This window comes from Meleagris gallopavo, chromosome 4, assembly GCF_905368555.1.
Source record: "Meleagris gallopavo chromosome 4, MGAL_WU_HG_1.1, whole genome shotgun sequence".
NCBI classification, from domain to species: domain Eukaryota; kingdom Metazoa; phylum Chordata; class Aves; order Galliformes; family Phasianidae; genus Meleagris; species Meleagris gallopavo.
Genome location: NC_139407.1, coordinates 47,696,677 through 47,768,765, shown reverse-complemented (window position 1 = coordinate 47,768,765; position 72,089 = coordinate 47,696,677).

Here is a 72,089-nt window from a genome sequence, read left to right as displayed (position 1 = left end):
AAAGATTTGTAATGTAGTGTTAGCCATTTATTCACTGCAAAAGCTAGAGTACAAAGCTGGCTAAGCAACAAATGATATTACTCCTCAAATGTATGGCACAACTTCTTCACTCTTCTCTACTGGAAAGTACACTTTCCCCCAGACAACTGCAATTAGAGTTTGTAAAGACATACGGCTCACTTAGCAGTCCATTGTACTTTGCTTGGAGCCACAGCTGTGGTTCTAAGAAACAAATCCCACAGCATCAGGCAAGTACAGAGTACACGCACATCGTCCATCAGAGGCAGGTCTCTTGTTACATATTCAGTCCCAGACAGTTCATATTCTGTTGTGAATATCAGGATTAATAATTTCAGTTAGAGGAAGGGAGATGCAGTGACAGCCTTTCCCTTATCATATTTTTTTGCTTTGCCAGTACCAGTGTCTCAGCCTCTAAGGGAGGCACTACTAGCTATTTTTCTTTTTTCAGTTCATAGAGTTAAGCAGCTCATTTAAGGATTCCAACATTTTCCTGTCCATGAATTGCTATGAGAATGATTGAAGCTCTGCAAATGTGTCCTTTGTTCTGATGTGCAATGATTCACGATCCATGAGGTAGATGAAAATACCTAAATCTTAGAGACTGTGTAGTTAATACTAGCTATTATATTTATATTCTTATTCCTTATCTTCTAGGCATCAGAGCAGGCAGAGCAGGAAAACATCAGAGAGAGAGAGGATCTCACATAATTCTTTCTCTAAAAAGAGTCTTTTAGGTTGTTGCACTAATCTCTCATCTGCCTTTTAGTATTCAGGCACCACAGAGGTAAAAAACAAACAAACAAACAAACAAACAAACAAAAAACTTTTCAAAGGAAAAATCAAATATTATATTAACTTCATTCAAAGAAAGTTGCAAATTTTAGAAGAATCTGTGAGAGTTGTAAAATCTATTGAATAAGTGTACCGACATTCTGAAGAAATATAAAGCATAAATAATAAAGTGTTTTATTAATGATACTGCCCTGTAATGTCTTCTTTGTAAAATAATAGTATGTATGAGATGCATTCCATCCCCAAGTGGACATTTGCAACTGTTCTACAGCACAATTATTTCCACGTATCATAATCTCAGATTATTTATAGAGATATATGCACTTACTGTTGCTTTATAGCAGTTCAAGAACATTTCTTGTATTGATTAATTCAATCTTTGCTTTGTTGAAGTAAAGGTTTATACTTATTATATTATTATAATAATATATTATAATTATAATTATAATATAATATAATATAATATTATTATTATTATTAACCTTAGCACTTTGTGTGTGTATGCCTCTAAAGTAGAGGCAATATCCCTCTGGCCATAGGTAATGATTAGTGGCTGAACTTCAGAATGGCATTCATCACTACTAGGCAATAAATACAGACTGTAATAAATCCTTCATTTTCCTCTATATATCCCTACAGAATTGCAACTCCAGAGAGGAAAGAAAGAAGAAACAAGAAAACCAACCTACGCTCGTTCTCTTTTCTTGAGAGAATTAAGGTAATTAGACTAAATACTCCCAAAGAGACAGATTATGTGCTTTGTTCCCTGAAGGTCTTTCTGATGCCAACAAAACAATTTAAGCAACATGCTCCTTAACCTGAATAAAAGTAATAGTGCTTGACTTAGAAGGAGCACCTTTCAAAATATCTCATTAATTATGAAAGTACACAGCATAAAGTATGTAAACAGCAACTTGTAGATGAGGTGTGTGGAGAGGGATGCAACACAGCTGGTGAGTCTGAAAACCACTATAATTATAGTTGTGAGCTACTTTGCAGTGATCTTTCCTACCAACCTTAATAGATGTTGTCTTTTTTACATTTTAGACATAAAAGACAGCACAAGAGGAAAGCAGTGAGTAACTTCCACATACAGCAATTAGAAATGATCCAAAGGGTGCAGCCATGTAGGACAGGGCATGTGAAAAATCAAACAACCTAATGCAGCTGCAAACGTGTTTGGAAGGAAGACTACATCAAATTGCTGCCTTGGGAAAGGTGAGAAATATGTCCTGATTCATTGCATTAATGTTGTTATTGGGAGAGGGTTTTATAGCTTTTAGAGGTTGTGTTGAGCACAAAATTTGTAAAACCAGACCAAGCACAGGTTAGGCCACTTGTATTATTTACAACCTTGGCATAATGAGAAAAAGGAAACATTCACAGCAAGGATTAGTTATCACTGGTAGTATTGAAGAAATACAGTCCTAAAAATGTTTAAAGTTGTCATGGAAACTTAGTTCTACTGCAGTTCTTATTAGTTCTTGCTTTCTTTGACAAGTCTCCCTGCCAGCTGCTAGAGGTAGTAGGACATTTTCAGTGCAGGTTGTGTAGGATGACCTGTTCCAGGTTTAGCCAGTACCAAGGCCAAGCACCAAATGGCCATGAGCTCCACAGAGATAGAAAGTGGTACCCCTACTGTTATCCACACAGACACAAATAGCACTCATGGATGTGATAAAGCACAGTAACTCTGTCCTTTCCCTCCCAGTCGCTGGGGAATGCCAGCTGCTGGGACATGGCACAATCATGCAGTAAGTGTATCTCCAGAGGCTCTTGCTGGACATCTGAAGGACATAGAATCTGCTCCAGTCAGGATCTGGTCAGTCTTTGCATTTATCCCTTTTTCCTTCTCTTTTCCTATATTTGTTCCTCACTTATTCACCTTGATATCTGCTTTTGATCCTTTCCCTAAACATATCACAGTAAGTTTTGCACTTTTCAACAATGCTATTAAAACATCCTCAAATAAATTTTATGAAATCCCAAAATTCTCTTCCATCTGCACCCCATACTAAGTCCTATAATTCTTCAGGCATTTACCCTGTCAGTTTGCCCAGCCACCTGGAGAGACTTTCTTTGGTTGGCTCATCTTCCCTGAGACAGAGAGGATGTTGAAGAGAGAATAGATGATGTATAAAACTCTTTCTCAAAACTCCTACTGAATTTCTTCCACTTTCCTTATAGAAGTGTTTAGCACTCAAAAGTCAATCTCTACTCTCTGTCACGTATGTTCAAACTATGATGCTATTTGTTCACACATAGCTGTAAGTTTGATATCGACTTTTGTCAGAGCTGGAACCAGAAATTCTCTTTTATCTATCTGATGTGGTAGTGGGCAATTTTATTGTCAACACCTGCTTGCACTTACTGGACATTATTTTACACTGAGAGTTCTAGCAATGAAAGCAATGAAGAAGACATGGGTTTTTATTTTCAGTTGTTGAAAATTCTGGAAAATTCAGATATTACCATGAAAAATTGAGATGTTAGAAACAAACTGAAATAGGATTTTTTTTAATGCTGTGTGAACTAAAAAAAAAAAGAAAACAAAAAGAAAAAAAGTTGATATTTATTTAAATATATACAAAAAATGAAATTCTATCTTTTTTTTCCCTCCTCCTATTTCTCCTTTTGAAATACCAAATGTGAGACAACCAGTTCACTTTTTAATACATTTAAATTTTTATCAAATCAGTCATTGGTCTTCCAAAAGATTAGCCTGGATCAGAACTCTACTAAAGCAACACTGTGTGCTGGGTCAAGCTGTGAGTGTAGGGACACAGCCTAAACTAGCACTAGTACCCCTGACTTTGTACCCACGCAGCTGTACCATTCTGCTGGCAAGCAGTGACCAAGAACTGAGAGCCAGATGGCTGTCAGAGTCATCTCTCAGCCAAAATCAGGAGCTGCCTGCATGAGTCCCATGCAAAGCCAAAGGAGCTGGGTGCCTCCAACATAGGGATGGAAGTGCAATCTTGCAGGCATAGCCCAGAAGCTGCCTGTGAAGCTTTCAAACCTTTCTGCTCAGGTTTTCATGCAGCTTCCTCTCACGTCTTCAGCTGAGGCCTGGAGGATGTACAGACTTTCCCAGAATTCTGATTCATCTCTTAGAGACCCAGTTTACAAGCTGTGCAATACAACATACGTTTAGTTGGATGAATCAGAGAAAATAATATTGCTATGGAAAAAATATATAACACACACTCATCTACAGCAGGAACTGAAGGCTGTTTCTCTGCTATCGTGTACAATATTCCTTCTAGTATTTTCACACTTCCTGGAAAAAGCATGCTCCTCTAATACATAAGAAGAATGTGAATTTGCAGAGAAGCAATTTTTTGAGTTTGGCAAAACTAAAATAAGTTCATTCATGTGTGAATTTAGTTTTGAATTAAAACTTTTGTGAAACCTTTAAATTGCCTGAAGTTGCATTTTTGTCAGAGTCAAGAGTGTTATCGCCGAACTCATAAGCATGAGAAACTTAACCAGAAATTATATACACAATTGTATACAGAATACCATTTGCAGAATATTGTGAAAGATGGTGCAACATTATCTTTACAGCAAAACAGCGATAATTTAAGCCTCAAATTTTAAGAATGTAGCTAAGAAATCGAAAACATAATACTGTAAAAATGTTTTGGTTTGCTTACAGGTCATTACTAAAAAGTGAAAATTAATGCTTTGCAAAGGTGAGTGAGAAGTTGTAATTAACTTCTGTCAAGGAGAACATTTATCCAGTTAAAATTTTCATGGATGGTCAGTTAATTGGAGAGGGAAAAATTTGAAACGTAGATGGTAAAGATGAGAAGTATCCTGAACCTCCCTTGAAGAACCTCAGTGCTTTGCAAGACTGGATTTCCATTTTTGAAAAACATTTCTCAGTACATATAAAAAGGGAAAGGAAATTTGGCAACGAAAGTAAACACCTTACAAAATATATAGGTAAGTTATCTATTATGATGAAAGGCTGTGTTTAGCAACAGAAATAATTTCTCTTTATGCTCTCAGATTGTGATATGCATACTTTATGAAACACAGAAATAACAACATCTGATCTATGATAGAACATCAATTGAATATAGAGTTGATTCACAGTGGTTACCTGTAGCTTTATATTACCACACAACATAATTCTGAAAGAAAACATGACCCTGATCAACAAAAAGTATAAATACGAGCCTATATGGGAAGTATTTTCACTCTAAATCCTCAGGGATCTTTAATCCCTTCATCTGCTCTTCCATCTGTAAATTAAGAAAAACAGAAAAAGGCTTTTCTCCCTTCTGGTATGCTTTAAGGAACCGATATCTTCTGCTTACAGAGCACTTGAATATGTAAGATGCTAAAATATTAAAGTGATGTGAAAAGCGTAGAAATTTATGTTGACTGAAATAAAAATGAACTTTCTAGATAAATCCACTGTATTTCTTTGAAATATTTCTGCAATACATTGTTGGTTACCCACCAATTCACTCATTCTCATATTTGTGTGTATATCAATAACGTATCGTATAAAAGGAACATTCTTTCCTTTAAGTAAACAAACACTTTTCTTTATTCAGGATTGTTTTCAGAATTAGAAAAATTTATACTTTTCTTTCCTAATCTTACTCATGATTTTCTCATATTAGCGTGTATGCCACAATATCTGAGTCTTATTTTGCCTGTTAAAATTAAATTTTTATTGGTAAGCTTACAGTTTTGCTACCACTTCGGCTTCATGCTTCTGTCTGGGGAGAAACATATCTTTCTTCAACATCTCTCCAATTATTTTTTCCATTGGCTATAAGAGAATATTCGTGGTTCAACAGACATATCTCTTTTGTGGAGAGTCTATAATCCAAATTGGTCAGGGTCATATAAAACTGTAGCTTCATATGCTAGTAAACAGCAAGCAATCTTGTTTTTTCAATCCTGCGCAGTTTTAATTATTTAAGGCAAGTAAGTAATTCATAAGTGACAAGTTCAGCAAAGTTTGTCATCATGGAAAAAGACTAATACTCATGCTATATCATGTATAAACCAAATACTAATAAGGAGAGGAAACAACTTTCATGGTAAAATCAAGCTTAATGTAAAAGTGTGGAAATGAACTTACTGATAGGCCTTTAATATTTTAATGTGAACTAATGCAAGAATGGGAAATATCTCAGAATGCATCTGAAGAGGTCTCTGAAGCAGAACAGAATGTCTCCTATTGCCCCCTTTTTTCTAGTAGGGTCTGAGATAACAGGTGGAAAATTATGCCAATGGTTAAAAAAAAAAAAATGTAAAAAGAGGCTTTGGAAGATTATTTATATATGTTTAATGGACATTTCTATTTTGCTTGTGTGAGTTCTGGACCATAATGAGGAAACAGACTAAGAGTCGTCCATTGGTAAGATGCTTTGATGGAGATTATTTTAGAGTCCCTGATTTCAGAGAATCATAAAATCATTACTGTTGGAAAAGACCTCTAATATCATCTTGTCCAACCATCCACCTATGTGAAAGCATTTATTATCAGAAGTATAAACTCACCTTCTCAAGACATTTCCATTTATTTCTGTGTAAAATCAATTTTAAATGTAACACAGTTGGCACACTCTAATAAATTACATTTTCTCTGTATAACATGGTAGGATTAGTTCTCCCATAATTAGCTGCATGTTGAGATTCAGCTTTAAATATTTACTTATAATCAGAAAGTTTCTAATTAAACCAAAGCTTTTGGTGTTCTGTGAAAGGGCTGAGAATCTCCCCACACCCTTTTTTTCTTTCAAGAAAACAAAGGTAAAATAGGCTCTGGGCATTCTTCAAAAATTTCTTTGATATATTCTTGACAAACTTATGATTTGCTCTCAACATTGAAAAGTACCATTAAAATAGCCTAGACTTGATTAACTATATTATGTCACTACACCTAAAATCTTGAAGTGTGTGCACATTGTGAGCCTTCCCTTTCAAAAACATGAAATCTATGAGAGGAAGAAAAATATCCTTGAAGCTAAGGTACTGAACTGGAAGAGAGAATCCACTGAAACAAGAACATGCCCAGGCTTACCCATGTGCTTATACAAGAACTGTGTACCTACCTCTTCCAGATGCCTTTGAAATGCCATGAAACTAACCAGGATAAGTCTAAGAATGTAGTCTCATTCTAAGGCGTGCATCTATGGCATGGTGCTGCAGGGTTCAGTCTGTAGAGAAATTTCCATTATTCATCACATTCCCTCTGCCTCTTAAATCTGCTAAGCAGAGTTGCTAAAGCCCCTGTCTGTTATAATTTGGTTCAGCAGGAAGACTTGCTTCCTAAGGTGATAGATGAGTGATTCATCATCCATGTTACTACAAGCTTGAAGTTAAGTATAACAAAATTAGTGGTGCACCACGGCAGCCTTACTTTTTCTCTGTAAATGGTCCATGCCATTGTACTGATGATATGATACTATACTTTGTTTATTTTTCTATAAAGATAAAAAGTATCTCATAATTAAATACTTCAAAACATTCTAAAGATTATTTGTATATTTTTTTATTCTTGTTTTAATATTCTGGGTAGATTCCAGAGCTGCTTTTCATCCAGTGAATCCTCATTTGTTCTTGTGTTTCACTTTTACACAAACAATTTGCAACAACAAGCAGTTGTCCCTTCAAAGTTGTGCTTTCGTCATTAAACATTGCTCTTTCTCTTCTTCTTTTATACAAGAGCTGCTTTGAAAGTAATATCTCCTATTTTATTATTTTGGACCGTAACATAAAGCGTATGTTGGTAACGTAAAGCAGAGCAGATGTTGGTTGTATAGTAGTAGAAGTTGAGCCTTCCCACCAATATTCTGTTACATTTTGTTGCTGTGTGACAGATAGCAGCAGGGGGGCAATCTGACAAAGTGGTGACAGACATGGAAATGAGTATGTGTGTCACTGAATTCCTCCATGTGGAAAAAATGGCACCCACTGATATTCATTGACACTTGCTGAATGTTTATGGAGACCAAACAGTGGATGTGAGCGCAGTGAGGTGGTGGGTGGTGCATTTCAGCAGTGGCAATAGCAGCAGTGGATCACCTCTGATGGTGCAGATTTTTTACAAGTTAGGCATGCAGGCTCTTGTTCACTGCTGATGAAAATCCATAGCTAATGGTGGTGACTATTTTGAAAAACAAGCTTTTGTATTTGAGAATTTAGTCTGTCAAACAATGCTACTAAGCTCTTTATATCTGTTGTAGTTTCCATGGAAATAAATAGGTGGCATTACTTTTGAAGCAGCTTACGTAAAATCTGAAGATCTCCTCCTCTGTCCTTCACCAAGATAATGTCATACAATTTAATGAAGTTGAGAGCTGTATATATTAGCAACATTATTATAAATTTTATGACTGTATAGAGTACACAGTGACTGTTCTCAATGATACTTTGCAAGGTGGAAATGATAGTCTGGACAGGTAAAGACATTAATTCTTCCTACAAATATTTCATTCTCATTCCTTCTCTGCTTGAACCTCTTTTCATTGCAATTAGAAGAATACAATGTAATTTCCTTGTAGTAGATTCTGTGTTAGTTTCATCATTAATTCCATTAATTCATTTTTTTTTTCTTCAAATGAGTTATGATTATAGTAGATATTCGCTGATAGTAATTAGAGTCTTCTGCTATCCCTGATCATCCTTCACACTTCATTTCAAAGATAAAATCATTAGGTACATCAAAATGTTCACGTCTGATAAAGTCAGCAAAAACTGCAAGGCCCTTCGCCCATTTTTTGACCTCCCATTTGGTATTTTGATATCAACACAGCCTCTTAGCCAGAGTTAAAGAAAGATGAGTGTGAAGTAATTTAATATATCCCTTTCATGCCTTTAGGAGAATGTTATTCTTTTCCTGTAATACAGCCTTTGTAACAGAGTACCCATTATCATACCTTGAATTCACAGTAGATCTTTTATGTTGACACATCCACACATGGATGTTCTCTATCCAAGAGACTATGAGTCTTTCCTAATGGCACCACTCAGTCCGATCTTAAGAGCTAGATTAGAAATTTATCAAAATAGTAGAATAATGTATGAAAGGTAGGGCAGAAATGTATCAGATGTGAGACGTAGTAGCATAGATTTTTGACTTTCTGGTCAGAATAATCCTAATCACTGTCTTTTTTTTGTTCAAACACCAACGCTGTTGCAATAATGAAAACTAACTTGTAATCTCAGCTCCAGCTTTTCTGTAGGAACACTCACATCTGGCCCTTGCTTTGTTCTCTGTCCCTCTCTGACTTAAAGTCATGTGTGTTGTACAAAGGCAACTCTCTGTGATAACTTTTTTTTTTTTTTAATTTCACTATCAAAAAACTATTTGTGTTATTTATAAAGACTAAATATTAGCTTTATTTATTTATTTATTTTTATGTGCAACATCTGCAGCATAGATCAGTAAGTTTTTGGCAGGTGAGGAACCTGATATTTTATGGTTCATTAGTGAGAAAAAGAAAGAGCTATATTTTGAAGTCAATTTTAAATCCTGAAATAAACAAGTCCACATACAGTGTTCTCCTAAAACCAACACTGGATTTGTATGAGAAATAAAATCATGTATACAGCTGTGTTTACGACTTTTTAAAAACAAAATACTACTCAAAGTTTGGTATTTCTAATCAGGTTAGGATTAGGCAAATATCATAAAAAGAGAAAAAGAAATATACAAAGGCTCATTAGAGTCTATAAGTAAATATGCATATGTATTTACTATTGTAAAAGCTCAGTGAATACTTAGAGTTTAAAATTTATTTTCAGTGTAACTCCATATTGCATGAAAGAAACACAGTGAGAATTCCCAGAGGCACTCAAGCTCTTGGGTTTCAAAGATTTTTTGTCATATACTTCTCTGGCTTTAGAGATAGATATTTCTGTTACATGAAGTGCCACTGAATGATACAGAAAGTGACCAAGTCTTAATGATAGACATAATATTACCTAATTATTTCCACATCCAAACACGGCTTATGATGCTGACAATGATAGGGATGAGGACACTCATCAGTAAGTCAAGACGCTTCCAAATTAGAACAAGTTTTGCACTTTCCAGAATTAAGTTAAATGCTCTATAAGCATCCATGAAAAATTAGAATTGATACAAGGCTTGTGGCAGTTTTTTCCTAAGTTTTATTATTGGTCATGGAGGACAGATATAACACAAAAACTCTTCTTAAAGATATTTTTAGAATAGCTTTAATGAGTAAAACTCTTGAACTTTGTTTTTGGTAGTCAGTATGAATATGACTGATTAATAAGTTTCTAAAGAAAGAGCAAAAATATACCATAACATTATTTTCATTTGTTAGGTAACTCACTGAATAGTGGCTTCATATCATTATAAATCTGTTCCAAATTAATTCATACCCTACACTATTATTTTCAAGACTGTGTTAGAACACTACTAAGAATATTCGGAACCATGAACTATTTGAGATTTGAAAGTGTGTTCTCATTTGTGACTGTTGATGTATACTAAGGGAGATATCAGATCTGTAAGGTTTAATGGTCTGCAGAAAGCAGGAGTTTCTGAATGAATATTTGCCCAGTTCACATACTACATAATTTAGCAGGACAAAATATGGCTAAACTGCCATTTTCTCTTAAAGATTGCAAAGAATGGATTGGTTTTCATTATTTGTGAAAGAATTTCAGGCTATATTTCTTTTGACAGTCTTGAATATAAAACAAGACTGAAACATTTCTCAACAAAATAATTGTGTCTATATTCTGTTGTTTATAGGATTTGAAGTTGTTTTCCATGTTCTCAACAGTTACTTTTGTATATTACAAGGTCTACTTATATGCTATATTTTTTTGAGTTCTTTATTTTTTAAAAAATTTTAGATCCTAAAATATGACTACCTAAAATTATAGGTACAGTAGCTTCTCACAAATGAGTTCCCAGGAGGATAAAGTATAACAGATAATTGATAACAAATAGCAAATTCTCAGATCACGTATCACTTTAAAACATATCCAAAAACTTCATAGAAAAATATAATTAGACATACTTATATCCTTTAAAATATTGTTTCTTATAAAAATATTTACATACTGATTTCAGAAAACTAAATTACTTTAATCCAATTCATTCACTTTTTCCTAAAATGTATGCTTCTGTAAGTCTCTAAATGTTGTTGGTAGCCTGACAAAATACTAAGAGCTCAGCGTAGCCCAATTTCAGGATAAATACTGGACACTGAGATATTTCACAGTGTGCCTATTATTTGTATATTTTGTATCAGAAAATTAATCATTTTCCTTTCTCATTCTATGTTTTACTTTTGCTTTGTTTCAAAATACTGAATTTATTTTGCTATTTTTATTGGAGTGCAGCAATAGAAAAGTTTTCTTGAGTAGACAAACTTGCACGAATTTCAGAAAACTGGTGAATATAAATTTTATTAAGTTCCAAATAAATGGCAACTGTAAAGAGTTTTACTAATTGATTTTGGATAAAAAAATGTCCAATTTATTGAAATCAGTATCACTACACTGTTTTGAAGTTTATGCTAACTTAATGGAGCAGAAATTTTTATCTTAGAGAAATACCAAAGCAAATGCAAGAAACAGCTTTTAAGTTCTTTTCTCTCCAAATGGGGTACAAGAAGAACAGGAATATGCTACCCCCTATAAAAGTACATGTATTCCTTTATCATTCTTTGTAATTCCTTTATCAGCCTCTGGAGAAATCTGTAGTAAATGAGTGCTTTGAAGGGCAGTTTTTATTCTAAATCCCTATGATGTACAGGCTAGACAGAGCTTTTAGGCTAATTATATTGATTTTATTCCATTGACTGCTCTTGCCTAAGCAGTGTATTCTCCACCTTGTTACAATCTCATAATTTTGAAGGATAAATCATAGTTAAACTTTAATGGAGAGTTGCCCCAGACAGAAAGAAACGAGGTTAAAACTGAAATTTTTTCTTACATTTTGAGCAGCCTAGAGCTTGTGTCTCTTCTAATTCTTTTTTTACCCAAGAGGCATAAATAGCTTTTTATCTCCTAATCATAAAGATACTAGACTATTTTCTCATTTGGATATTCTTGCTTCTGTATATAGATAAAATTTTATTGCAAAAATTTATTCTGACATAACCATGAATGAATTCAGGTTCTGTGAGGGTCAGCAGAAATTAAAAAAAAAACACAATTGTTTCGGTAAATAGGTTTTCAGAAGGACGCTGCAGCTGGTAGAGTGATTTTGAAGTTTGTGAACTCAGGAAGCTGGACAAACAGCACACACAAGGGCATTACAGTTTGTCTAAATATTTCCCACATTTCAGATGTGTTATCTGAGAAATGGGATTGAGGAAGAGCATGGGTTAATCTTCCAAGAGTCTTTTAACATATATATATATATATATATATATGTATATAAAAATATATATTAGGACATAAAAGTCAACATTCTGGAACAGAGCATTTAATAGTTTAAATACACTGTATTTGAAAGTATTGCATCATTTTTAGAAGTGGAGTTTCCTGATTTCTCTGGGTTTGCTGGCAGTTGTGTTGTAAAAAAAGAGACTTACCATATGCCCATTCTCCATCCCTCCTATTTGTCCCTTCCCAGGCTGTGGGGGCCTAGACTATTTAACCCCAACCTACAGAGGAGATGAGAAAATGATGCATTGTATTTATCATCCTTCAGTAGATTGATTCTGCTGTAGTTAGAGTTATAATAAGCTACAAGATTGACTAACTAGAGCTAGAATGACTTCAGTATAAAAACAAACCAAACACAGCTATATGAAACCTATCTTGCAAAAACAAAACAAACAAACAAACAAAAAAAACCAAACCAACAACAAAACAAAAGGAAACAAAAGCTCCTGCACCCAAAACAGGGCAATCCCAAGCACAAATACAGTCTGGGCAGAAAATGGCTTAAAAACATCTCCAGGAAAAGGATTTAGGGATGTCAGTTGTTGAAAGACTCAGCATTTGGGGACCCGAAGAAGGACATCAGGCTGTTGGAGTGGGTCCAGAGGAAGGCCACAAAGATGATCAGAGGGCTGGAGCACCTGCCCTACAGGGGCAGGCTGAGACAATTGAGGCTCTTCAGCCTGGAGAAGAGAAGGCTCTGGGAGAACTTCATAGCAGCCTCCCAGTACCTGAAGAGAGCCTACAGGAAAGCTGGGGAGGGACCTTTTTATAAGGGAATGCAGGGGATGAGGGGGAATGGCCTTAAACTGGAAAAGGGTAGATTTAGACTAGATATTAGCAAGAAATTCCATACTTTGAGGATGGTGAGACACTGGAGCAGGTAGCCCAGTGAGGCTGTGAATACCTCCACCCTGTGGGCATTCAAGACCAGGCTGGATGGGGTTTTAAGCAACCTGTGCTAATGGGAAGTCTCCCTGCCTACGGCAAAGGGGTTGGAGCTAGATGATCTTAAAGGTCCCTTCCCACGCAAATCATTCTATGATTTTATCATTCTATGATCTTATGCAGAACCTCACTATGCAAAGACAGGAAAGGAGAAGACTTTCTGAGAAATTTACACCTGGTTAATAAACTGTCATTGCTAAGAAGATACTTTATTTCCAATTGATTATGCCTAGCTTCAAATTCCAGCCACATGCCATTTTCAGTAAGATTAAATGCCTATCAGCAACGACTGTGTTGCAAAAAAAAAAAAAAAAAAAAAAAAAAAAAGTTAAACCTTTTTTTCATTCATTTACTTTTTTATTTTTTTTATGCTGACCAAACAAACAGTGTTTTGCTGTATAATATATCTATGCAGATTTCTGATTATTTCTGTAGCTTTTTGTGAAACTACCCTAACATCATTTTATTTTTTTAAAAACTGTGAAAACTCAAACTAATGTGGAAACCCAAAGTAAAGCATTATAGCATATCTTCAAAATGCTATATGTGAAAGTTAATATCCTATTTATATTCAATTCTCCTCTTACATCCCAGAATCTCCTCAGATGCACTGCTGCTCTAGAACTAATTCACAGCTGTCTGGTTCAGTATGATTCCAACACTCTTTTCACAATGTTTAGGCTTTCCATTACTCAGGACTCTGCAGATTTAGCCAGCATCACCATTACCCCCAAGGAACTTCACTGCCTATGTGCCAGGGTGCTCATTTTGCACTCTGTACACATAGTTTGATGTGTAACTTTATAGTTACACATTTGGTGAACTGAACTAATGCAATATTTAATCTGTCTTTGAATGATTGCTGTGAGTTGTTAATCTGGTAATCCTACTAGGCGTAGTATTGACCCACAGAAATATTCAATTTGATGAATGTTTCTTACTGACATTCATTTTGCAGTTTTCAGTTAGTCACGTCTTAAGCGTTTATTGGTATCAGCCTAATGATAAGTTTTATCAGACTGTCCTATAACACAAAATTGTGGATCTCGTAAAACTCTAGAAGTATTATCTGCAGAAAGCTATCCACATGAGTTGAATTTAGCTTTCTTGAGGTACATCATCATAGTTTTTGCAGGTGTGTACATCACAGTCTTGGCTTTAGCCCTTTTCCTGTCTGTTCTAAGTAAATTTTGGGAATATCAACTTTTCAAGACTATAACCATCCAGTACATTTCAGTTCCTCCAGTCTCGGTTTCCTAGACTTCACCTTTTGAGCAACTGAAGGATTTGTATGCCTTTTCCAGCAGGCCTGTTTTTCTTCCTCTCTGTGAACTTATTTTAAAATGAATCACTAATAGGTAATCTAAATGTCTTTCCAGTCCTTTTAATTGTAAGTGAAAATATACTTCCTCAGAATTGACTTCGGATCTCATGTATACACCCAAAATCAACAAATACTTTTTGTTTATTCATGAAAGTTTTCTGAAAGTAGATGAAATGCAAGATGTTTTTGGCTGAAACTTGGCTGCAAATCCTTGTGAGGTAAATATACTCTTTCCATTCACTAACAGTCTCTGCTTGTCAGGATCTAAGATAAACATCTAGCCTACAAATGCTATTATTTAAATAGGAAAATCACTCCTAATCTTTAATACTCCCAGTGTTTAGATTTGAGAAATGTTCTACCCATTAACTTGACAGGATAATATACATCTTAAAATGTGCCTGGAAATATGTTTGTTTGTTCCCAGGCACTAAGGATTCGGTGTTTCTAAGTGTACTGAACACATTTGAGTAGCTTTGCATGAGTGGTCTCCCACCAGATTATTAACAAAAATGAGGCCACCCTCAGAGAAACGTATTGAATAAATAAATATGTTCCAGGGCAAAAAAATTCATATTCCTTCTCATCTGCAGTTTATTCTGCCCAGGATGGTGAGACAGATAGCAGCTTTTGTCATTTAATAACACATTTATAAAGCACTCTCAATTTTCAGAATTATAATTTTGAGGATTTTAAACTTACTGCAGGTATTGCAGTAGCAGCTTTTCTTTCTTTCTTTCTTCTTCTTCTTCTTCTTTTCGTTTTTTAAGAGAAAATTAATATGACAGACTTTGTTCAATATCAGCCTTCTGAAAAACTGATTGCTGGGATTTATTTAGTGCCCTGTCCTGGTTCCAAGGAAGTTAAGTTTTGTCATCTCCCATTAACAGCAGAAATAGCTGTACTCTTACATTTCATAAAAAAGGTCATAAACTGCTGAGAGGGAAGGCAGAGGGAAATACTTTCTATTCTTTTATAAAGAATATTTAAACCAGCTCCAAAAAATCAAGACACAGGAAAACATGCCTGGAGACATTTTCTACAAAAAGTAAATGATTTTCCATTTTCTGTACACCTCCATTTCTATTATCTAATTAAAGCACTTAAGTAATGTAAGAACTTAAACTTCTCTCTCATTTTCTGGGAATTCGTTAGGTCTTTAAGTAGATTTGAAAAAGAAAAGCATTAAGCAAAGAACCCTGTAATGTGTGGAAAGAAAAATTAACCCCAAACCGATGTTGAAGTGAACCAAACAATCACAAGATGTTTCTATTGTTGTAAATAAGAGATTAGCTAAAATACTAAAATACTGTCTTAAAAACCCTCAGAACCTTACTTATAACAATATAAGATTGATTGTGTATGCTAATATTAACAAAACAAACAAAGTCGGCCCAGTGTTGAATTTGGATTTTAAGAAGAAACTAATATTTTAGAGAAATCATAACCAAAAACTACTATTCAAATCTCCAGAAAAAAATCTCCAGTGTTCAGACTGCAGGGAACGTCAGAACTGTATTATGCAGCTGGTAATGGCCAGATCACCCCAATTAAGATATCAAGGAAAAGACTTAGGGAAGTTTGTTCCTTCCAATATGTAAGGAGATGACGATGAGGGGCTTCTTAATGATGCCATATAAAGCTTTTTAAATGGAACTCAATTAAAAGAAATACTTATTATTTGGAGAAACAAAGGAATTTAGCAAAGAACACAAGAGATAAATATGTCTGGAAAAATTTATTTACTTAGTACAAGCTGTGAATAATACAAAAAGAGAAATCAATTTTCTCAAATAATAAATTTTATTATTTTTTCTACAGGAAAATTTGCTGGACAACCTCTGTTGCATTAAATAAAAGAATAGCAGGAACCATAATTTTCAGCTGTTTTAAAGGAAGTAAAAAAATACACGATCTGTATCCCAAACAGAAGAGTTTTAAATTATGATCTGGATAAGATATTGTGAGGAGATCAACCAAAACAGAGTATTATCTCTGAGGTAAATGGACTGAAACAGATGGAAGAGAGGAAAGTGAACTTTCGTAAAGGTAGAACGTCTATGTCACCAGCTGTTACTGGGAGATAATGTGCAGTGACAAACAGTGTATAGGAGGAAATACAAATGCCTTTTTCCTAGTCTACAAGAGAAGCAGATTCTCTTACACCTTTGTCTGGTTTAAAGGAAGGTCTCAAATTTACAATGGCCACTTACATAGCAATTCTTTCACAACTGAATGAGACTGGAAATAAATGTCAAGATCAGCTTAAAAAATAATTACCTGAGAGGTAATTAAAACATTATAGAAACATGAGCAAGACACACTCCTTTGCTCTAAAGGTTTCCTTTTTTCTTTCAAAATTTGAGTATTATTTAGTACAAAAGTATGGTAATTATAGAAATTTTCAGTGATTTTATACTTGTATTAGAATGGGATATTCTTTGACGTCTGAATAATGCTATAGTAACAAACATTAAAATAGACTACAATAAGATCTTGGTACATCTGCTTTGAGTGGCTAATACAATTCAGAGTACATATTAATATACTGTGCTGTTAAATTCTGAAGTTTACATTCTTCAAACAGTAAGAAGACAATTGTCTCTGCTTCTTAAAATATGATAATGTTCCCTCTGTCAGTGCTAGGTTTTTAAAAGGTGATTAGACAGTTAATAGAAAAAAAAAACAGATCTATATTTTTTAGGAGTATCTAAGAGTATTGACTATCTTTGTCTGAAAATCCTGATACCCAACTATTTCTTCAAGAATCTAAATAGGTTAGTTCTAACCCTAATGGTTAGAAATCCAGCCCATGGTGCTGAAAGTTTTCATAGATCTGGAAATTCCCTCTATGAGCAAATAAATTTCTGAACTTTTTCTTAGGCTTTAGTGAGCAATATCCTGATAATAGTATTTACCAAATTTATTTAATAATTATTTCTTTTTTTTTTTAAAGAAACAGCAGTGAATTTTTAACAAGAGGTATAAAAATACAAGGAAATGAAGACGGACGTAAGAAATGCTCTAGCAACCATTTGTGCTTTTGTAAGAGATCATTCTTTTATGCCATTGCCTCAAAGCTTGCTGAGGACACAGATGAACAAGTCCAAGCAAGTTCTTGACCAGGGTTGAGAAATCCTTTATCTGGAGAACAAAGGTGGACAAGGCCATGAGATAGGAGAGAGATAAACGGCAGATTAATGGCCCGGAAGCAGTTTTTTGTGTGTACTTATCTTGAGGGAGATAGCCCTCTCAGCAGGTACTGCATATGACTCTTACCCAGAAGTGCCACGGTGGCAGAAGAAGGAGGATAAAAAAGGGACCTACAACCATGAGATTAGGTTTCTGGCAACAGATTCCTCATGAAAAAGAAGGGGTTTTTCTGATGTGAAAAGCCTCACAACCTGCCTCCCTCCTGGACTTGCTCTGCACTCTACCTTCTTGCTGCCTAAGGCTGGCCATGCTTCTGCTGTTCTCCCCTGAAGAGTGAGAGCAGCAGATTCCTCACGACCTGAGACCTGCATGCTGAAGAAAGGTGTCTGCCATCAGATTCCTCACTATGGAATGCCTGCATGCTGACAGACTCTCCTGGGCCTGCTACCTGAGCCCTGCTGCTTCTTCCCAGACTTACCCTGCGGCTTCTTCCTGCACCTTCTTGCTGCCTAAGACAGGTCACTGTCTTAGAATACTGCTGCTCTCCCCTTGCACTTTTGCCTCGGACTACTGGAACGGCATGCAACGTGACTGCTGCTGGATCCTGGTGGTGACTATCCCTGCTTTACGCAATTCTTGCTTCTTTCCTGTCTTTTCTATTGCCCGCCTTCCCTTCCCCATCACCCTAATTCATAGTAGTCGCCAGCCTCCCCTTCACCATCTCTCTGATTAAAATTCGTAATAAACTGGTTGGATCAACATTTGAATCGTTGTTTCTTAATCTCACAACAGGTAAACATATATCAAAGAACCTCTTATCCCTTCTATAAATTGGAGCGAGACAGCTTCATCTGGATTTCCCAGAAAACCAAGGGGTTCCGTCTTTTTGTGAATTATATCTGTTTACTTTTTGTTATATTAATATAGACCAGTAGAGAGTAATTCAAAATGTGCAGAAAGGCTTGAGCAAGATTAAATCATCAGCACAGTCTAGTAGACTGCTAAATTGCTGGCTTTACTAAGGCCAGCAAGAGTGCAGTCCATGCAGCTGCGTCCAGGGTAAGAAGACTCTCAGGAAACTACTTTTTATCTCTCATAGACTCATGGAATGACTTGGGTTGGAAGGAATCTCAAGAATCATCAATTTCCAGCATCCCAGCTACAGGCAGGGTTTTCAATCACTTGATCAAGTGCTAGACCAGGCTGCCCAGGGCCCCATCCAACCTGGCCTTGAACACCACTAGGAATGGGGCATCCACAACCTCTTTGGGCAGCCTGTTCCAGCACCTCACTACTCTCTCAGTGTAAAACTTTCCTCTGACATTTAAATATTCCCTTCTTTCATTTAAGACTACTATTCCCTTTTGTCCTATCACCATTTACCTGTTTAAAAAGTTGAATTACCTCCCTTTCATAATCCCCCTTTTATTATTTGAAGGCTGCAATGAGGTCTCCCTGCAGACTTCTCTTTTCCAGGCTGAACAATCCCAGTTCCTTCAGCCTTTTATCATAGGAGAGATACTCCAGCCCACTGATCATCTTTTCAGCCCTTCCTCTGGGCCCTCTCCAACAGCTCCGTATCTTACATGTGCTGGGGCCCCAGACCTGATCACAGTACCCCAGATGGGCCCTCACAAGGGCAGAGCAGAGAGGAACAATCACCTCCCTTGCCCTGCTGTCCACCCCTCTTCTGATCGAGCACAGGATACCATTGGCCTTCCAGGCTGCAAGTGCACTCTACTGGCTGAAGTTAAGTTTTTCATCTACCATGACCCCTAAGTCCTCCTTGTCAGGGCTACTTTCAAGGAATTTTTCTCTCAGTATGTATATGGGATTACCACAACCCAAGTGCAAAACCTTGCACATTGCTTTGTTGAATATCGTAAATGAACTCGTAAATGCAAGATGCAATTCTGAAATACCCAGTGAAAAATTGATGTACCTGCTTATTTTTGAGAGGAAGAGTATCATGGTACTTCATCTCAGAAAAGCTTCAGGTTCAAATGTAAACATCTGAGTGAGGATGCGAGAGACGGCACTGGTATTGTTTCATCATTTCTTTGTGCTTTCATGTTTCACTGAAAATGGGAATCACATGACTCTGCTAATAGCACCTAAACAGTATATTAACTATGAAACAGCTGCTCATTATGCTAATAAGGAAAGTAGTCGTGACTTTTTTTTTTTAAACTTCCTGTAATTTTCTTCTGTTTATAGAAATTTGTATGCAGCAGTAAAAAAAACTAGCAAACTGACCATGGGTTCAAGTGTAAGAAAGCATCTTATACCAGTACTAAAGCTATGGCTCTTTCCATTTTGCATAATTTTCTCTAATTTGTAGAATAGTATTAATTTTTTTATACTATACATTAGTCATTAGAAAAGTTCTTAGCCATCCCTTTCGTCTAACTCTTTGTTTGAAGTTTCAAAGAGACATCCTTTCTTTGTATAACAAATATTTACTGAATACCAAAAATTTTATGTACAGCACTAGAGATACTGTGAAAATCTTTTAAGCAAGATTAGTCTGGTGAATTTCTAGTAGCATTTTTTTTCCCCATGTACCTGCGAGAATATTATTTTCTCTTTATTATTTCATTCTTTAAAAAAAAATCCTCTTGTCAGTCAGCATCATTTAGAAATTTAAACTACCACAACTAAATGGGAGCATACGTATTTTGCACAACAGAAAAGCTACAAACTATGCATCACACACAGCTAATGAAAACATTCTGAATGTACATGACAACTGTCTTATATCTCACCTGTTCCACCTTTTAAAATCCTCAGTGAACAGAAAATTTATCTTTTATCCCAGCACACAACTTGCTAGAACATAATGGTTGAAGTCATATTTATTAAAAATATAATGTTATGCCAAATACTCAAGCATATCTGTAAATCGTATAACATATAGAGAAAGCAGCTTATCTTCATTCATTTTCTCTGCTTCTTTATGCTGTGTTTAGAAGGCTAATAGATGATTTGACCAACCGCATTGCATACAGGACAAATAAAAGCTGTGAGTACTTTTATTTTGTTGGTGGTTTTTTGTTTTTTTTTTTGAGGTTTTCTCTCAGAGATCACAGTGTTTTCTAAGAAAGGAAACTCAAAAAATTGCTAGAGGCATCGTTAATATGCTCTTTGGGTTCATAGATTCAGGAAATGGACACAGGTAAAGTGACACTAAGATCTCAGAAATCCTATAAATTAAAAAATATCCAGTTTCCTTTAAGTCTACAGTTACTCTATATGCGGAATGCTATCCTTATAGCTAATATCACATGTATTTTCCTTTTAGAATTAGATATTCAGTCCACAATCTGGCATTTCTAAATGATCAGTATCACAAATGGTGAGTTTATGTAAGTATTTTTTCAGATGAATCAAACCCTTGACTAAGATATTTTAATTGCTATAATTTGAATAACAAATTCCAAGTTTTGAAAATGAGTTGAAGGTAGTATGTGATTAACTACTGCTAATGAAGCTGTTACCTGATTAAGTAACATTTCATGCTTGGAACTAACTGATTATATCTAAATGCAAATTAAATTGATTTGAATTGTCAATTTTTTTCCTGGATTAATAATTTTATTTATTTATTTATTTATTAATGTTCAGTACTTAGTGTTACGCAATGTACCTTGCTGGTTTAATGTATTGGTCATTCTCTAAGTTTAAATGTCCAACATGAGCTCAGAAAACTCCTATTCCAATTAAGTGTAGTCTCTATTCACATAATCAACATTTAAAATTTTATTTTCTGGAAAAAATTGCCAAAAAATTTAAACTTAATGTTAGTAAAATGACAGTTAGCATTTTGCTAGCAGTTATTCACAATGCTTCACAAAATCTTTAAGAAGTGTAGCAGAGATCCCAGTGGAGGGAGGCAAGGTTTTACCCTTTCAGTAAGACCAAACGGATTCAAAAGAGAGCAGCTTCCTGAAATAGGTGGGGATGTCTTTCAACAACTTCTTTCATGTATTTTGGTATCGTTATATATTTCCTTAATAAATTCATATCTCTGTGGTTTTTTCTGTCCTACTGTCAGTCATTCCAGAGGAGCAGAAGCTCTTTTACACTGGATTTTGTTTTGCCAACTTTACTTATGTTGCAAGGTTCTAATTATAATAAAAACATCATGCAGTAAGAAAAAGGCTGAAAGAATCTGAGTAATGTCTCCAGGTTAATTCTGAGAACCAGTCAGTGAGGTTCTTGCAAAGTTAGTAAATTCAAGTATATGTATTTTCTGCACAATTAGAACTTCCCAAACTTGCTAAGGTTAACCAGTGGCATAATGCATAGTGCACCAGTAATTTTTGAAAGACAAAGTGTATGACACGTCTTCACAAGGAACACACTGAAAAAACACAGTATAAGCCTTTCTAATCTAATATCGCAATTGTGTTAAACACGTGTTAACAGTTTTTTATCTACCACATGGTAATTTACTGACATTTGAGTTTGACTTTATAGTTTCTGGACTTTCAAGTTGCTTGAAAATAACGAGCTAGTCATTTTCGTATGGATCAAAAAGTCAGTCACAAAATGGCTAATAAGTGCAAGAACAGGAAAAGATAAATATGTTTGCTTAAATTAGCATTCTATCAATCACTAATTCATGAAAAGAATCAAATTACTTAATATTTTTTCAAAGCAAGTCCTGTGCACATGAAGTAAATAAATTTATGAATCCATATTCGCAGTATTGAAAGCGTTCCCTGGCCAACTTGATTTAGCCGTGCATATCCTTATTCATTGCAGAGGAGTTGGACTAGATGACCTCTAAAAGTCTCTTCCAACTCTAAGGATTCTATGATTTTATGATTCATCTTACCCATTTTTCAGCTAATTGACTCATTAAGACTTAGAGTGATTCTCCGGCTTGAAACAAGAAGGTTTCATCAGTGTGAAACATACAAATGCATTTTGGAACTGATATGATCCCTGGGTCAAGATCCTCAATTAAATTTGCTCTCTTCTGTATGAAGTGGGTACATTTCTCTGATTTTTGGAAATCTGGTGAAGGATGCCATGATTTAATGACAACAGTAAAATTGGAATGCATTCACAGTTCTGCTATATGGTAAACTCTGGGACCTAAGATAACTTTAAATTCTGTAAACTGAGACCTAGGGTAAGAGTTTAAACTCTGAGTTCTTTTCTCTGCCTTTTCTTTTCATTAATGATTATATTAAAATATAAAATACCTACATGTGAGTTTACTTATGTGCTTTTAAGCTTAACAGAAGAAAAACTGATGAACCTCACGGTCCTCTTCATAGGGGGAGCAGATTAGGTGGTCAAATGGTTTTCGCTACCCTTAAGGAATGCAGGAATAATTTTACACTTTAAAGAGATAGTGAAATTTAAATTGTTGACGTTAGTAGGGCCCATTCAGAAACTCAGATAGATTGAGAGAGAAATAAGATCTGGGATCTCAGTCATTTTAAACCAGTGTTGAGAAATTCAGCTACACTGGTGTCAGGTAAAATGGAAGTACCTATCTGAGTATACTCATGAATTACGATGGACATAACCAAAGTAATTCAAGATTTATTGTGGAAGAACTGCGAGGAAAAGAAGTCCTTTTCTCCATGCAGGAACAGTTAGGTGAATAATTAATAACAAAGCACTTATTAATTTAACATATTTTATCTTTTCTTTCATGCTAGAATTTTTCATATATGCGTTGTTATTTTCTCTGATGTATTCATTATTCACTGTATTATTTCTCAAGACATTTAGCTCTGAAGATTGCCTGTTAGAAGTTCATTGTAAGTATTCATTATTCCAAATTTGTGCTGTTCATCCTGGAGAAGTGTCATGTATTTTTGATCATTTGATTAGTTGAATTTAATTCTTAGATTTCCAGTATGAAACATGAAATGGAAATTTGCTTTCCAAGCTTACTATTACCTCTTATTTATAAGCTGCTATGTTGATAAATAAACTTTATTCTTATAAGATCCATGAAGATCTTGGAAAAAGGGACACAAATGCTTTATGTCTTGAAGTATCTGACATATTCCTATTAGATTTTTTTTATTTTTTTTTTTAGGAACTGGCATTTGCAAAACTCATTATAAATTTTTTCTGCTCTAGCTTCATCTTGAAGTTGCAATTGAAATGCAAACAGCTCTAGGGAAAATCAGTCATCTGTCAGAGACGCCCCACAACAGTTGAGACAACAGTAGCGACTAGAATAATGGCATGTTCTTCATATAACTAGAATATTGCTACAGCACTTTTACCATTTTCTTGATATAATTTATCACTTAAGCTACATATCTGTGAAGACATTTTATTTATAATATGACAAACTGTGTGCTCATCAAGTTTATTTATAGAGATGTTTTCCCAATTCTAATGTTAATTTGTTGACATCACTTGGAAAATTGTCAGTAATAGGAAATGAAATGTGCTACCCATTTAACTTGGAGTCTCGTCTCTCATGCTGCCCAACACAGGAGCTTTCTGAAGATGAAAGAAGCTTGCATTAGCAAAGGTATGATAAACTATCCTTAAAATTCACATGCTATGTTGGGGATTTAGTTTATTCCAGCTCCTCCTTCATGCTGCTGAGTTTCAGTAGGGTTGGGTTGGTGTGCTCTTTCATTTCAAATGATGATTACATGAACTTGTCAGTCAGGATCTGGACTGGCAGCTGAAATCCAAGACACACTTTCAGCACTGTTGGGAAGCAACGTCTTGTAGTTTTGAGGAGCTTGTCACTCAGTCAATCTCCCAGGTTTTCAGTGGGGAACTAGCTTCTGATATCACCAAGAATAGTTCACAAAATTTCTGGTGTTACAGTACATACCAATGAGAGAAAAATTCTAAAAAAAAAGAAAATAAATCCACAATTTTGACATTAGGATTTTTGTTTTTCTCATGATTAAATCTCTGACTGTGACCACTGCAAAATTTGTGCTAATCATTTGTGCTTAAAATAGGTCTTCTTGTTAGAACAATATTTATATCTATTTTGGTTTTCCCAGTGAGAAACTCAAGTACTCCATAGATGCAGTGATGAAGCATCAGAACACACTGACGTCCAAAACTGAATACTCCATTATCTTTTTCCTGAGTTACAGAATGCTCTCTAGGCATGGGACTGGACTGAGTAACAAAGTATGAAAAATTGAATTAATTTTGTGATCTTATGCAATTATCTCTGAGGGTTAAGAAATTAATATTAAGATGATTGAATCTCTTATGACATACAGCTTTTATTAATGTACTTTGATACTGAATGCAGTCTTTGTTTTTTGGCATGGTCTAAAATTTTTTATGGAAAGGATGTGTAAAATGGCTAACGAATATATTTGTGTGTGACCGTGGCATTTTGGAAGCATGTGTTTAATCTTTTTTTTTTTTTTTTTTTTTTCCATTTTTTATTCGTTTTTAAGGAGATTAAAAACACAATAGAATCTTTATAGGTCCAGCTGTAGCAAATTTAAGATATATAATATATATATATATTTACACAGCTATATATTAGTATTATTTGTGAATCAGCACTATTCATTATCTGCCATGGCGTGTGCTATTACTATACTTCTCTGCAGAAGCAAAAGAGAAAGAGGGAAAAATTCTGCTTTAGTGAAAACTCATTTATCATTTCCCTGCATTATTATGTTTGTAGATGTTTTCTAGGAATTTGGGAGAATCTGACTATGTTTTCAAAGTTGCTGAAGTTCCTAGTGGACATATATACATAACTTTACACCTGAGTCATCTCATTACAGTAATTGCATAAACTGTGCATAGGTGTTACTTCAGTAATTCTAACTATAGTTATAATAGGAAGAAATCAAATCTAAAGAACAGTAACATTAAGAAATTTGGTTTAGCATAAACTCCATTTCCCTTAGTCATCTCTTTTATGTACAGATGCTGTTAGAAGAAGAGAATAGAACTGTGAAACACTGGTCATCATATACAAATATTTAATATACTGGAGGAAAAAAAAATGTGTTCTAAGTATTTTAAATTCCATAAAATCTATACATTCAACATCAATATATTAACAGGTTATGGTAATTATAATTAAACTCGTCAAATGAAATTAATTCAAAAGAAAACCAGCATAAATAAGCATAGGTAGTATTTCAGATTGTATCCAGTAAAATGCTTAATGATGTGACTTATGAATGTACCTAAAAAAATTGAAAAAGTGAAGGCACTTAATACGCACACAAAAAATTGATAAGAAAAGAACCTCTTCTTTAGATGAGATTTGAAGAAAAATAGAAGCTAATGAAGTGGAAGGGTTTTGTTATTTTTCATCATTTTTCCCCTCTGCCCTGTGCAAACTTTCTGCCTCATTGAGAGATCATAATCTTCCTCCTGCCTGTAACCTTCCTCTGTTTTTTGTTTTCCCTTTAAACTGGAGCTCTGCTGTCAGGGACCTGATCCAGGGCATAGTGAATTTCTGTGGGTTGCAGTCACTTTTTGCTACCTGTTCCTTCTGGAAGAAGCAGTACCGGTTTGAAATTGCTGCTGGGACATCTCCAAATTTCCAACTGCTGCGACTCAGCTGCTGTTGGATTTCAGCAGATGACAACCACTTTGATAATACTGTATATTCAGGTTTTACTTTCTTCAGCTTTCAAACACTGTCTCCATTTTGTACTTCACTGCCCAACCTCCCACCCCTCATTTTCTGTGAGTTCTCACATCCTTTACGCAGTTTCTGACCCCACTATCACTCTATTGTTTGGGTCTTTCTTTTCTTCTGATTGCCCCTGTGAAGTCCTTCCCTTTCAACTCTCATGCCTTTCAACTTTTTCAGCATCCTCTCCTTCACTAGGTGGATTTTTTTTTTTTTTGTCAGTGATGCTAATTCTTTCATCTCCATCATCTGGTCAACTCCCCTCTCAGACAAGCTGTCTCAACTTCTTACACCTGTAAAGCCTTTTGAAGGAACACACTCAAACAATGATTTTCTGCTGTCCTATTTCACTCATGTCCCTGTTCACTGATCTTAGGAAGCATTTCTTTCTCCTTTCTCTGACCCACTTTACTAATGCATACATCTCACAGCTCCAACTGTTCCAAGGTCACACAACCACTGGTGCACCATTATAAACTGCTTAGATGTTTATGAAAAAGTGCTAGTAACTATCATCATCTAATTATCTCTGTAGCTGACTAAATATCAGGACATTTTTTTATTTTTAAACTATGAAATATATTACAATGATAGAGGATCACACCAAAACCCAAATGTTTATTGCAGGACTTGCTTCCAAGACATTGTTTACTTCAAACTAACTGAGCTTGAAAAGGGATGTTATGTACTACAAAAGAATTCAAACATTTCTCCTTAATGTCTTATGAAATGGCTTAAGACTGGAATAAAGTCTGGGATGAGAATTAATCAGAAATTGTCTAAAAAAATTGCAGCAGAAAAAAAAACCATCCTATTTTATCCTCTTATTTTAACAAAGTGTTTATAAGTCTACTTTTCAGGAACGTTTTGTGGTTGTACATATACTTCTGTGAAATGTGTATTATAACAATAACGTTAGCAGCCATGCCTAAACATCATCAGCTAATTTCTATTTTTTAATTTTTTTTATATTCATTACATAGTTTCAGAAGTGAACAGTGCCCCCTGAATGCAAATATAAATTTTGAAGAGATAATAGTCATACTTCAAAACTATCCACTAGTTTTAAAGATCATCCAAATTACTTTGATCTGGAAACTACTTTAAAAACCTCACAGCCAAAAATATTCCTCCACCAGTTCTATAGAACAGGACTGAAAATGGGAATCTTTTAAGCAAATTTCTTCTTCTTTTCTTAAATAAGGAAACCGATGTGTGGACATGAGGAGTATATTTATCTGAAGTTCACGATACCCTGAAAAATACCTTTGCCTCTGGGATTAGAGCTGTCAAGAAGAAAATGATGTTGCATAGCATAATCAGAGATTTAGACTTTTGGGATTTATTCTAAGTTGAAATAAGAAATTTCTGAAACATTTCACTGAGAGATTATATTGAAAATTACTGGACAGAAATGTCACAACAGCACTGTATTCTTATTCTTTCTTTTAATTTTATATATCGAATGACACGTGTACTTCAACTTGTAGCAAAGTTTTTCAAGATTATATTGCACTGTCAGAATGTAGCGTTAGAATATTCTAATATTGTACTCTGATAAGCTCAGAAATTTCTTCATCTTGAGTAAAAGGCATATATCAATAAAATATTTGTTTGCAAAGTATTTCACTTATGCAGAAAAAACCCTATAAAAGTTAATTTGTTAGTCTTTGATTTCTTCTTCAATCTAAAAATTTCTCCAGATTGGATGGGGTACTTAAACACACCTTTAGATTCCATAAAAAAGAGAATTTAATGCTAAAATAACTAACCTCTTTTTATTCCTTGTTAAGATCAAATCATTGTGGTTCAGAGAGCTGCATGTAACACAGTGCATGACAGTATTATATCAATGGCTTGCCAACAGTTGGTATTCTTTTTTTTAAAAAAAAAACAACAAAAACAAGTGGTTCTTCAAGAGATGTTTACAAACAAAAGGATATTTATTCAGAAACACTGTGCAGAATTATAAAAACATTATGAATGGCCTGTATTACATTAAAAAAAAAGTATGTTAATAAAATGTATCTGAAAAATTCAGAAGATACAAGTGAAATTGCAGTATTTCTCTGTCTGCATAAGTGCAATTTTGTTTTTGTTTACTTACACAAGAGACATTAACGCCAAATTTCCTTTGCATCCACGTTCAGTTCAAAGTTTATAAGTTTACTAAGTTTATAGAACTTAGTAAATAAATATTAATTTTTTGTTTAGTTATGGATGAAATTGAAAGTGCACAGCAAGCTCCTTTCAAATGAAAACCAATTTAAATTCCCAAAATACGTTACAATGTAGTTAGATATTTAATAGAAGATGAAGCAACAGGACACCAGTTTATTTTAGACCATTGCTTTTGAGACACCTAGATTCTTTTTTTGTAAAACCTGAACGCTTACCCAGGCTGAGTCAAGCACCTTAGTTAAAACTGAATAAGTAATGAAGCATTTCTGAGTACGAATAATACATACATGATTTGAGTTAAATGACATCAATTTTAAAATTTTGAAGGTATTAATTTCGTAATTAATTGACCTTGTTTAAAAGAAATAAAAATCTGACATTTTAGTAAATAAAATACTGGCAATTTTGAATCATCTCTTCTCCAAACTTTTTTTTTTTTTAGCTTTATAGAACTCAAGAGTTACACTGCTGTCTTTTTATAGTCATATTATCAACCATTTTTCAAACCTCTTTTACTTGTGTATTTATATATTGACTTATTATGCAAAGACTTTGTTTTTCTAAGCTTTTATAATTTTGATGAGTGTTTCAAAATATAATATTATACAATTCTGTCAGAAGTGATTAGATCATGCACTTTTCATTTTTATAATTTGCTATCATCAATTATATCAGTACAATATTCAAGCAAAGATGTTGGCTAATGGAAAACTCGAGCTGGAAGAGTTAAATACAGATAACCGTACATGAGCATGAAAAAGTCTTGCTGTGAAGTTAGGAAAGCCTTTGATGGAGAAGATAGGAAGAATTATTGAAACTTAATGTGTATCCAATGACACTGGGTATAAAAGTGAGATTTTACCTGCTGCATTATAAATGTACCGACTCTGTCAACAAAATTCCTTTTATGCTTATTTGCTACCCATAAACATGAATAAGCTTCCTAATTAATGGATATTAAAATTCTCCTATTGACTTAGAGATATGAAATATACTTTCAAGAAAGCAGGATTCAGGAGAGGGCATGCTGGTAGAACAGCTGGTAAAACAGAATAAGGGTGGCAGCTGGAGGTTGAACTGAAGTGGGGTGTGTCTCTCAGGTCTCTTCCTCCTCAGGAGGTGCCTGGGGTAAACAGAGCAGTCTGGATCTCAAAAGCAGACTGGTATGAGGGTCTGGGAGGAATGAAGAACTCCAGGGCACTGCACTGAAGCAGAGAGGTGAAGAACAGGAAGGCTCATGAGGGAATCTGAAGGAATGAGAGAAAGAATGGGAATCTAAAGGTGGGAGGAAGACTGGGTCTTCCATTACAGGGAGGGAAAAAAAACAAACAAAAAAAACTTGGTCATCATTTCATTTGGAATTGCTTCAACATATGTGTTGGCTTTGCTACTCAGAACCTACCATCACTGCGAAGAACAATACCAATTTACTTGCGAGCGTATTGTTTGATATACTTGACCTTTGGCTAAAACATACCCTTGCAAAGTAGTTTCCTGCCTATATGATACCATAAATTTTGCACAATTGTACTTAAGCATTTTCTATAGTCATTAGAGAAATTACGGCATAAATTGTCAATAATTGGAGTCAAAGACTTCATATTCCTAAGTGTTGGACTGGGCTTTGCTGTCATAGTGTTTGCTTCCCAGTATCTCAGAAATGCCTCAATGCAGTGTATGTCTCAGGGTCAGCAGACAGCTAAGGGAAGTTGTCAGCTAAAGATTGATTCACAGGTCATCAAATAATCTGTCTTATGACAAGCATAAAAAAAAAAAAAAAAAAGATCTGTGGAACTGGGATCAAATGTCTTTTTTTTTCAGGCTGGGATCAACACCTTGCTTAATGGAATGCTTTCAGGAGTAATGGGAAACAATAAGCACATAGCTTACTAGCATTGTGAGACATGATACCTCTTATTGACCAACTGTGTTAGAAACAATTATGATATCTTGGTGCAAAATCTACCTCAAACATCACAATTTTAACCTCAGCAAAAAAAAAATAAATAAATAGTGGTTCTATTTTCACATAAATTTGCCATTTGTAATTATTTATAGAAATTCCTGCTCTCGATTGGCTTTTTCTTCCATTTTTGAGTCTCTGAAAAACATAGAATAATTATAAGACTTGCTCAGTTGAAGAAACACAGCAGTGGGGAAGAGGGCTGTGGGAAATATGAGAAATTATAACTATTATTATTAACAATAGTAGTGTTTTGCTACCAGCATCTGAGAGAAGACCTTACCTAGAATGAGAAATTATTATAAATGAAACAAAATACTGGTAACTTATGTGACATGGAAATACCTCTGAACTCTATTAGGAAACTGCATCTGAGAGAGACTATGGTGTCTTTGGATTCATTTGTTGTTCCTTCTTGTTTTAGACTCCTGAACACAAAAAATCTGGATTGTTCTTATCACAACATTTGTCACTATTTTATGCCTGCAGCTATTCAGGTATTCATGTTCCCCTTTGTCTCAGCTTTTCTATTGTAATGAATAACTCTTCTCTGTGGCAGCATGTGAACGGATTGTAAAAATGCTCTGATTATACACACACAGTATATTCTTTACATTGTATGGTTTTATACATCCATACTTCAACATCTGCAATATCTCAGTGAGTGTTATATTCTGAAGCATCCAATTACGAGCCAAAGTAATTTAGCTATGTTTTGTACAAAAGATATCATAATTGATTTGAAATGTAATCCAAAACATGTGACTATTTCAGGCTTCTCTGTTAAAATAGTCTTCAAATGGGTTGAATAATTTTCATACTCCTTAGTGGTATCTTGTTTCTTTTGGAAGAATAAAGTTTGAAAGATGCATCTCATCCATATCAAGAATGATCTGCTGGGGAAAAGATCATTCCTGCAAGACTGGCGACTCCAAAATAAGATACAACCTACAAGAAAAAAACTAACACAATAGACTGACATCTTCAGTACTTTCTCCCTCACTGAGACTGCTCCTGAATCTGAACTAGTTCCTCTTCTTCTTCATCCACTTGACTATCTACTCGGCTGCTCTGTTCACCTCTGTAATTTATTGCAGCAATAGCAATAAGTCAATCTAATTTCATAGAAAGTCTGGAGGTGATGAGGTCGCCCAAAGCAGGGCCTTAAGATACATCACTATTACTAATTATTTTTTTCCCTAAATCATAGGGGAAAAAAAAAAAGGGGGGGGGGCGGCAGCAGCTTATCCTGCCAAAACAAGCAAGGTCTCTTTAGATAATACTAAATTATGCATGACTATTTTAATCTTTGTAGGAAAAGTAGTACTGCGTAAGAACTGATACTGAAACAATACTTTTGTGGTGACAATATCAGAATACAGAATTTGTCAAAAACATACTGTATTCCACTTTTTTTCCTTTGGGGTTTTAATATCAAGGCTGAATGTCTCAGTGAGAGACAGGATTTGAGAATGCACTCATGTATCCTTATTCTCCTACTGTTTGCTTCTCCATGTATTTCATGGATACAGCTAATGAAGATGATACTCCAGCATTAGGATCTGTGTTATTAATATTTTCAAGGCATTTACATTTCAGTAAGTAAATTTTAACTTGCAGTGCTAATAGCACATTCTTCACCTCTTTGTGCTTGTACACTTGGGAGATACCACAGTGAATATAGCTTTACATTGCCAAGTAGCTAAGTCAAATCTGCTGATTTCTTCTGAATAATGAATAAAAATTTTTATGCATAGCATTCCATAGATTATTCAAGCTTTTCATTTGCATGAAAATAAAGTACTTCCCATTTACATTGGTCTGTTAATTCTTTAGATTTTCTGTACACTACAACAGAAAACTTGGTGAAAACATCAATTTAACTAAAGGTGGATGCACAGGCTGTCCCTTTTCTGTGCTTAAGATCATTGCTTCCCAAGCTGGAAACTGGAAACTCATGTTTCCAATAATATATTACTATCGACAACGGATAGGTTTTTCTTTCTCCTTAGCCCCAGAGCTTAAAAAGGGCACAAAGCCTAAAAACAAACAAACCTCTGGATTTGTGCTAGACACAGAGCAGTGTGTATTTTTCTACCAGGCCAGTTTCTTACAGAGTATGGCAAAAATTATCCTGCTGCTATCATTTTGAAGTGCTCACAAAGAAAGCAGAGATTTTGTTGGTTAGTATCTCACTATGTTTCATGTGTCTTATGCACTTTTAAATATGTTGATGCTTTGACAACAATATTTCTATGTTTCTTCATCAAGTAACAAGACTCCTAAAGGCTCTTGTTACTTATTGCCAAATTCCCTGTGAGTTTTGAGAAGGCACAGTGAGATAACATGATGCAATATTCATATTAACCTCTTAAAGCTAGTTGTTTCCTGAAAAAACATTGCCTTACAAGAAACATACTGTTCAGAAAAGCTCATGCTTAATATGCATACAAATCAAGCTGGAGGTCTGAATATGAGACATTTTAAAATTATCATCTCACCCTAGCTGTTCAGTTTGTGTTTTGATGTATTTCTTAGAGCTCAGACCCAAGAAAGAATTTACAATATATTGTCTAAATGTTTTCTAGAATCCTCATTAACATTAATATTCTACTTTTTAGAAGCTGATGAAAATCTGGAATTTTTGACACAAATATTTTTGGGGGAAATCGTTGAATATAAAGAAACAAGAAGCACAAAAATTTAAGTAGATATATAGGTATTTCTATGTATCAAAATACACCACAGATATTTGGGTGTTATTTTAGTCAGCTGTGAACAATGTTAGTTTCACAATGCCTAGTGCCTTATACATTCACCAGAAATTTATAGAGCTCTGCTAGGATAAGGACATCTTTGGAAAGAACCCCAAAACAACTTCATACATTTTATCTAATTAATGTTTGATTCTAAATGCATAACTGTTCTAGAAACAGGGATCAGAGATTAATGCCTTCACTGCAGTGAAAGCATTCATTGAAGGGTCACCAGATCTTGTACTTTCAAGTACTTCTCAATGCTGTAAATTTTGAACCACTTCCAACACATTGTCAGAATTTCAACAGGAATAGTGAGGTCATGGTATTGCCCCAGGCTGCTGGAATTATGGATCTGTCACTGAGAGGAAATTGAACACAGGCAAATGCTATAAATAGGGATAGGGAAAAGGTATTGTCACAGTCTTTCTTCTCATATGATTTAGAAGATTTATTTGTTCACTTCCAGGTTTTCACATCCTTTAGTCTGTCTTGAAAAGTGTAGTCAGGGCTACAGTGCTGAGCAAATTTCCTAAAAACCCAAAGATGATGAATGCAATGCCTGGTGCAACACTTGATGCACAAGATTACGACCACGTGATCTTTCATCTCCAGGATCAGTTTAAATTTTCATTTACCTAGATAAAGTGTCTTCTTGATTTTTCTAACAAATCTAACTCAAAGCCTTTTGAAATTAAGTGTCTAAACTGATTGCAGTGTACTTTTGATATTTGTTCTGTAGATTACCTCTCAAAATATGAAAATTAAGGATAACTATGTAATTATTATTGCTCTATGTGAATCACTACAGATTATATGAAGTTACCTATGGACTACAGCATCTGTTTACCTTAATACTGTAATTTCCATAACATTTTCAGCCTGTACTATAACCAGTCTGATATTTTCAGGAGAATAATATATGGACTGAGTGACTGGCTGCTATTACAGAGTCTGAGTTCTGAGAGATTTTCACATAAGGACTTCCTATAACAGATGACTGTGGTCTCATAGTTTGTCATTATTCCTTTTGTTTTCCTATTTCTGATCTACCTTTCACTTCTTGGAAGCTATATTGCAGCACTCCACCTGTTATTCATAGAAAAAACTTCTTAGGATTGGGTCCAGAGAAAACAGTGAATTTTATTTAATGGTTTCAAAGCCACAGATACAGCTTCATCAAATGTAAGTTAAATGAGAAAGAAATAGAGAGGAAAAGTATATTTTAGTCACTCGCTTAGCCTCATTCTTCTTTCTTTCCTATCATAAAAGATTTACCATGTAGAATTTTATCACTTGGAAAATAATATATAACTTTGAATACAGAACTTCAATCTATTTAACTATCAGAGTTTTGTTTAATGCATGTTAATCTTCTCTTTATTTTCTCCATCTTGGAGATCATCTCCTAGCCTAACTTTAGAGCAAAGATTGGCAGCCTGCAAAGTATCAGGGTTTTATGCCAACATTTCTCATACTAATTCAGTCCTCAGGTATTTCAGTTATCTAACTTAGTACTTGTTGATCTGACTTATGTAAAATCTCTACCAGAAAACCAACTTTTTTCTTTGTTTGCATTCTGTTCTATTCTCTGTTACTATCTCATGACATTTGTTTAGTAGTTCTAGAGAACTCTGTACCTTTTTGAATCTCTTTTTAAACCTGGCCTCAAAATAAGGATCAGCATGAAAGCTCAGGTCTTGCTTTGAATTTGCCACACTAAAACTGTGGAAAAGCGACAGTTTATTGGGAAGATCTCCCAGATACTCAGTATCTGAGATCTGTAGTAGTCTGGGAGCTGGTAGAACAAAGTCCCTCCATTTGTTGGGCTGTGCTGCCTAAAAAAAAAAAAAAAAAAGGGTAATTGTTGCTGAATTTCACATGTAACAGCCTAGTAAATAATGTAGATTTTTTTTTTTTTGTAGATGAAGTCCCTTCTGCACACACTTCTGCTAAAAGCACACTATATTATTCAGTTGCTAATTAGTACAACCAACGCTAAGTTGTAGGTACAGAGCTGCAGGACAGTACTACATCAGTCCTTGGTTGAAGCCTGCTGCACCAGCTTATAAATTCTTTGTCAGATTTTTTAATAATTGCTCCTGTACAAATTGTAAGGAATAACATTTGACAGGTTTTATCTTCCTCCATGCTAATAGCAGTGAGTACATTAATATTTATATGGAACTGGACTGATTCTACAGCATGTGATATTAGAGATGCTAATCTTGGCTATTCATTTAGAGGTTATGCTATATAATCAGAAAAATGCTGATCAAGCATCTTCTAACATTACTCAAAGTTTTATTCAGTAGGTTTTATTGCTCCCATTCACAGAGACTACAAAATAAATTATGTTCATGGTTTTAAGAGTGTAATGTTCCTGTATGTTAATTGATGCTCATTGTAGGAACTTGTAAAATATATTCTTGAAAAAAGTGACAAAGGAAAGGGAGTGAATACCATTTTCTGAAGTGCTGATCAAACAAACCATTGATTCTTCTTACAGCAATTTTTATAAACTGCAAATTAACAGCATGAGAAGTTCAGCAAATATAGCCATGGGAATAATAAATAAATACTATTCTACATCACTGGTAATGATCTAATGAGAAAAAATATATCTACTAACAGTCATATTTGGGCAAAATAGTCGCTAATAACAACTGGAGGAATGAAAACATGTCATAGACAGTACTCAACATTTTCAACAGGACATTTTGCATTTATCTTTAGAAAGCAAAAAGCTGAAGTACATTTTGCCATGATCCAGTTGGAATCATCTTGAAGTGTTGAGAATACCAGATTTAACTCCCTGTTCTTCAGCTCCCACTAGTTTCTCTTTCATCCAACATATATATAATTTTTACTATTTTTGGTTAAAAGGAACACCTCCCTTATTTATGGTGATTAATTATCTCATTGAAGTCAAGTATTTTGCAGATTTTTTTTTTAAAGACAAAAATGTTTTGAAAATTAAGATTTGCCTTCTTGATGTCAGAAAGGTATATTTACACCTGCATACGTGTCCCATTCTTACTAATATGTAGTGCTCTAGTTACTGCAAGTCTTGATGTGTTGTTTGTGGTGGGATGATGGATGGATGATGATGGGAACCTGAGAATCCTGCTGATAGTGTCTCATGCTGTACAATTAATGTACAATTAATGATTATACGATGTTATGGTATAGCAGTGTACAATCAATGAATATACAGATGGTATAGTATATCCAAGAGCTTGGCTGATGCAATTATTATATTGGAGTAGGAAAAGAAAAACACTCACCCTATCCTGGGCTCATGAAATAGAATCCAGCCGAACAGATCTCCAGAAGAGATCCTTCCCCACTGGCAGTCAGCTCTTAAATGGGTCTAGGAGAGGTGGAGCCAGGCTCCACCCCTTCCTGCAGCACAGGTGAATTGCCTTCACCTGTGCTCCCGTGGCTGACTCATTGCTCACCTCAGGTGATTAATCAGAGGTTCAGGCCATGATTCAGCAGCCCCATACACTGAGGTCTCAGGGAAATACCACATACCTTGAAAATTGGAAGGCTTATTTTTATTCTATTTTGAATTAATACGTGTACTTTAAAAGCTAGAGATCTTACTGCAAATTCAGAATTAAATCTCTTTCTAATTAAGTTCAAGTTTAAATTTTGTAACATTACTGAAACAGATTTAAATAACTGAGTGCTTTGACTTCTTATGAATCTGTTAAAAACATCATTGTATTGACCCATGTTAAAAATACTATAAAGTCATAGTAGCAGTTAACTTTTTCCATAAAAGCTCAGGCAATTCAGATGCTTTGAGGTTCTAACTATGTACTGTAGTCTTATTGCAATTTGACATATATTTACTATTGGAAAACTTCCTACAGCTATTTCTCACCTCTGTTTCCTGTCAAGAAACAACCATTTTTGTTTCTTATTTGTTGTCTGTTAAAATTGATAGAATGGCTGCAGGTGAAATGTTATACCAGTGTTTATACCTGCCATTCATGGGTCCCCAGCACAAGACAGACATAGACATGATAGAAAGGGTCACAAAAATAACCACAGGGACTAAGCACCACTCCTATGAAGAGGGGTTGGAAGAGATGGGATTGTTTAGCTTAGAAAGGAGAAGGCTGTTGGGAGACCTTATTGTGGTCTCCTCCTATCAAAAAAGGAGTCTGTATGTCCCTCCTATTAAAAAAAAAAATAAAAGCTTACAAGATAGGGAGAAACTCTCTCAGGTGTCTATTAGAACAGGTAATGGTTTTAAAACTAAAAGAGAGTAGTTTTGGGTTAGACATAAGGAAGAAATTCTTTACGATAACATTGGTGAGGCACTGAATGGATTGCCCAGAGAAATTGTGGATGTTTCATAGAAGAATTCAATGTTAGGTCAGATCGGACTATGAGCAACCTGAAAACCTTCCTTGGATTCTACAAATATATTGCAGAGGATCCCTATATAATTTCCTCCAAAGAACCACATTGCAAAAAGCAATGAGAAAGAAAATTGAGAAAAAGAACAGAGAGAAAGGAGGCTGAGTTACGATTTTTCTTTATGTGAAATATAATTTCCATCCCTGGGATTAAGAGCTTAAATATACAGTAAGATAAAGGCAGGGTACCATTCTCCTTGCTATTTATATTACCCTACCCCTTCCTTTTTCCATTTCCCTCTCTTCCCTCCTATCTGATTTCTGGTTTCAATCAAGAAATGAAGAGAGAGTTGGAATAGCATAGTGCAGGAGATTGTAGATGGAGTATGTTTGAAAAAGCTCTAAGCTGTCTTAGAAGTCCTAATTTTATACTAATTCCACGTCGATTTTCCACATTTCCAGAATTGCCTTGAGCTGCTGCTATAGAAACTAAAGTGATGGAAATGTATAAACTGTCAATATTTTTGAAAAGCATCAGGTGATTATACACTACATATCTCCTACTGTTTTAGGAACTACAGTCTAGCATCAATACTGTAATTATAAGCATAGCTTTTAGCATAGGAAGAGAATAAGATGTTCATGGTGTGAACTATATTTCTTCTGACAGTTCAAACTTCTGAGCATGGATTGTAAGATATTTACATTCCAGCTGAATAAATGAATAATTCAAGGTAGCTTACTACATTATGCTTTTTAAACATCTGCAGATGCTTAAAAAATTCTAAATAGCAACATATTTTGTAAATATTATACAAAGTAATGAAATAGGTTAAAAATTGCTGCTGATTTTAAGCCATTTACTAGATCGGAAAGACTATACATGTGTATACTGCAAACCAGAGGTGAAGTTTATGTTCTGTGAGAACTTATCCTAGTCCTTCCATTCTCCTTCAGTTACAGACTCCTTGAAAAAGCTGCAGTGTTGTCTCATGAAAAGATGACTGTTTAAAGCCAAAGGGATGAAACGGAATAGAGAAAGTAACATGTAAAGGCACTCACAAAAAAGAGCAAATCTATCTTCAACATATCCCGTCAGTAGTTTTATGCTTTTCATCTTAGTCTACTGGTAGGTCTGAATATCTGTCAAAATAACAGTGCTTACTGACAGTAAGTAGATTTAGAACTCCCACTCCATAAAATCCTTAAGGGTTGTGGATGGTGGTAGTCGAAAACCACACCTGAACATTTATGAGGTCCTAGTGCTATAGTCAGACATTTTTGAGCATGACTAGTTTGAAATTCTGTATGCTGAATTCAAGAAGATCCTACATTTAATGGATCACATAAATGTTGGTGCTTTAAACACATGCATAATAGAAATCAGATATCTGATGAGCATTTTCTAAGGTGGATTGAATAACTTGAATTATTGATATAATTATGAATATCTTATGTTTAATTACCTATGCAGAGCCTGTATAACACAGTAAATGTTAAAGGGGTAGAAACTTTTCTTTAATGTGTTAATAATGTTTAATACTTTAATTTTATGAAGTACTTTCTAAACAGTAACTAATTAATCCTTACAACATCCTTACGAAACAGATGAGTGATTCTAGAGTTTAAATGTAGTCGTAGCCTTACTGGCACTTATAGAGGTCAGCACAGGCCACAGTTTTCCCAGAAAGTGGGAAGCTCCAGTAGCTTCACCTCTGGAGCAGTACAACTGTGGTAGATTCAGTGAATTTAATGTCTGCTTTCTCGGTCACACAGCTAGCCAGCCTGAATAGCCCAAATAAACATTCTAATCTTTAACTCAGCTTAGCGTAAAATCAGAGAAATAAATTCAGATTGATGTAAGAGAAATTAGGAAAATCTAAAGGGAAAAGATATACTTACGTAACCATTAGCTTGCAGAAAATACTACTATATTCATCTTGAATAAGTGATTATAATAAAGATAATTGTTACAGATTTACCATTTACCATCTTGGCAAAACAGCAGGTGTGACAAAGGTATCTCCTGAGATGCTAAATAAGCTGTTAAGGCTCATGTACAATAATTCTAGGTAGAAGTGCTGAATATGACAATTCACCTAGGTAAAGGCTGTTCTATAATCAGCTCCTAGCCTCCAATTCATGGATAAGGAAGAGGACTCTAGTTTGGGAGTCAGCTGTAAGATACAGTCAAAGAGGGAAAAAAAAAAAAAAAAGGAAAAAATTCTCACCTAGTTGCCATAGGTTGAGGGGAAGAGTGAGATTCCCCCTCCCTCTTCCCCCCCCCCCCCCCCCCCCTTAGGTTTTATTGCAAATCAAGTTTGAGTTAAGCATATTTGAGTTAGGACAGGTTACAAATATCTCACATCAGTGAGACAAGTAGCTCAGCCATACAAAAAGATAAATCTACTTTAATGTTAGCCAAAAAGCCTAGATACTGCATTTTCCTCATTTTACTCTTATAAACCCCATGACAGAGAAGAGAGGAGCAGAGAGATCCTGCAGAGAACAGAAAACTAACAAAAGAAACATTAGAAGACTGACATAAGCCTTTAGTTGCATGAAAGTAATTAAGAAAAGATGACATCTGACAGAATTATTGTTGGTAATACCTCAGGGAACTAAATTAGAGAGGCTCTAGACTAATTAAACTATACGCACTGCATTAACTTACATATTCAAGACAGCACACCTCTAACAAAATGCTATGTGTATAAATACCTCAAGGAGCCCTAAGGACATCTTTAGCAAGGAAAATTCTCTTGACACGTAGGCTTTGACTTGAATCACATCTATAGAAGATCTAACTCAGAAGCTGAAGGAAATCACTTAATGTCCTCATAGGGAGTCCTAGAACACCTACGGCCGTAGAAGAAACAGATCCATCCCATCCAGAGATAGACCTGGCATATACGTGGCAGATTAATATGCATTGCATAAACACAGAAAGGCAAAACTGGATCAAGAAGGAGTTCAGGTTTCCACCATAAAATCCATTTAAAGCCAGAACTTTGTATCCTTACTTGGTTCTTTTCTTTAGACGGAGGTGAGGAATAGGTGGAATTCTCATTTCCCTTTTGAAAAAGAGAAATAAAGTTACAGATATAAAAGGAAGACAGCTCCCAACTCTATTAAGTCTGTCTCTGCTATCAGCAGACCAAGCACAGATGTGATATCCTTCTTCAACTGGAGAAATAAATAACTGAAATAACGATTCAATCTCAGCTAGGCTCTACCTTTGCATGTTTTCAATAGACCACCTCTTCAAATTTTTTCTTCTCCAAATACTTTCTAGCTCCACATAAGTATATATCAGTAGTCATTCTGTCATAATGGAAAGATGGAAAGAAGAATGCGAGTATTTTAAATGTAAAAGATGTGTGCACTGGATCACACTGACCAATGAAATACTTGAATGCTAATAATACCAAAACATTACTTTAAGTCTGCTCTGCGCATAACATTACTTTCTAAAGGTATTTGCATTGCACATTTACAAGACTCTTGCTTTCTTTATTCTGTTTGGCATTCAAACCAAGCAGCTTTATTTAAAAAAAAAAATGCTGCAAGACAGTATTTCAGACAATGGAACATAAATCTATTTAATTAATACTCTTTTTGGGAGACAACAGATAATGACTTATGTACCTACGTTCGTGAAATTTAAGTAACTTGAATTAGCTTGTTTCTACAGATAGAGGTATCTCAGCCTGTTTCCTCCCTAATTATTTTGTCTAAGAGTCTCACTTTCCTCAGTTTGTGACAAAATGTTTCTATGGAAGAGAGAAAAAAGGAGCATTGTTTTCTCTTTTTATGCCTTCAAAGGTTTGTGAAATAGAAAAGAATGTTGCAAACAGTATGATTCTGTAGGTATGAGTTCAACATTTTAAATATTTTATAAGAAAACTGTTCTTGGATAACCATAACTTTTTGGGAAAATAAAGTCACATGCTTTGAAATTTCCAATCATTTTCTCTGATACAAGTGAACAAATATCAGGTAAGCATTTCTGCTGACATAAAAGCAGCTGAAGAGTGTATATAATGCTTTTTGACATGTGTTGCCAGTGCTAATGAAAACGCTCTGCTTTTCTGAGCTTAGAATCTGCCCTTCAATGCTTTCAAGCCTACAATTCACAGCACTGAGGAACAAATGACTTTAGTTCTGGGGAGTCAGAACTGGGAAAACGACGTACTTTCTCACTTTCAGTATTTCATCTGGATGGTTCAAGCTGCCTTCTGCACCTCCAAAGACTGCAACAACCTGAGCTGAGGGCAGAGAAAGGGCAATTGTGCATCTCTGGCCCTGTGATAGCACAGAAGTACACGTTATATGTCTGTTGTATGAGGATTGCCCACGATTGCCCTTTCAATTTCCAGTCCCTGACTACATCAAAATGGCGTGAATGACTGGTAAGCACATTGGCATGTACATATCAATATGCTAAGTCAGATTCTTGCATAATTTGGCTATAAGAATACCAATAACACTGTAGACATAAGTCTGTACTGTGCATAACTATACACAGCACTCAATAAAAATCAAAGGCATTGCATGTAGATCTAAGAAGAAGGGAGAAGATCTTATTAAGAAAAGTGATTGATTCTGAAAGTCTGCAATATTCCTGATCACTTCATAATACACACAAAAAAGCATGAAGCTTCTCTTATTTCAAGAAATATTTGAAGGCAGCACCAGTTGTAAAAAACAGAAACATTTTTGAAGTGCAAATTACCATAACAAAGGAAAAAGCACATGTTTTATGCTCCAGTGAGAAGGCAGCTAGTGAAGAGGAAAAAGTCTACTCTAACTTCATGAAAACCTACTATATTTTGATAATGGATTCTCCTCTTTCAGAGCATATTCTGAAGAAAAGCTGCAACACTTCAAACAAAACTTTATTCAACTTTGCACAAAAATATGAGACCCTGGCACAAAAAAATACTGTTAAGAAAACAGAGTAGCTTGATACAGACTCCTTTCACTTACTGTGTTGAAACACTGCCTGAAGATCCTGAATGATCTTTGACAGAATACAAAATATATTCAGGATAAAATAGGAAGGTGAAGAACTAGGGCATAAAAGTACAGGGATTATCTAGCCTGAGGGAGAGAAATTGCACTGAGTCTTTTGATGGCTTTAGTTTTTAACTTCACTAAGAGATGAGTTTCAAAAGAAAAGGAGGAGAAGGTATCATCCAACAGCACTGGTTTGCTCTTCATTAGGGGAGTTTAAGGGCATGTTCTGATTAGCACTAGCAGTAATTAGAAGGAATTCTATGTACTCAGGGTTCAGGACCCGACTTTGATATGTTCCTGAATACACTCACTGTGCTAACCATTAAACAGCTCTTTTAGGAGAAAACAGAAATACTATGCCTGGTGATGAAATAGCATGCATAACTTGTTACTCCCTTAATTATTTGTATTGTATTATTTGAAACATCATAGATTTAATACCTTATTTTCTTCTTGCTTTTATTATAAAATCTAAGTATACTTAACAGCAAATTTAATGTACTTCTTAAAGATGTTAGTATCTTTATAAATATTTGTTTGGAATCAGAGTGAAAAAAAGAACATTTTGAAAGGTAGAGTTATTTTAATGTAAATTTAATTTTTCTTTCTGACCCTTTCACATTCTAGATTTGAGTGCTTTCAGCAGGAAATAAACTTCATTTAATCTAGGCATGAGGACTCTTAATTATAGTGGATGAGCTTTTAATTACATAATTTTTAATAATTGTGGAACTTCTTTTGTCAGAGACTAATCAAAGGTAAAAAAAACTCACTTGAAATGTACTTTGCAATTAAATCAAAAATAGCTTTGTGTTCTGGTGATTTCATACCAAGTAAATAACACTTGAAAAGTTGATGGTCTGGCTCAATACATTTTTAAAGTAGATACATATCATAACTATTTATTAATTTCTAATAGCATCCATAGTGCACTTACACAGTTTCAGAAGGAAGGCAGAACCATAAATGTTAACCAGACTAAATTGCCCAGTGTTTCCCCAAAGCAATATCCACCAAAAAAAAAATAAAAAAATCACAATTTCATTCAGATAATTTACATCTGAATCTGGCTTCATCTTAATTGGGTTTTCAGATGCTCTGATATGAAAGCCAATACACATGATTATCAAAGGAGATAAAAGAGAGAAAGTTGTGCAAATATTTTTGAAAACAGAAAGTAGAATATCTGATCAGTATTATGCAAACAAAACAAAAAAGGACTTATTCTTCTCATGACTAGAATTTTTATTTTGACATAGTACTAAAAGTCAGATTGAGTAGCAAATTTAGATGAAAAGCTCACCTCCTGTAAAGCTACTAGCAAAATGGCTCTTAATTTCATTAGAAATACTTGTATATGATAACTGTCTCACCTAAGTAGACATAGGAGACATTCAAACAAACTAACAAAAAGTGAGAGATTTTAATTGCAAAGGATGTTTTAAGGAAATATACTTTCCCTGGAATATTATTAATGTTAAGATGCATACTTGTACCAAATTCATCCATGCTAATTTTACATAATTAGGCAGTACTGGGTTTGACTGCTTGGTACAGATTTACCCTAGCTCATTCAACACATCCAGGAAACACAGGATTCTCCTGGAAACTAGAGATAGCTGGAGATCTTGCTCAATGCTGTTGAAAACTGGGATGAAAGATGAAGAAAAAAAGTAAAAAAGGGCTTCAATCTAATGTCATTACAGTGTGGCCACTGTATACAAGAAGATAAAAGCTTTCTACAGGAAGAACCGAATGTCATGTAAGCAAGAATTACGTAAATGGAGTACGACAATTAAAAGTTCACACATTAAGTATGGTCACACATCAGCATGACTATGGCCCAGTAACGCTGAGAAAATGGTGGAGAAGTCTGTAGGACTGAACAGATAATGTTTCTTGTCTCATCTGGACAGGCTGGATGCAGTGTAGTATTTTCTGTGTCACATTATACAATGGTATATTATTGTATAAAGGGGAGGAAGCTTATTTAGAAGACCATATAAATTAAGAGATCTAAATTAAAGAAGGATAGAGCTCACCAGGAACTGCTTCTAAAAAAAACCAACCACCAATAAAAACAAAACAAACAAAAATCCCCACACACCTAGAATGGTGAAACATGGAAAGACAAAATTCAAAGGGCACAGTTGGTTTAGCTCGGAAAAATAACAGCTGAGAAAACATCTTGGGCATCCTTTTATGAACATGTGGGGAACGGTCTTTAGGGAAAAGATTAAAAATACAATTGGAAAAAGAATGCATAAAAAAAGAACTGTGAGACGATGTATCCATGAAGTTATTTGATATCCAACCATCAGAGCAATAAGATCCTGTAAGGATTTACTGATAAGTAATAGTAGGTCCCAAAAAGAAACCTGTTTTTAAAAACAATGGCATAGAATATGCTTGCTGGGGTCTGTACTAAAAGGTCTGAAAATCAGATAAATGCTCAGAATTAGACTTTTGCATTACCAATATGCCACTGTTGTAGGACGGTGATCAGAAACCCCCATAGGTTCCATTAGGAAGAAATTCCTTTCTGTGGGAATGATGAGACACTAGAACAGGCTGCCCTGTGAAGCTGTGACTGCCCCCACTCCAGAGTTGTTCAACACCAGGCTAGATGAGGCTTTGAGCAACCTGGTGCAAAGGGAGGTATCCCTGCCTATGGCAGAGGGGTTGTAACTAGATGATCTTAAAGGTCACTTCCAACCCAAGCTATTCTATGATTTGCAGTATTAATCCTTTACATTAGTGCTGATCAGCTATGTAAAAGGATTCTGCTGTTCAAGGAGCTATGTACCCAGGGAGGTGTGGTTTTAGAGAGATTTCTAGGCTTAAGGACAGCAGTCTTGGATAGCAGATCCCATGACAAAAAACAAAACATTGACTTCAGGGTTAATAGTGCATGTATTTCAGATATTGAAATAGATTGATGCACTTTGTGCGGAATATCAGTAATTATTGCTTATGGACTATTGCCCTCCATTCTCCTGCACCTGAGATCTGTAATCTTCTTTCACTTTATTTGTGCAGAATATCTTGTATGATATGGCTACCAGAGATGGCTAGTCATAAAAATAAAAGATTTAGGTAACCATAAAGATATAAAATTATGAGTTAATAAATTCACGTATCTCACCAGGGATTGACAATTCTCATGGGATCAGGGAAGAGTGATTTCATCTTGTTACCAATTTAATGCATGTGTTAATTCAAAGATAGCAGATGACCCAGCTAAATTTTGAAATTTTAAACATGGAATAAACACCCTAATATATTACTTGCCACCACCCATTTAGGAAAAATTTATTGCAATTCAAAATATTGATACCAGCTAAGCTGTCAAGGAAGCTAAATTTATTTCTAAATGATTCATCAAATCTTATTCTATCATACCTATTACGGATATTAGATCATTTTTCTAGTTTGTACATACACATCTTCAGCTAATGGAACACTATCATTCCTAGAAGACAAGGTTTGCTAAATATCCACACTAGAGCAATATTAATCTAAAAAAAATAAAATGACTTCTTAAGACCTGCAGTAAATGCATTCCTAAAGGAACCAATGGGCAGCAATCCCAGTATTTAACATGGCTGTAGCAAACATCGTTATAAGGCTTCAGTTCTGAAAAAATACTTCTAGAACTACCTCACTGTCTAATTCACTCTCTTTCTAATGTCTTCCTCAATGGCAGTACAGTTGTTAATATTTTATACATAACACTGGAATTGTGAATGAAGATTGTGCATCTCTGTGTTTAAGACAATAATTTTCAGAAGACTAATATATGGTAAACATGATCTAAAATCATAAGTAAAAATAGAACTTAATAATATAGTCAATACTTTTTTTTTTTTAATTCTAGTTGTTAAATTAAAATGCTACAATTCTCTTTTCCAATAACTCTTTTAATTAGCAATTGCAGTAGTGAGCTTATTCTTACCTACAAAATTATTTGAGTAAAATAGGATACTTTGTAGAAATAAATAAATAACAGAAAGGGTATCCTTAAGTGCTTTCCAACTGTTCTGGCTGTACTTGAGTTGACTGCTTTTATTCCTTTGCTGTCAATGCATTTTTAATGTTTTTAAATTGCCTTGTTCTTACTGACTTAGGCTGAAATTCTGCTGGCACCATATGTGGATGACTGCCAAACAGAGGTTAATTTACCACTGCTGATTTCCCAGGAGAAGATGCAGGTTTTCCTAATCTAACTCACAGAACATAAGAGCAAGAGGGCAGGAAAATCAAGAAACTGGACAATTCAACAAAGCGAGCCAAGTAGAGCAAAGTATACAAATAGATATTCCTGATGTGAGGTACACTTTTCTGTAAAGAAGGTAGAGATTGCTTTTCCATCCCCACAGCCTACACCTTATGCTGATTTCACAGAACACAATCAGTAACAGCATATCAGTAACGTACTGTATTCATCACAACACCTATTTACTAACCACATACAGTCAGAAAAGAGCTGCTCACAACTGATTCTAGATCTCCATAATATAGTTTTAAAATATTGGAGATAGTTCCTCTAATCTTGCTCTGAAATTGGATGTCAAAAGATTACTTCTTAGAACTTAAGACTCAACAAAGACAGAGATCCAGTTAAATCTTTTTACACCACAAGATATAGCTTTTTATCCAGGTATCCCACAAAAAACAAATATTTTACAGTAAACCATATTATGAGGCTGAACTACAAGCCACAAGCAAGTCACGTAACCTAAAACTCTACTAACAGCAGGGACCTGATTAAGCAAGACAGAACTAAACAGAAAGTCACAACCCACTATGAACCACTCCACATGATTAAACAGTGTGTTTCATCATAACAGAAAATCTGGCAATTCGTAAAAACAAAAATACAAAAGTAAGGCTAAAAAAACAGCAGCAAAGAAAGGGTTTGTCTTATTTCTTTCTCCTACCTTGCTTCAGAAAGACTCACATCCTGTAACATCCAAATTTTCTGTGACTACAGGAAACATATAGTTTCTAACAGCTTTCATTTGATGTGCTTTTAGTAATTCACACCAGGTGAGGACAGTTGATCCCAATCAACTGTCCCAATGGGCTTTTAACTCCACCCATCAGGACCCAAGTGATCAGAGGTGGTGAATGGAGGCCTTTTATGGCAACATCATGAAACACAAGTATGGAATGTGTGAAAATAGATAGGAGGATAGGGAAATCCATAATGTTTTTTATATATTCCATTGTGAATCTTCTTTTTTTTTTTTTTTCTTGAACGTGAGCGTGAACGGACTTGTGGGTTCAAGAACTTTCTGAAATTAAACTTGCTACTAGTATGAAAAAAATAAACTGCAAAGGGCTTACTAGATACTGAGAAAAATTAGAAAATAAATCCTTTCTCATCCTTTTTTTTTTTTTTTTTTTTTTTTTGCATCCTGACCTTCCCTTACTTGTCTGTCCTCAAGATCGACTGAGCATACAGAACTGCTGGCTTAGAGAAGGTGTAATTCTCCTGACCTTTATACTTGAATAGATATTACTGTAGAAGCTTCCATATAAAAAGTCAGGTTCGTGTTTTCCTATAGCCATAGAAATTTTAAGACCTTCTGACAAGAATGCAACTTCCAGAATTAGAGACAGTAATTGCAAGAGCAAGGAGATATTATAAATAAGCATACACTGCCTTTTAAAAAATATTTTTTAATTTTGTCTTTTTTCATCCAAATTCTGATCGCTAAGGGAAAGCCTATCTAGTTCCCAACAAGAAACAGAGGCAGAAGGAAGCATCAGCCCTGTATCAAAGCAACTACACTTCCTTTTCCTTCCCTTCCTCTACATATTCTTCTAAAGTCCTTTCTGTTAAGTTGTGATCTTCACACAGTAATGTGAAAAGTCACTCAGAGCAAATGTGTTTGAGTCTCACCTAAAACACGCATTCCTTATTGTACTTCATAAAGAACTGCTATTTGAATAGCACAACTTCTATGAGTACAATTCAGCATTGCACATCAAGACCAAACTAAACTAAACTGATGCTTCAGAAATTCTGAACCAATTATAGCTTCTTTCTATAATAAAATTTGTACTTGTTTTTTTTTTTTTGTATGGAATATTTTAGAGAGTCTGACTGAATTGATGGAATAATCTGCTATGAAGTGTGTATCATCTTTCTTGTGGCAGGCTTATTTTCCAGACCAGAAAAGCTTGGCTTGCAAATAGTGGAAATCTTGATTCAGTAAAGTGAAGAATACTCAAATATGAATTTGTGTGTTAGGATTAGTGAAAGAAAGAATTTAATAACATTCACTCTCTGTTTTGAGGATAAATAAAAAATAAATAAAGAAGAAATGCAAGTGATTAGTAATTCATAAGGTTGCTGCCAATGACATGTGAGGTAAAGTATGAATAACAGTGGAGACAGACACTAGAAGTGAAAGCAAGATATCAGCCAAGTTCACTCCTCCAACAAAAAAAAAATCTTGCAGTGTCTGATCAGTTTAACACTGCTCTTTATCCAAAAATCACTAAAGAAACTATTTTCTGTAATAAATAACTCACTTTTAAAAGCTCTATCTGATGCTGGAGATTTGGGTGAAGTAAATGTTCATCCGACTTAATGTAGAGACAAAAGACATGAGTCAGACCTCTCGTTAATAATTTAAAGCCGTTCTACTTTCTTTAGAAACAATGTCATTTGTTCTTTGCTTTGTTATGCATCTCACAGGTGACCTTAAGGCTGTTTCTCTTTGTATTACAGCTTTCTGTGGAAGACTTTAACTCTTCTGGCTGCATCTGCAAAACATTCAGAAACAAAATTTGTTACTTGTAAAATGAAATACTCAGTGATTCCTGTACATAATTTTTTATTTAAAGTGAATTTAGAATTGCAGTTGTTGAAATTAGTATGGACAGGTTTGATTTATTCTATTATTTCGATAATATACTGGTTAAATTCCTTTGTGTGGGTTCAGTAGTCACTAATCTCAGGAAGACCTATCCCTGCATAAGGAAAAATAACTAAATACACATAGGAATATTTGAGTGATGAAAGCAAGATTTATCTGCTTCTGGAATGAAAATCAGAAGCTAGAAGTATATATTTTGTTCTGATTCTACGATAAGCTCTCAGAAATTCAAATAATACTATATTTATTTGGGAAATATTATGGACAAATTAGTTGATAAACAGTAATAGGGCAGTGTCACAAGCTCCTATTTGCACTGCAATAGGATATGAACAACATATATTTTAAGAATAGAATTTTCCATATCTGTGATAAATTTTGAGATACTGTTTGTTGCCAAACATTCATCTTTACATGGTTACCACTATCTTTGCAAGGCTATAGTATGACCAGAAAGTAACTCTGAAATTGATAGATCTGTCTATGTATCAGAATACAAAACTATATTGGTTTTTTTTTCCCCCTTTTTTCTAAAACCTTTTTTTTCTTTATCACCTACTTTAAGGTAATAATAGTAGTTGCAAAAAATTCCTTTTAGCATTAAAGCAAGGCTGCTATATGCCTGACAAATCAAACTGTGGCTTTAGTTACTGAAAAGTTAGCCATCTTCATTTGGCAGTCATAAGACTTTCAAATATGTATGCCAATCTGAAATGCAATTCTTCTTTGGTTTTCTTCTACTTGAAGGCTGCTTTCTTTTTTTTTACCAAAAAAAAAAAAAAAAAAAAAAAAAAAAACTTAAAACTAGGAATGCTCAGGAGAGTTGAGAAATCTCAAGTTCAAAGTCTGTACCTCAGCAAAGATGTAGAGATTTCCTTTTAAAACTTATAAAAAAGTTTTATTTACCTGAGAAATAAGCTCTCCTTATTCTCCGATGGGATATGGAAACATGTTGTTGAGAATCTGGAGTTGATTGCATACATTAACTGCTTCTCACATTACTTTTTCATGCTTCAGCTCCTATTTTAATTTGAAGTCAGGGAAAGGTACCAAATTAATTAAGCAACATTCTTTATAGACTGGAAATAGATTGAATACTTTCATAGTGGTGATTCCTAGTATGACATTTTGCTAATAAACCTTGAGCTAAGAAAACATCATAAACATTATGGCAGGGTAATTTCTTTCCATTAGAAAGTGACTTACATCTTCTGTGTGATGTATGAGCATCACAGAGGTAAAAATGGAATCTGTAGATATGCACAAGTTTTTTTTCATAGCATTACTTTTATTTTGATTTTTCTTACAAGTTTGTCTTCTGGAATAAAAGTAGCCTTGTCAGGTTATCTCTTCATAAAATAACTAAGTGGAAAATATGAAATCCATATTTTTAATTCACTCTGAGATCTTTTCAATTTCCTTTGAAGTTTTAGAACTTAAATTTTACAGAGTATCATTTGTAAAAGAACAACACTTCAAAATCTACCACCAGATCATCAATTTACCGCAGCAGACAAATTAGAGACAAAAATAAATAAATAAATAAATAAATAAAAATTCAGTAAGATATCTTAGCTGCTAGCATTGAAAGCAACTAAAACACTCTCACATGAAAACTTTTCTCCTTCTCTGAAATAAGTCTTCTATATTTTAAAAGCGAACCTGAAGGAGCACAGAGAATCAGGAAGCCTTAGAAATGAACAGGCTTCTTCTCTTTGTAAGAAGAATGTTGGTAGGTCTTGAATAAAATTACCAGAATGTTTTACACATAGAATATACTTAGAAAGCCCATTTTCCAGACTGCAGCTGATTCTACTTATCACTTGCAGTGTCATGCTTTTATACTAGTTTCCACCAAAACAATTTTCACGTTACATATTTAATTTACTTTGCAGCCTGACTGGGCTGACGCAGTATTTGATATTAATAGTTAGAGGCTCCATCTCCCATTGATCTTATGAATTAATAATTTCAAGTCTTCTGCTTGTGCTTTAATTCACACAGCAAAGTGAGAATGCTTTTTCAACCACAAATAACTGTACCACTGCTTGCATTTTTGACTGGATTATTTTTGGGGCAGATGTAGCACTGCAGAATATCCCTGGAAAAAATGGCAAGCTTCTTCCCCTTATTACATGTACAGGTGCATTTCTGGCAGGCTGTGTTTATAAAATATAGCGTCACGTCATCCATCAGGCCATCTAACATCTGCTGTAGCAGGACCGTGTGCCAGTTCTCAGGAATACCAATATTTACCGTGTGTTCAGCCATCAGATTCACTGTGCAGAGAACAAACAGAGGCTCAAAAGCTTTCAGTTTCTCTTTGTCCTTTTTCCATTTTTCTCCCGGTGACACTGATCTGTTAACAACAACAGGAGATAACAGACATCAAGGCAGGCGGAGCTGACAACTGAGGGCTTCAAGGAATTTTCCTTTGGAAGCAAAGTGAATAAAATATTTCTTATATTTTAATTCCTCCGGCAAACATTTCAAGAAACAGACAGGTTTGCCCCAGCAGGTGTGCCTGAATGGATCCCAGAAACTGCCAGGCCGAGTGCCCCTCTCCTCTGCGGGGAGCTCCCATGGCAATGCCTTTAGGCCACGTCAAAGGAATTGCAGATACACATATATTTTTTCCTTTTGTTTATTTCCCCTACTCCTGTGCCAGTTCAGAAAGGGTTGCTCTCTCATCTTTGGGACATTGAGAATTGCCACTGGGCTACCCAGCTCCATTTACTCTGTTTGTTGTGTTTGAAAGACCTGTCCTACTTCCCCTGTGTCTCTGGGGTGTCTGAATTGCTACATACAATGAAAAAAAAAAAGGCAGGAGAGACTTCCAAGAGTGCAAGTTGTGAGGGGAAGCTGCTAGTTCACAGCTCAGGCATTTGGAAAACAGCTTGTTTCAGGTTTTTTAATATGTTTGCAATTTTCTAAGGAGTCTGGCAATAATCATTAAAGATAAGACATAGTGCACAAAATGCAGCAGCTAGAAGGATGTCTGCAGAATTTTGGCAGGCACTCAGTTTTGTTGTCAGTGATTTATGCTCTGATGAGACCGATCGTTGCTCTGGCAATACTTGGCAATTGATGATGGCATATATATTTAGCAATAATCTGTGAGAAAATAGTTGAGACCTATGATGAATTTGTTGGAAGATTTAAGAAAAATATCACTAAAATCAATCTGTTATTTGAGAAGGTTTTTTGTTTGTTTGTTTGTTTTGTTGTTTTGTTGTTTGTTTTTGTTTTTTTGGTTTTTTGTTTGTTTTGTTTTTTGTTTTTTGTTTTTTTTTCATGCTGCTGTACTGGGAAGAAAATTATGGTGATTGGCATCTGAGAAATAACTACTGTGCAGGCTGTAGATTTAGTGAGAGCATAAATACACAAATATAGAGTAAATTGCTCATTGTGAGCCTTCCTCAGCCATAGTAAAGTCAGAGAACATCTTTTCCAATCACGGTGGGCTTTCAGTCAGGCCCAGGAGGGATATGTGTGCAGTCTGGGCTACAGGATAGTGCTGGGACAGGAGAGCTGATCTTGCATGATACAACCAAAGGAAGTGAAAGTTCTCCTACTTCTCTTCTTGGGGCTCCTTGTGAGTTTATCTCTGTAGAGAACCATACTTCTTACTTGCATCAGTGTATGAGACTCAGAAAGTCATTGTGAAAATTATAGAAATAAGGAAAAACAGAAGATTAGCAGTACCCTGCTTTGCAGCATGTCTCAGTAACAATGCTTCAGGTAAGTCTGTTGATCAAATTGATGAGTTGCCCAACTAAACAGCATACAGCTCCTCTATCTATGTCCTATGAAGACAGACAAATCGTATTCCGAGCAGGAATCTGTGGATTTTTTGTTTCTTAAAAAAAAATTTTTTTAGAGATTTTTTTTTTTAATTGCAGCTACTTATATATTATTGTGTAATCTTTGTCTTTCAATCTAATTATCAAGTCAAAAATTGATAAACTGCCTTATAATTATGGAAATATCTGCCACTTCACAAAAAAAAATAAAAATAAAAATAAAAAGTCATACAAGAAGCATCCGCTCTGGTTTTCCAGTGCTTCAACTTTCTGTCTGTTGCTGTTCCAGCTACAGAGTGCACTTGGCACAGCACAGCACGTGGAACATTTCCCCTTCTTTTGACAAATGCTGTGGATCAAAGAATTGCTGTGCAAAGAAGATTGAAAAGAAGTTGATGATAAAACAAATGCTAGCAGTGCAATAAAGATCACATGTACTCTGGACCACACATAATAATGATGTATATCTGTATGATAGGAGCATCCTACCACTATAAATTGCCAAACATTCAATTTTTCTCATACTGCACATAAAGAAAAACTTTATTCCCCAGTATAGATCACCAGAAGTTCTTCTATTATTCATGTATGAACACTAACTGGAATGAATAAAATGCTCTCATGCAGAAATAAAGCTAATGAATCATGCAGTAAGATTTAGGTACGAGTGCTTAAGCACACTATCAAGTTACCAGGTGTCAGCTGATTCATGAGCAGCGTGTGTAAATACACTTGTTTCACAGGTTATGCAAAGGTATTAAATAAACTTAGGCCTTTGTTACAGATTTCCACAGAATGTGTTAATTTAAGTTTTCATCAAATCTATTTGGTAGGTTTTTTCAAAAAAGTGAATTGACTGTGATATTATTAATACTAACATTAGTTTTAAGTGTTAATTAATTAATTACTTTTTGCAAACAAAAAGTTATTTCATTGACACAAGACAGTTTACACAACAGATGTGAAGGATACTAACAGATCAAGAACTGTGTTTGGTAATTTGTTTCTTGCTGGTGATAGTTTTTTGTAAGGAATAGCAAAGGTTCAATACTTTTTCTTTTGCTATGTTTTGTGATACTGAATTTTCTTTTCAAAGGAAATATTTAATGGATATTATTCTTAGTTTTGATTCCTAGAGGAATGAATATGTGAGGTTTCTTTTTTCATATATTCATTTATACATATTAAACTTCTTTTCTCTGAAATGTATTGATTTGGTATCTTTTACTTCTAAATGTGAACTGCTTCATTTTTTTATTCTTTACTGGGACTGGTAGATATCTTAAGCAGCTGAATCTTGTGTGTTATGTTTTTGTTCTAGCTTTCTGGAAATGTTAAAAGTTTTATCTTTATTACCTATCTCTGGGCTCTCTCCAATGCTTATAGTAACCAATTGAAAGATTCTCTGCCACATATATACATGCTAAAAATTAATGCTTTAGGCATGGAAAAGCATGTAGCTGAAACAAGGTAAGCAGATTCTTGAGTACCTATAAACATAAAATAAAGCCATAATAATCTATGTCAGGTTTCTAGTCTTTTGAAGAGTATAGAGCTGCATCAGGGTAAATTCAGGCTGGGTATTAGGAAAAGGTTCCTCACCAGAGGGTGATGAGCATGGAACAGGCTCCTTAGGACAGTGGGCACAGCACCAACCTGCCAGAGTTCAAGTGTTTGAACAAGGCTCTCATACATAGGGTTTGAACCTGGGATCAGAAAATTGTTTCACAGTGTGCCCACTAAGAAACAGTGAAAAAGAGAATCACAAATTAATTTTACAGATGTGTCCCATTCCTTTATTTTACCCATGGTTTTTGAGCTAGTTTAATCCTTTTCTTGGCACTTGGTTATAGGATTATGGAAGTGAGGGAAAAACTGTCTTCTTTCAACTGGCATGCTGCCTTTCTTTTCTCAATGCTAGAACTAGAATATGCAAAGTACTTTTTATTGGCCCTTAGTCACAGGTTGTCAAGCTGCTGTTAAATCCTCATAGTTTTCTGTCTGACTATTCTTCCATAGTCTGCAAAGCGGACACTGCTTTTCAGCATCTGAGAGATATATTTGCTTTTTAGGTCCAGATTCATAAAAACAGTTCTTGTCATATGTACAGCTTTTCCATAAAGTATATTTAGATGATGCTGAATGAATTATTTTCTAGCTCTTGAAAGACATTAAGGATTCATGTATTTTTTCTATGGAAACTAATATGATATTACATAAGTACTAGCATTCTCTTTTACAGGTGAAGAGACTACAAAATTACAAGTTAGTATGACAGAACTATAAACACTTTAGAACTTGGAATGGTCTACTTCATTTCTCATACAATATTTAATAAAATACTCTCATACCTTACTGGAGATGATAATAGCTTTCACATCAGAAGTAACCAATTGTAAATATAGACCTAAAGTTTATTGCAAACCTACTGTCAAGGTATATCAAGGAAAAAGAAGAAATGAAATCAAGGCCTTTTTATTCTCATGTCTGTCATGAATGCTACATATTCTGTTCCTTTTCTAGTTATTTTATAGCTCTGCCAACAACAACAACAAAAATGCTACTTAGAAGCATTTTTAAGATCTCTAAGTTTAAGATCTTTTATGAAGGGAGTGATGAAATGTCCTCAAGCAAGCAGTAATTACATATGCATGTGCCAGTTTGAAATTTGAAAATATTAATGTACTAATATCATTTATTAACAATAAACAGCTCAGATTAGAATTTGTGCAGTAGCAGGAACAATAATTTGTAACGAATGTAATTAAATTACTGCAGGATTTTAGCTGCAGAGTATAGCTTAAGTAAATTATTAATGCTGTCATCTTTTTAGAAAAAGCCATATGAGAACATTACAATTTTCAAAAATAGATGCAGTCATGTCATACTGAAAAGAAGGACAGACCTGAAGTATACAAAAATAATCTGTGCAGCACAACATATATGCTTGTATGATTTAGCATAGTTAACAACTTCTGACTTAGAATGGGATTTTCTGATCAAAAGTATTAGAGATAGCATGGAAGAAAAACTTAGAACAAGGAGATCTCACTTCTAATGCCAACACTGGAAAAAAAACATATCCACAACCTTTTGCCCAAATACAGATAAAGCTAATTTTCTTCGTGCAGCCCATCTACAAATTTAGAGTATGCAGCATTCATAACTTCTGGAAATAAGGACTCTTCACAACTCTTGACAGAAGGAGGTGTATCGCATGTAAGATTTGTTTGTGGTTTATTTGGACAATCATCACTGCAAAAAATAAAGTGTCTGCCATATATTTTATTAAACCATAGACTAGCTGACTGAAATAGCTGAAGGCTCCAAATCCTTGTAACAGGGATTAAGCTGAAAACATTTATTGTAGCTTTTGTCACTAATAGGTATGACTATTTCAGGCTCTTTTACGGTACTTTAGTTTTAGCCACTACTAAAAAATTCTGTTGCTAGATTTGGATGCTCATATCTCCTGTTTAATTGCTCATTTTGTTGGAAAGTTGTTAGTGAACCTAAACAGTTGCACACAAACTTGTCTACATAGCAGAAGAATAAATAGCTTATTAGAATTAAGATAGTTAAAAGAGATAAAATATATAAACTAAGATAAATTAAGAATTAGAAAAATGAAAAACTCTGAGCAGATTTCCAAATTTGAACTTAAGAAGTGATCTAGCTAAAAGGAGTTCATGACTGAAAGACAAGTTTCCCAAAATGCATCTATTTTCATGTGAAAACTCAGCCCAATTCCTGAGAAATTCTGTATATTTTAGCTCATCCTTGAATGATTTGCTCAGGTCCTGCTTTGTTTCTGAATGAGTCTACTGGGACCAATCAACTAATTTATTTTTAACGTGTGGTGAGATAGTGAATTAAACATCTATTCTCCCAGAAAGCACTTCTAGTGGATGCTGTCAAAGAGGCATTTTTAGCAATTACTAGTGCCAATCCTTGAGGGAATTCCATCCTGAGAGATTTTGATTACCTTTCATACGAATCCTCCCTGCTGTGGATAGCTGATATCTCCAGGCAAATGCTCAGCTTCCTGCAGATGAGATACTGAGGTTTCTAGAGGGTGGAAAGTCATGAAGTTGACATGATACAACCCATTTCCACAATAATGCTGCTATTCCACCCCTACAGTTCATAACTTCTGATTGCCTAACCATCTCACATCCAGAAGAATTTATTTATGCCTCCCAGCTGACGAGAAAATGAATGCGGTGATATAATATAATAAAAGTTTGGCATAATCTGCTAGAAACCATTGGGATTTCCTTCTAAGTGGAGGGTGAAATTTAAGGAGGTAATTCCGCCACATTCTTTTTCGCTCTATTCTTACCCCAAACCAAGTACTGTTAGGATTTAAAGACTGCAGTTTCCATTAAATTACATTCCCTGTATTTCTTTAGTCTCCCTTCACTCTGCATACATATACTTAAAGCATATTTTCCAATAAAAACTATGCAATTACATAAATTACTTATTCTGTAAAACCACTGTTTCTCCCACTTTACACATAGAAGTAGAAATTTGATAGTAAGTGATTTAGAACTCACAGTTGATTCATTTTTATTTATTTACTGGGTTAATATTTTATAAAATTAATTGCTTATTATGCGGCAATTTCTATAATGAACCAAATTTTCAGTGCCATCTTTTGTTAGAATAAGTGGGACTTTTTTTTTTATTTTTATTTTTTTGCACAGGAATATCTAAAAATACCCTTGAGAATCTGAAGTAACACCTCAGGTTAAGATGAGGGAGCATTACAAGATATTTCATAAAAATCTTGAGTTTTTATATTTTTCCTTCTGATTCTGATCAGACTTTCCCTTTCACATGAACTATCTAACAGGTAAACTTCAATGAAATACTATGTATCAAAAGATTGAGTTGTGAGTGAGCATTCCAAAGCCAGAAAGCAAACCTCAAACTTTTAATTGATGGTTTGGATCAGAAACCTGACAGTAACAGTTAGCAGTCAAAGAACTTAAGTGTGTCATATGACAATCTCAAAGCACCTTCAGTTTCTTATTCAAGGATTATTTGTGGAATTATATGTGGAACACACTTCATTAATTCTCTTTTAAAATAATTTGATTAACAATGCTAAATACAAGAGAAATATCCCAAATAAATCTTGCAATAGAAATTTTCTTTTAATATTTATTTAAACAATTGTCTGTTGAGGTCATCTTTTCCATCTTGTTTGTGAAATTTGCTGCTGAGGCTCAAGTACAATGGAAAGGAGACAGGTTACTGATAAGAAGTCCTCCCAGGTATTAGTGTATCTGCCATGGTGTTAAAAATTAACAGATGACTGAAAAGATACAAACAAAGAGAAAACAATGTGAAACTGAACTCACAGAGAAAGCAAACAAGGAATAACCTTCACATTGATTTGCAGGAAGTAAAACTGCAAAACTGTGTGACGAGTTGTAGAAAATCAAGCAGGGCCACTTGAGAGCTACTGCTTCCCAACTCATAAAACTGAATATGTTTTAAGTCAACACTATATGCTGTATTTTCAACAGAAGAATTTTGCTTTATTTTATTTATTTATTGAGCATAATGATCAAGATATCTGTAGGATTTTTACACATATTGTAAATATTCTCCATATTTTACACAGTTGCATGAATTTAAAGATACAGCAAATAATTTTTCATATTGATTTTTAAAGCAGAGCTATTTGTGGATGTCTCTTATGACTCAAGTTTCACAGCTGCCTTCTGCTTTAATTTTCTTCCCATTTCTCTGACCAAAAATATAATTACAAAAAGAGCTCTGTGAGAATACACGAGAGGTTTTAAATGCAAAATTTCACTTCTTAATGGAAGTTATTTAACATTTTCTACTTCATGTGGAAATAAAACTATGAGGGCTGCTCTGAAAGTAATGCCTTTTATTTTATTACTTGGTCCATAACATCAGAGGTGGATGTTAGTGATATGGCAGTAAAGGCTGTGCCAGCCCCATTATATTTTGTTGCTGCGTGAGAGATGGCAGCAGGGCGTCAATCTGATGATGAAGTACAGATGAAGCAAAGGTGTGGCATGGAGTTCTACTATGAGAAAAAAAAAAAATTCCATACATTGATATTCATCAATACTTGCTGAAGTTTTATGGAGATCAAACAGTGGATGTCAGGTGTGTTTTGTTTTCTTTTGTGAGGTGGTGTGTGAGTGCATTTCAGTAGTCATGGCAGAGAAGTGGAAGACAAGCTGTGGATGACTGAAGATACGTGACTGTGAAGAGCATGCAGGCTCTTGTTCATTGCTGGTTAATATGGACACTAATGGTGGTGACTACATTAAAAAACAGCATTTTGAAGCTGAGAATTTGCTCTGTCAGAAGTTGTTATGGTGCACTTTTTGCCTGTTGTAGTTTCGAAGCAACCTGCTTAACATTCTGAGCAGTTTATAAGTGATGATTTGTGTAATTGAGAAGAAACATTTTTTAAAAATTTGTTCTTTCACCATTAATTATGATTTTCCTCTCATTTAAAATTGATTTGTTCTGTCACAATCCCATAATATAGTTTGCCTTTCAATGTCTACACATTTGTCTCATTGATCACTAAAAGAAAAGGGAAGCTCAGTGTAGAAAGAGGATATACAAACTTCAAAGTCCAGAATGACGCTATTGATCAGTAAGATAAAATAATTTCAAATAATTTACATCCTATCTATTGACTATCTGGATTCTATTATATAATGCATAATTTCTGAATGAATGTTCCCATTGTGCTATTGATTGTGGTGGTGTTTTTGCATTAGAGGAATTATCTTCTGTTTCTTGAGACCATATGTGCACTCATCCACCCACATTAACAGAATTTTATAAAATCATTTAGTATGATAGTTGTGCTGAGTATCCTCAGTTCTCATAAGGGCAAAGTGGTCTGATTTGAAGATAAGACAATATGATAATAATCTTACTCTGATTAGTAAAAATATTAAACAATAACCTAAGATTGGTTTATTGTCTAATTCATTCTCACTGAAATTCACATTGAGAACATACTTTAAAATAGATATTTACCAGAAGCACAGAATAAAAGACGACAAAATGCTGTACTAATGATCTCCCATGTGAACTTACTGGCAGTTTGACCCTCCGAAAGTTGACATATGACATCTATCCTTGAAATTAAAGAACTACAGTAACTGGCTGGTAATATGAGTAGCTCTTTATGTGTACATCGGATTCAAGCAGAAGGCACTTAGCTAATGTTAAAAGGAAAGATACTTTTGTTACAAAATATCTTCAGTGTTATAGTAAAGAACCATTAAATTTATTGTATTCTATCTTCTTGCTTTTTAAAAATAATGAACATTAGTCAGCTATAGGTATCTGGGAGCTGTTTTGGCATACCAGCATCAGCCTCACTGGGAAGAAACTCGGTCACTACATGCAAATAAAAATGATTAGCTTTTTTTCAAATAGAGTTTGCCAATATTCCTTTTTTACTCTGCTCCTTCTAATTTAAATATTGCCTCGAGTGCATGCTATTTCCTTGTCTGGGAAAGAAAAAAAAAAAAATCACAATTAGTGTAGCTAAATGGAGATATGTCATTGCATTGCCTGAAAATGATAAATATGTTGTTGCTAGGGAACAGTTTCAAAAAACAAAAATTTCAAAGTACCGTATTTATATGGATTAAAAAAATGTTCCAAGCATAATCCCAAGGCAATGCAGAAACCTGAAAAATATTCTCTTGTGGGGTTAGAAGACGAAGGGAACAAAATCCTATAGGCAGATACAATTAGTTAGAAGCCTAATTTAACAGAGAAACATTTAAATACACATCCTTATTTTAATGTATTCGCATACTGTTCATAGAATACCTTTCCAAGTCTGTAAATCAAAATCATGGTTCAAGATAATTGTGATCCCCATGTTTCCATCTGGTCTTCAAAAGCATCTTCCACATGAAGATATATATGTTAGACCAGAACAAGACTGGTGTGGTCCTTACTGACCAGCAAAGTTTTACATATTTGAACAGATTTACTGTAAAACAAAAAGTGTTAATGTAGTCATTGGATAATCTTTTTTTGGGAAGTCTCAGTAACGTTGTAATGGCAGCTTGAGAAAAGTTTGAATGAGGTAAGAGCAGGACTGAAATTTTTCAGAAACCACAAACGTTTCTGCATGGTTCAGCTGCTAAACATGTAAGATTTTCTCTCCTAATCTTTGTTTCGGATGATGTTCTTCTTATACCAGAAGCTACTGTACATGAACCTGTACCACTGCAGAAACTTCTGTGGGGAGTTGTGCTTGGGGGCTAAATCTCTTCAAAATTAGAGAAGCCAGTATTATGACACCAGTCTCAGTTGTCCACTCTGAGACCTCCACAAAGTGTGGACTCAATAATTCCCTTACTCCAAAGTGCTCTGAGATATTTTCTGTAAAAACCTCTAGGTTGTTTTTCAGAAACTTCCTTAAGAAGTCCAAATCTTCTGTTGTTCTTCAGGGACAGAATTTTTGAGCAGCTGTTTTCTGATTATCGGTTCAGATCAGCCAGAAGAGGCAAATAGACCCTCAAATGCCTGCAACAACAGTAGCAGTAGAGAAAATATTTTTCATTTTACCAGTTGAGACTTCAAGGACCACAGATAAATTTTGTTGCAGAAAAGAAGCTTCTAAGATTTCAAGCAGCCAAGTCTTACACACGCTTAAAACTATTGAGTGAGATTCTCAAGTAATCTAAATACTTATTACCAGCCTGGCAAAGTGTGGTTTCTCTGAACACATCAGGTGCTAGTGTCCAGAAAAGATATTGTAGGCTGTCCTCTAGAATTGTTTTTTTGCTTTGCAAAAGGAATTTGTTTCCATAAGTAACTAACTCATGAAGGCGGTGAAAGTCTATTGAGAAATAAAAATAATAAGATAAAATTATGGAGCCAGAGCTCAAGCGGTTCTTGGTGAACCAAGGAAAAGGGTGCTGAGGGATTCCTGCAGTCCAGGTACATGAGAAAATGTATCTAAAAGGGTAGTTCCCTTTCCATAGAAGACTAACTCAAATATTACCTTGGTTATTTCAATAGAAACTGGATTTTTCAAAATGTGAAGTTTAGATCATTTCCTAAATATCAACCCACAGAATTTTCATTGTGATTGGAAGATTGTAATAATTATACTAGACGTTATAAAACATGAATATAAGAAATATATACCTATCCCTCTAGTTTGTTCTTCCTGCTCCCTCTTCCTCTTGCATACCCAATATACTTTGCAGAGCTCTACACTTCTGAGCCCTTTCAGTTTGTTTCCTGCCCTGGTTCCTGAAAGTAGTACATATAGCTTGTTATCCCACAAATTAGTGTGACTGGAAGTTCCTTGTTTCTGTCTCCCATGTTAGAAGTCCTCCATCAGATAACTCTAGTGGAATAAGCATTTCTATTTCCCACATGCTCTCATAAATTAATGTGACAGACTAAGCTTGGTTTCCATCACTGCCTCTTCAGACACCCCTAAATGAGCAGACATACTCCTTCTTCATAACCTTACAAAATGTATTCTAAGTACACAAAAATTAGAGTTCTCTAATATATAAATATATATATCACTGATTTTAAAGTCCTGTATTCTTGCAAAGTAGAATAGGTAATGATCATTCATTGGAACTGCACTTTTTCAGTAATATGCTTTGTGATTAAAATAAGTAGGGCAGGGCAACTGAAATGCAATGTATTTAAATATATTAGTACGTAATTACAATTTTCAGTTTATTACTATAAACTTTATTCTGAAACCAATTGCAAAATGGAAAAAGTTCTTAGGTATCCAAGGTGACAAGTACAGTCTCAAAAGACTACACATCACTCATTTTTTAGCTAGGGAGATTATTAAATTTCATGTCTGAAAGCATTGCTTTTTTAACTCCGTACAGATTCACAGCCCCAGAAACAGCTGACCTGAGCTGACAGGTATCTCATAAGCCTCTCTAGTACTCTGAGTGCATACAGTCCTCTGGGCTTTCTCAATCCTATGGGATTTTCAGTCTGGTGCAAATTGGATATTGGTGTTCAAGTGCTTTTTTTGCAGGTAAGTGCAAACACATTTCACCAACCAAAAACCATACCACAGAATCAGTGTCACAACGTTCATCAAAATTAAAGCAGCCCAGCTGATATTCTGGATCACCACAGAAACTTTACAGTGCAACTTCAAACTGTTCAGCAAGACTTCAATACAGCTTTCATGGTCAATCAAAATTTGTGGGTGCTTAAAATCACAGAATTAAAGAATCACAGAATTGTAGGGGTTGGAAGGGACCTCTAGAGATCATCGAGACCAACCCCCCTGCCAAAGCAGGTTCCCTACACCAGGTCGCACAGGTAGGCGTCCAGGCGAGACTTGAATATCTCCAGAGAAGGAGACTCCACAACCTCCCTGGGCAGCCTGTTCCAGTGCTCCGTCACCCTCACCGTGAAGAAGTTCTTGTGCACATTTGTGCGAAACTTCCTGTGCTGCAGCTTATGTCCGTTTCCCCTCGTCCTGTCTCCACGTACCACTGAAAAGAGACTGGCCTCACCACTATGGCTGCCACACCTCAGATTTTTATAAACCTGGATCAGGTCCCTCTCAGTCATCTTTTCTCAAGGCTAAGCAGACCCAGTTCATTTAGCCTTTCTTCATAGAGGAGATGCTCCAGGCCCTTCACCATCTTTGTGGCCCTCCGCTGGACTCTTTCCAAGAGATCCCTGTCTTTTTTGTACTGGGGAGCCCAGAACCGGACACAGTACTCCAGATGAGGCCTTACCAGGGCAGAGTAGAGGGGGAGGATCACCTCCCTTGACCTGCTGGACATGCTCTTCTTAATGCACCCCAGAATGCCATTGGCCTTTTTGGCCATGAGGGCACACTGCTGGCTCATGGCCAACCTGTCATCCACCAGGACGCCCAGGTCCCTCTCTGCAGAGCTCCTCTCCAGCAGCTCATCCCCCAGCCTGTATTGGTGCATGCAATTATTCCTCCCTAGGTGTAAGACCCTATACTTGCTTTTGTTGAACCTCATCTGCTTTCTTACTGCCCAGCTCTCCAGCCTGTCCAGGTCTCGCTGAATGGCAGCACAGCCTTCAGGCGTGTCAGCCAATCCTCCCAACTTCGTATCACCCGCAAACTTGCTGAGGGTGGCCACTATCCCCTCATCAAGGTCATTATGAAGATGTTGAACAAGACCGGACCCAGCACAGACCCCTGGGGGACACCACTGGTTACAGGTCTCCAGCCAGACTCTGCACCACCAACGATGATCCTCTGCACTCTGCCAGTCAGCCAGTTCTCAACCCACCTCACTGTCCACTCGTCTATCCCACACTTCCTCAGCTTTGTTAAAATTGTATTGGTACTCTGCTGATAAAAGTAAGCAAAATCCAAAGATTGAGCAAGTTGCTCAGTGTTCAGTCCAATTGAATTCTGAAAATTTCTGTGGGTAAAGAGTCCAAAACTGTCCTTGGAAATTAGTTTGATTGTTGGTGGTTGGACTAGATGATCTTAGCAGTCTTTTCCAGCCTTAATTTTGCCATGATTTTAATCATTCTCATTTTGATCCCCATCCCATTCTTCATTCAAGTTTCCTTGCTACAGCTTGTGACCACTGAATATGAAGTTGTCATAATGTGATATGCATAAATAACATAAATTCAGATTTTGAAACTATATTTATCATAAGCATTAGGTGGGAGTTGAAGATTTTTAATGTTTGTTGTTTTTTTTATTTTCCTTTAAGCAAAAATTTTGTGTATGTATAACAGAAAACATACAGTAAAACTGATGATTTGGCTTTGGGATTTGTCGCTGAGATTATTTTGTTTTCTTCAATAGATCTCGATTAGTTTAAACAGATCTGCTAGGAAAACACTTTGTGATTAACAAAAATATAAACAGTTGCAGGAAGAATGAATGGAGGATGGATAAATTATTCCTTATCTAGACTTCTGAAACATGTTTACAGAATCTAAATAAAAGTTGATCCTAAGCTGGAGGTATTTGGAAACAATCACTGGAAAGTAAGTAATCTCTTTCAGTAAGGGGAGGGGAGGGGCTGGAAAAAGTAATGTCAGGGAAAGAAACTATTTCCATACATTGTAGGGACCTTAAAGACCATTGAGTTCCAACCCCTATGCTGAGGCAGGGCTGCCACCCACCAGATCAGGTTGCTCAGGTTTCCATCCAATCTGGCTTTAAACTCATTCAGGGATGGGGCATCCACAGCTTCTCTGAGCAGCCTGTTCCATTTCCTCGCCATTTCCTGAGTAAAAAATTTCCTCCAAACACCTAATCTAAATCTCTCCTCTTTTAGCTGAAAAATGTTCCCCCTCCTATTATCACTATCTGCTTGTGTACAAAAAATTCATTCTCCCTCCCTCTTTTTTTACAAGCTCCCTCTAAGTCCCTCTAAGACCTATCTCAGCAGTTTTCTCCAGGTTGAACCAGCACAGCTCCCTCAGCCTTTCTCTGCAGAAAGGTACTCCAGCCTTCTGATCATCTTTGTAGCTCTCTTCTAGATCCACTCAAACAGCTGCCTATTTTTCTAATGCTATGGCCCAAGACTTGAGTGCAGAATTATGGATAGGACCTGAGGAGGATAGAGCAGAGGGGAACAATCACTTACCTTTACCTTTTGGCAACAGCTCTTTTGAAGCAGTCCAAGGCACAGTTGACCTTCCAAACTAAAAGAGCACATTACTGTCTCATGGCAAGTTTTTCATTCAGCAGAATCAAGGTGCAACATCTCAGCCTTGCTGAATCTCATTTGGTTCAGGTGGAACCACTTTTCAAGCTAAATCGGAGGAGAAAGAGGGTATTAGCTGGAGAGAACACTCTTTTACAGTATGCTTGTATTTTTTCTATCAGTTGCTTTCATACTTTCTTGCATAGTAAAAAAAAAAAAAAAAAGTAGAAAAATTACTATCCTAAGATTATTTTCTACATTGTAATTGATGACATGGTCTTCTTTTCAGTTCTCTGATGTTTCTCATTGGTTTAATCAAGCCAAAACAACCCTGCTGTGAAGTCATCTGATAAAGATGAAATTATTTAATTTTTTCAAAGTCTGGGCAGATAGAGAAAAGGCTTTCTAAATCTTTTATGCATTTTTCTATATAATGGCAGAAGAAATGCAACATGGAGAAATATAAAACAGTACAAATGAGTAAAAATTTTCTCACATATAGATAAAGTATAAAATATAATAGGAGTTATTTGACTTATGGATCTCCCTCTCTTTCTCCTTTTTTTTTTTTTTTTTTTTTTTTTTTTTTGTGGTGAAAGCTTCTGTAGTTAAAGGCATATATTAAATTAGAAATTCTAAAGCAATCTTATGTTCTTCCTGTAACATATGCATGGGAAAGCATTTATAGACAGTAAAAGTAATATATTTGCAAAATTTCAAGGCAGTACTTTTTTGTGTGAAGTACAATTAATCTGCAGAACTCACTATGGAAGTTGTCACTTTCCTTATTGTTTAGGATATTAACTCCTCAATTCCCTTGACAAGTAAAAATAGTTACGCAAAAAAATCTGGTATTATTGTGAAATCTATTTTCCTCTGAAACACTACTTAGGTCTAAAATCTTCCTCAGCTACCTAAAGACCTCAGAGTGAAAGGGTGAAATTCTGAATTCTAATGTTGGTGTAGTGAGAAATAAGTCTCGGGTGGTCAAGCATTTCCCAACAGATCTATTTCTGTTCCAAAAACAATCCTCTTAAATTGCCATTCTGCAAAGGCTATGTAATCTAATTCCTATCTAGCAGGGTAATTTAACTTGTGCTTAATTTCAGACATGTATTGCTTTGATATCTGTGTTATTTATCCCTTGAATCTGAAGTTAACTCCAGAGGAAGGGGAGAAAGAAGATGGTGGATGTGTCTGCACCTCTGAGAGAGAGATTTCAGCACATGTCATTTGCATAGTGACATATGAGAGAAGAAAATCTTTCTTGAGTGGCTTCACAAGGGGGATATAGAAAGGCAAAGTTGGTAAGCAAGCCTTGGCTTATAACATAGAAAGATGTTGTTGTTTTTTTTTTTCCCAAATGCTTCTTACTTCCAGACAGAGCTTGGGAGAAAATCGGTTGGAGGATCAGTCTTTTCCTTAGGGACTTTCTGGATTTTCCAGGCATGTTTTCCACCTCCTTGTTCTAATAAAAATGCTAAATTAGCAACTTTTGTCCCTGACGCAGTGTGGGATTTATACAGCTTTACTTGACTGTTACACAACCATACTCAGTTGTGTATCTCAAAACACTTTTACAAAAAGTGTGTGATTGATTTTATAGATTTTTAAAATATCCTGACTTCTCATGCCAAAAGCAAAATACTAAAAATATTTCTTTCTTATCATAGCAAAATCCAGTACAGGACCCCACATTTTGATTATATGTCAAGTTTCATGCACATAAAATAACTTAGGATGTAAATGATAAAGGGGTTTTAAAATAACATCAGATAAGTCTCTTTTTTTCTAATAGTTTTCAAAACATCTGAAAGTCTCAAAAGAGTCATTCTCTGAAAGGAAATCCATACATTTTACTGTTCTCCCCCACTGCTCCTTTTTTCATTCTCCTAGGGATAATGATTGAAAATTTGACATATAACAGAAGATTAGTTTCAATCTTAATTCTGATATAAGAAGTTACTTATTCAAATCATTAAAAAAAGAGAAGGGAAAAAGATTACGTAGATAAAAGCAGCAGGAATTTTGGATGAGCTGAGATTTTACAAGCCTAGTTAAGCATGGTAGGACAGTTATATAGCCCAGTCAAGTATGGCTGATTGATTTTTATCTGCAAATTGTTATTGACTGTGAATGCTCGATGCAAATTGTTGTTAAAATCAAGAGCACTGTGCATTCTATTTAGAGAATAGTGGTTGCACAATAAATCTGTTTTCCGTAAAAACCATGCAATTAGTATTAATGACTTCATCAAAAGGAGCAAGAGCAGGCTAAAAAAGTTGCTTGAGATACTGAGTTGAAAAACACCATTAAAATAAAAACTGTCATATTATATAGGAAGAACTGGATGCTCTCAAAGCCTAAGAAAATGTGACAGCTGATAAAAATTGTACAGATATCAGCAGGCAATGCTAAGCACGTACGGGATTTTTTATGAAATAATAACACACTAGATGCAAGAAATTCAAACATTTGATGGGAAGGACCAGGGTACAGTGATAATTCAGAATGAGTACAACCCACCAGTAGGAAGTAGCTATGTGTTACGAAGATTAAGTCTTCAGAAGAGTTATCCTTAATATGAAATTATATACTTGCTCAGTAAAGATACTGAATTATTAATGTTAATGTGCGAGAGGCTGGGTATCTCACATGTTACAATTTTACATTGAAAATGCAGAGCTAAACAGGTGGACAGAAAGACTGCTAGGAGGGTGAGACTGGAGAGCTAGCTGTATGGCAGGAGCCAAAGAAAGCTTCATTTGTTCAGCCAAGGAAAAAAAGAGAGCTGATGGGGTATATAATTAATGTCTGCAACTGCAGCTAAGGAATAAACACATGGAAAGGAAAATGAAAACATGAGTGAACTTATCCCAAACATATTTTTCTGAATTATTGAAGGCATGCACTTTAAATGCATTTACATTTTATTAAGTGTCTTCATCTTTGTAAAAGACAAACATAAGAAAATTGACTACAAGTTAATAATGAAAGATATGCATTCGATTTTTTGTCTGGTTTGAGGAACACTGCATAGAGGGAAGGAGTTCCATGTAGAAAAGGAGAAAATATTTTTAGATATAGACAATAGGGAACAACATAGACAATAGGGACTACAAAAAAAGTCTCGCTTCAATGAGTGTCAAACAAGCAACAGGGATATATGATTTATAACAGGATTGCCGTTCATTAGAGGACATCATTCAAGAATGTTCATGTCAGCTAACTATAGTTACAATTGTCCCTTACCATTAAAAGTTTACAGTCAAAATCCCCAAAGTTAGCTATCACTAACATACTATGTTCTAACTTCCAATGGACAGTTCAGACAATGTGACAACTAAAGTCCTCGGTTAAAATATAAAAAAGGAACCTAAGAACAATTGTATCCACAATGTGAGCTTTTAGAAAGCATAATCCTAATGCACGTTCTCTGACAATATTTGTATTCAAGTCAGGGAATTTCTTGCTTGTGATCTGACCAAGATGCACTTGAAGCTTGGTCATGACTTCTATTTTTTGCTAAACATAATTAAAATTGTATTGAAATTTGCAAGCTGCACTACTCATTAAGCATTTGCAGATGTAATACCATGACAATCACTGATGCTCTTCTGTTTTGGAAGTTGCCATTACCATGGTAAAAGACGTGCTGAACAAATAGATCGTCTGCACATTGGAAAATAAAAGCATGACTAAGACTGAGAAAAGCAGTTCTCTAAATTGAACTTCACCTGTGAGGAAGCTTTATGAAATTCTCCTGAAACTAAACACATTCTTGGTAAGAGCCTAACAGATAAAGTCTAAGGCTGGCTTGAAGCACAAATAGAAAGTGATTTTTTTTCCCCTTCCTTATTAATTCTGCAAGTTTTGATTTCTGCCATGTTTCTAAAGTTTGAAATCCTTTATGAAGCTTTCCTTTATATTATAAGTTTAAGCATCATCTTAAGATATGAAATTGGACACAGATCTAAATGATCTTCAAGAACAGCATGAATTCACAATCAAGGAAAATTCTTCCAGAAATTTGCAGTTTTGACAGAAAAAAGTGCAAGAAGACACATAGTTTATACCTTAGAAATACAAAACACACTTTCTCAAAGTTTTTTTTTCTCTGCTCTTCTGGCTGAGCAAAATTCCTTCTTTTTGATGCTTTTTTGACACTTACCTTCTACTTTTATGCTTGTTGTCTGGCAAAAAAAAATAAAAGCTTTTATTTATCTATATCTTAATCCAAACTATTCTTACAGGTAAGTTGTCAAGTCTCAGATCAAATTTCCCATGGATAGAAATCCATTTAATAGAATGATTAGCTTTTTTTCTTCTTTTTCTTCAAGGACAAGAACTTTGGTCTTTAGTTTAACAAGTGGAGTAGCACTCCCCATGTACTTTTTTTTTTTTTTTTTCCAATTCAAATAATACAGTACATTTCAGGCATTTCCCTTGGTGGACAGTGAATTCTGTTTACTCAAAACTCTCTCTTTGTTTTTATAAAGTCTGTAATCAATTTCACATGTCGCAGCCTGACAGAGTCACTTGTGATTTTGAATAGTTGTTTATCTCTTTCCAGTGCTATTGGCCTGGCAGAAGTATCCAGATTTGGAAAGGTCAAAGAGAAATTCAGTGCCAAAGTCATGACAACCTGCAGGTGGGACTGCAAGCTTTCCAAACTACAGAAAATGCCAGGACGACTATTTTAAAATATTTTTAAAATCTGTAAAATAATTGGAATGAACAATACACATATTCCTGTGATATAAAAAGGAAAAAAAACATTTATGCTTTGTCTGTAAATTATTGTATTATTGAGAATTTTTTTTTACACTTCTGCTTGAATAACTGAAATATGACCAAATTATTTTTTGTATTAAAGGCTCTGTTCAGTGAACAGTAAGGCCCCTTATTTTGTATTTTTCAGTTGCATAGGAGCTGAAAAACCTAGTGAGGGTAAAATGAAACACAGATGCAAGAAAGTCAAAGTCCTAAAGAACAAACATACTAATGGGAGCAGCAGGCAGACAGGCAGTGAACCTCACATGCTCCGTTTGCCTTGGAAAATGAATGGAATTTAAACAGAGCGGCAAAAGCTGTTGCACTGCTCTCACGTAGAAATTGCACTGTTCGTGCCCCAGATGCTTTATCCAGGCTTTTACACCGGTACATAATGCAAGGTTCATAAGGAAATGCATCTATAGCAGATGGATGTAGCACAGCAGAAGAATGAAAGTATTTACGGCCAGATAAATGCCAGATAGTGTATTGGTAAGGATATACGAGGGGAAAAAAAAAGTTTAATAACCTCATATTAACTTTCTTCCTTTAGGTCAAAAGAACATATGAGATTCCAAATTAGTCTTGCACATTTCTTTTCTCAAAATGGTGAAAATGTTCAATTTATTTCACTTTACAAATCAGAGGTATCAGGAAGTCAGGTGCTGAGGCTGTTGCTGTGTATCCCATAGCAATAGCCATTATCCAGTACCATTACCTAGCTGCCTCACTCCCTTCTCTTTCCAAAAAATCTTCCCTATCAAATGAAGCATGCATTTATTTATTTTTTCCCCCAGGGATTTAATTATCAGCTTGAAAAATCTACAGTTTCATTTGAGAGAGGTTCAGGTAGAGTTCTTTTCAATAATGCTGGTAAAGATAAGAACCTCAGCACTATAGCACTATTCATGGTGTTTCTTTATCAGCTAATAACAAAGATTTTGTTAACTGTAACTACAGCAGTTGTTCTTATGCTCCTGGACAAGCAGGGGTTTTTTTTTGTTTGTTTGTTTTGTTTTTTGTTTTTAAACAGTATTTTCATGCATGTATGAACAGGCATCTTTTAGAAAAAAAATAGAATAGTACTCACTGCTATAGCTATAAACTGCATTTTTCATATACCAGTGAGTTACATTTCTCCTTTAATCATATTGGGAGAAAAAAAAAAGGCTACAATTTTTTTTTTATTATCATTATTTACAAATTTTAAGCAACAAGATCTAAAAGAGTAATTGTTTTTGCTGGTTAGTAGTAAAGCCCAGCAAGTTTCAGCCCTGATAGCTTGGAAATGTCACCTCTGAGGATGCTGCAAAAATAGTGAATGGTACACATATTGCAACATTGAAAGCTTGTTATTAATTTGGGACTACTGCGCCTATAA